Below are 72,089 nucleotides of genomic sequence, written 5' to 3' on the forward strand. Positions count from 1 at the left end.
GGACTGTGGTGAGAGATATTAAACACAGTGAAATGTTTTCAGGATATTTGATGACCCAGGAAAAGATTAACACACTTAGTGGTGTTTTGCAAACAAATGTTAATCAAGTATTACTTTTGTTACTATCAAGGCTGTGGATTTAAGGAATACTTAAGTCCTTCCCAGCAGCATCCCAACCTCTGGCCCCAAGTGTCTTTATTATTTGCATTTTGCTTATTATGTTTTCTCGGTCAACGTTTCACTTATATTTCTTGTACATTTTCAAAGCTGTCTACATTTACTCAAGAATAAAGTTGTGGTGGAAAAGGGCTGAATCCTTATTTATTCATTAATTTGTTTGTTTATAAATTTATTAATGTATTTATTTATTTTCCACTGGCCTAAAAGCAGTCAAAATTACTAATCATCAATTAAATGTTGCTTATTAAATGTAGAAAATATTTCTCCCAGCATGCAAAAAATACCAGACAAAATATGCAAAACAATGTCCTCAATGGTTCTAATAATCTAAAAGGTCTTATGAAGAAAAGACACTTGCAACACCCACTACATGAACTAACTAAAAGAAACTAGTTCTATATTTAACTTTTTTTTTATTATTATTATAAATAAATGCAAATATAGGAAAACTGATTTACCATCATCGGACCTGAAACAGAGTTGAAACAGATCAGGACACCAAGTAGATGCCGTTAAAAGGATTTCTGGTTTTATTTGCTGCGACATTTTGAGCACGAAGGCTCGTCCTCAGACCTCAGAGGTCTGTGCTGCAAACGTCACAGCAAATAAAAATCCTTTTAACAGGACGAGTGTTCGGACGAGTCTGCAGATATTTTCTTGATCCAGACCCATCCTACTGGGCACAAGGATGTGTCTAATATACTGTGTGTTTTTTTTGGTGTTTGTTTGTTTGTCATACTATAATTTATTGTTATTTGCAGTATGAGAATTACAGGTTTAAAGAGTGTACCTGTAACAACAGTTACATGACTTTTTATTTTGTTTTAAATAAGGGCTGCAACAGTGGATATTATTCTGAATACACTTTACTTACAGTCCCTCTATTTAGCAACAGGGGGATGATAATATAAAATATGTCATATAGGAGAAGATATAATTGCTGTGCATTAGAGGTATACAGAGACGTCATTATTTGCATCTGTATCTCTTCAGCCACCAAAATTATCTGTCTCCGTATCTGTATGTATGTATTTGGATAGACGACTGGAAGTGGGTGTGGTTTATACCAGAAGTAACATTAAATCGTGAAAATGCTTTATTTTCTAACCTAATATTCACTGGCAAGTGTTGTACCCCCCTTTAACTCTGGGACATTGAGCAATAAGAAACTGAAAATAAAAAAGTTTTATGAATCAAGAGATTATGTTTTGCATTGAAAATAGAAACTCTTTACAGCAAAGATATTGTGTTTATGTTTCTTAATATGTTAATCTTACTGCAGTTCATAGTACTAGAATATTACACATATATATGGTAATATTATAATAGATATATTATAATAAAATAATTAAATAATTGTGTAAATGTATCCATGTACTTATGTATTAAGGTAAAAAGTAGTTCTGCTGATAAATGCTTAAGTGGGAAACCTAAAGGAAATATTACCAGTATTTATTCATTGAATGTGAAGATCTTAATTTCTGTTAATAATCTATATTCTACTTCACTGATCACTGATCTTAGATTTATTTCAAAACTGTCTGTTTTTATGATATCATTCTTATTTTGAATGTCTTTGATTTGTTTTTTTTTAACCTTGTCTGGGTTCTCAAAATCAGTCTGTTGTTTGTTCCAGTGATTCTGTTTGTTCTTATTTTCTAATAATGTCAGACATTGAATGCCAGTCTCCGTCTTGAAAAAGGTTGTTGGACTGTGTAAACACCAGGGACAAGAATGGAAAGTGCATAACTTTATCCATTTATTCTTTTGCAAAGTCTGATATGTTGCATCTTTGTAAATATATTGCACTGTTGTTAAAAAAAAAAGGAAAAAAAGCATGTGTTTCTCACAACATTTTGCTTTTGTTTCTGACACAGACACCATCAAAACATAAACTGAGTGAAACTAATTAATTGGCATAATTTTTCCCTGTTGTCACAACTCTGTGTTGTGAGGTCAAAACACAGACAGTAATTTTGCGTAATTGTTTTAATTGCACTAATCAATATGGGCATGTGAAAATGCTGGCATGGCATCAGTGCATATACACATCGGAGGCGACAAGACCTTGACAGCTAATCCAATCATTTCTCCACAGCCTGTCATTATCATATCTAACAAATGTAACATTAAAAACAAAAAGGGAAAAATATGACTTCAAATGTAAGGTTGCGTGGAAAAGACACTGCATGATGAAAAGAGTTTAAGAAGTTCTTATCAAGACACTGTTGCTTTACTACTAAACAACTTAATATAAAAGTATAATTGAACTTTAACAAATTCTACTATTAGTATTTATTTCAAAACACTTCAGACCGTATAAACATATTGTTCAATCAACTCATTAAATTAAGTTTCTGAAGACACATGGTCAGCATATGAGCAGACTTCCCAGCATGCATTGTTTTGGAGTTAAAACTCTCCTTAGACCCTCCCTTTATTGTAGTTTGAATGAAGAAAACATTATAAAACTTTGCTTTGTGTCTCCAGTACACTTTAAGATGCACTGAGAAAAAAAGAGCTGCTGGACCAACTTAAAAACAAAAAACTACAATTAGTAAAAAAAAAAAAAAAAAAAAAAAAAAAAAATGGATTAAGTTTTTCAAAAAGTTAGACGAACACAGTTGCTTGATATCAGATGTACTTAATAATCTGATTGCTTTCAAATCAACAAGTTTGTATTAATACAACTCAACTCAATTACTTGCTTTACCCAACAGTAAATTACTGCTCCTTAACAACCTAATAGTTTGGTTTCAGGAAAAGTACCATTGCTTTACCATAGAGTGTTATATTAGTTTGTTAAATATAATAAATACATTTCTCTGACTTAATGTTAGCCTGCATTATTTGATTACAAAATGCAGTTTTGTGTAACTGTATAACTTAACTTCTATCCAAGTCACCGAGAGAAAATTGCGGGTTGACCGTGGGGGGAAAACTTGGAAACAAGACACATAAATCACGACATCACATGCAAAATACTAAGAGAAGCCTAACTGACGCACTTTTACTGAAATAAGAACAGCAGGTTAAGGGAACCAGGTGAAATCTAAGTTGTTACAACAAAAGTAGACTGAAATCACTAAAGCAGGGAGCTGAATGAGACTCATACAGAACATTACATTACTTACTTCAGCAAGTCATGATTGCTTGTTTTCACAATCATGAAAAAAATTGCAAACCATGATGAAAGTTAGTATTGAACTGAAATGTAAAAGGAAATTAAATTAGTTTGTAATGATCATCAGTGGGACTGAAGGGTTGCTGGTTCAAATTAGTATCTTAAAGGTGCAGGTATGTTTTCATTAGTTTATTATCACCTGAAAATAAGAATAGTTTTGTTTATGTTTCCCTACGATGAGCTGTTTTTATCTACAGGGGGAGCTGGTCTTCATGGATGCACCGCCATGTTTTTACGGTAGCTCAGAACAAACAAACAAAACACTGGCTCTATACTTTATGTCATGTTTTGCACGTTTTGCAGCCACCTTAGGTTCTCCTACACGCTTGGAAGGGGAGGGTGAGACAAGTTTACACACTGGTCCTTTAAGCTCATTGAGTATGTTTTCTCAACTACAACTTAATTATAAACAAGTTTATTTGACTAGAAAAGTTTATTTGTTTTAAAACATTACAAAATTATCCAGTCAACTTTAGAAAAAAAAAAAAAAGTTTGTTTGGCTGCCTTAAAATTTCAAGTCAAAGCTTAAGTGAATTTTTTCTTTTGTGATGACTTTCTCTCTGGCTGCTACTGTCTAGACACAAGGACACCCAAAACCCGTGCATGTGGATCTAAAAACGTCCTGTGCCTCATGTGCACTGGCTCCAGTTCAGCACCCAGTGCGATTCGTTAGGGGCTGAAAGTAATGACCCGTGACCGGGAGGTGTTTTAACATGCGGTTTGTAAATCAATATTACATTAAAAGGAACTGCTTTTATGTCTCTCACAACTCTCCAGCTCATGTTTTATAGGCTCTGTGGTGTTTAGAGCTAAAGCTAACCTCTGAGATGAAAAAGATTGTGTGAACTTTTCACAGATTTGGTTTCACTTTGTGCAACTGGATATTATCAGCCAGTGATGCCTTCAAATAGAGAAAGAAGACTCTGTGTGTTTGTGCCGTTAACATGTTTTGCTTTTTTCCACTGCTGGAAGTATGTTATCTTGAGAAATGCCCTGCTCTGCCCTGATCCCGAGGTCTTGTCCCAATAATTTTTTATCCTCAGCCTTTCAGGGATGAGACCACATCTGTCTCCGGTCACTATTTACACGCTCTTTCACCATAAAGTACCCCGAGTCACACAGACAAACACACACACATCCTCCTCCTATCTCATGCCTAATTCAAACCTGCCTTATGAGTCCCCTGACAGATCCACACAGAGTCAGCTCAACACATGCACACAGACATTCAATCACTGGGAAGCAGCGCAGGCCACGTATAAATCCATCTAGTAAAGCATCTTCCAGACCGTTCCCAATGCGAATGAGATGTCCCAAAGCCTTATGGTGTTATCTGGCCTCCGCAAAGGCAAGAATGTGATCTATGCCCCTCTAATTGTTGCAGGGGGAGGTTTTATAAGCACATTGTGGATAGGCTAAAAGGACAAATAAATCCTGCAGCTTGTAGTTTGCTTATAAATCCTCACTTTCTGCCGTGTTTTCCTGGACTGTAATAGTGATGTCTTTTGGCTGCAGAATAAGGACAAATCCACTTTGAAAACTAGAATCACCCCGTGGCGTTTGAAAGCCTCCACCGACCAGACAAGTTCCAATTCACATCAAAGGCATGTTGGTTATTTTGCCCTATCAAGAATTTGTCATATTTAGCACATGACTTCTTGGGGGCAAAAACATGTTTTGTGAGGTCACAGTGACCTTTACCCTCCAAGATCTAATTTGTCCAAGTGGACATTTGTGTCATGAAATGTCCTCCAGGCGTTCCTGAGACTGTATCCATGAGACTGGGCCAAATGTCAACACTGACTGCGGACATTTGTGCCAAATGTGACATGAGATATCGCGTTCACAAGAATGGGAGAGATGGACTTCAGGTCATAGTTACCTTGAATTTTGACCTTTGATCACAAAAATCTTATGGGTTCATTGCTGAGTGCAAGTGGGCGCTTGTACCACATTTGAAGAAATTCCGTCAAAGCGTTCTTAAAATATTGCGTTCAAGAAAATGGGACAGACAGACTGAAAACAATAATTTTGAGCATTTGCCTTGTTAGTCAAGAAAACATGGATTTAGTGAAATAAACACCAACATATACAAAATACCACAGATACAAAACAAGCCTTAATAATTACTTACAAATGCTACATTGACCACGTGTCCGACTGGCTGTCAATCATGTCTTAGATTTCACTCTCTCTGTCCCTCTTTCTTAACGTCAATATAGAATATCTAGTTCACTGTCAGGTCAGGCCAGCCTTGGCAGGTCTGACGTCCGTGTCTGCTCTCTGCAATAGCTGGTTAGCCGTCTCTGACATCTGTGGCTCCCCACAGTCAGGGCGAATGCCAGGCTGAATAATACACCAGGGCGGCGCTGCTGGGGGAGGCACACGCCACTCTGCTCTGCCTCTTCTGGTTTCTGGACCTGTGACATGCTACAAAACAATTCATGAAAACACCTCGAAATGTGCTGTACTGTAAAATGAAGCATGCACACTACTGCCTGTGGTCACTTAAAGGACCAGTGTGTGAGATTTACAGGGGTCTATTGGCAGAGTATGACTGAGATGGAACATAATATTCATAACTATGCTTTCATTTCTGTTGCACCACCATGATTCTACAGTGGCCCAGGACAGACCAAGGCTAAACTAAAACTGAAATAAAAATAAAACTTGGCATTGAGAAACATTTTAGTTTGGCTGAAATAAAAATAAAAACTAAACTAACTGAAACAATATTGTGGATTTAGGGTTCACACAATAAGATAAAAGTATACTAGAAATGTCTTTATTTTTAGTCAGTCTGATCAAATCTTTCAACAGAACAGTGTGAGGAGACACTGTCGCTGAGACTGGCATGTCTACATCACTGTGAGTCGACTGCCTTCACCACTAACAACTAACAAAATAACAAACAACAAACAAAATCTGAACTGAAACTAAACATTTTAAAAAATAAAAGATAAATTGATGTCAGCAAACCTGCTCTGGAAACTGAAACTGGTTGAAAACAAAAATTAGAAACCAAATGAAAATGAAAGCCGAATGAAAAGCACAAAACTCTGGAGCGAACAAACCATAAACTGGCTCTGGATACAACCTTTCGAGTTTTTTGTGAGTGATCACTGTAGGTCTTCAGACATGGGTGGAAGGGGAGAATGAGGCAAGCGGTATTCAGTTGGCTTTAATGGTGAGGTATTCTGCAACTTCACCGCTGGGTATCACGAAATCCTGGTCCTTTAAAGCAGGCATAATTAATCAATAATGCAATGGATCATGTGGCTACTTTTGAAAGGGGTCACTTGTAGTGTTGAACCGACAGCAAAAGTTATCACCCAACTCTGCATTTCACCTCAGCCCCGTGCAGCAGGGAAGTTCGTCCTTTGCTTTCTACTCTGAACAAGGTTTAACAAGGAAACACAGGACACGAGTGGTGAAAACATATTAAGTACAAGAAAAATAAATAAATGAATGTCAGGAGAGATTAAGATAAAGCTTTGAACACTGACCGTTGTACCTGCTCAGCACCAAACATTAACAGATAAAAACAGATATTTCCCTCAGGAGCTGGTGGAGACCAAAAGAGAGCAAAAAGCAAATATTAGACTTCTGTTCATTAGATGGCCAGAAATGTGGATCAAAATTAATGCTAAAGTTGTTGTATGTGTAGCAACTGTTTGCTAATATGTTCACCGTATTAACTTATAATGTGCCAATGGTAATTATAAGTCAGTGTTGTGTTTACAGCTACTTTACTCCGACCAAATGTTGCCAAAAAATCACCTGTTGTTGTTGGTTTTTCTAAAATGCACTGTTTCAGCTTTTCTCACAAGCTATCCGATTCTAAATATAAATTTTATATGAATTCTGATTCTGTGAGAGGCTCCAATAAAACTGTAAAAGCGAAAAAGAGGAGAACTTGAAGGAAAAGTTACTACAACCCATAAATAAGGTCTCTAAATCTTTGGTCCCACCGCCTTCACAGAGTAAACAAGAGGCAAAAAAACACCATTTTGACCTAAAAGTGTGTGTGTGTGCTGCCATTAATCCTTCAGACAGAATTTACATACCAGGAACACCCGGAGTGTGAGTGTCTAACTCGCTGATGCCATGTTGGACCGGCTGTCAGTGTGGAAGAGTAATCTCCGGCCTTCCCTCCACCACAGGCTGCTGACCTGTCGCTGACCCCCGGGCCAGCGGCTGGGGTGTTAATGTTCACCCTCACCAGGGTCGCACCCAGCACGTTTATTTTATGACACAGGAGAAGGGACCTCAGAGGAGAGTGTGGCCTCGGCACATTGACCCCCAAACCCATTAGAGAGGAGGCTACTGAGCTGTAAAGGCCCTTTCTTATGCCCGAGTTGTGTAGTTACACTGACAAAATGACTGAGCCTCTGTCCACCACAGCAGCACAGAGAAATAATAATAATAACATGAATAGTTTTACAGTGCAAGGCTTCAAAAATCCCTATATCACATATTTTTGTATAACAGTGATTAACAATTAAAGCAAAGTTTACTCACGCAAAAATTAGGGACACCACTGGTACTGTCGTGTCATGGGGGGCCTGCTACTTTTTTTTATTTCCATTTCTATTATTATTATTATTATTATTGTTGTTGTTGTTATTCTTGTTGTTGCTGTTAACATATTTTATGTTAATATTATTAACGTATTTTAATAAGAAGCTCTTTCTTAATTTGTTTCTTTCTATTTTTTTACATTTTTAGTTTTTTTTTTTAGCATTGCACACAACTCTTTTGTTATTTTGAGTTAGTCTTTAATACCCCTGATGAAAATGGGCGGCAGAGTATTGCCTGTTTTATCCGCGCTTTTGTCAAACACAGAATTGCGTTTTTATTTCAATTGTATATGAAGAGGTAGTTTAAACTGGTACAACTTAAAAAATAAAATAAGAAAATAATAATAATAATAATTAAATCATGGATAATTAAATAGAGCAAAACAATTTTGTGAGCCAGATTTTATTATATTTTGGACATCATGCTGCGGGCCAGAGGGAAGAGGAGCGGGGCCAGAAGTGGCCCCCGTGCTAGCAGAACCAATTAACTCATTAACTTAATGTAAATATACCAGTTTTATTTAATCAAGTTAATTAAGCTTAAAATTTTTAGTATTTATCAGAACCCCTCAGAACTTATAAACATGCGTTCTTCTACTTTAAATTCCTTTAACTTGAAATAATGAGTTGAATTAATGTACAGAGTTCAGTCAACTCACTGAATGAGCAGATTTCCCAGAATGCATGGTTGAGTGTTAAAACTCTCTGAAACTATTCTGTCTTTATAGTTCGAAGAAAACATGTATGATGAAAACTTGCTGTGTCTGTAATATAGTGTAAAAAGTTAGAAGGTAAGTTACTGCAATAGATATTTAAGTTTTGTGCCAAACTCAAACTCATTAATATTTATAATCTCTACTTGAGAGACTTGAATCTTTGAGTGTAACCCCAAAAAAATGTATTTCAGAAATTGGCCACAGTGATCTGTGAACCAGATTTGTCATTAATTGCTTATTTAAAAATCAAATGGTTTTACTTGAAAATATTAAAATAATAACCGTTAACTCAGTGATTTTTGAAACACCATTTATTTGGGTTTCTTAAACTCAAAGATTCAAGTTTATCAAATGAAGAAAAGTAAATTATTTCTACAAAACTTAAGAGTTTGAATTTGCTCAAATCTCACGAATATATTCCAAGGAGTAGCCTTGAATTTGGAGTTTCTTTTTTGTTTTTGCAGTACGATGACGTTCGATTTTGAATTCAGTCACCAACTCCTTTTCACTTGAGGGGAACAGTCCATTTTCATTTAAGTGCTCCCTCGCTGCAGACAAGGCAAAACTTAAGACCCACATGTTTGGGCTTTTGAGGATCCTTTTTGGATTTTATATTTCACTTTTTATTCTTTCCTATTTTTGTTTTCTATCTCTTTACTTACTTATTTGTGGGTGGGGTGGTATTTTTTGTTATTTCTACTGCTATTTTGCTGTTAACCATGTTACATTATTTGAAATCTGTCACAGGCTCAGCTCTGCTTGTTTTCAAATGTGCTTTAAATAAACTTGATTAGATTTTGATTTACACTTAACACTGAATAAATTCACTGGGAGCAGTTTCACATGTTTGTGTCTTTGTGCCAAAGCTGGAACAAAGTAGCTCCAACAGGAGCAGCTGCAGCTGGAAGTTCTTTGTGTGAAGTGAAGAACTGACTTTTTAAACCAAGAAAATGTTCATCAGTGAGACTGAAAAGTTGTTGGTTCAGCTTAATATCTTGTTGGACATGTTTTCTCAACTGAATTCATATCAAGTTTATTTAGAAAAGTTTATCTGTTTTGGATCATTACTTGCCTTTCGAAAGGCAGCTGGATGCTACCTTTTTTTAAGTTTAAGTAATTTTTACAGTGCTTTTACACTGTAACTTCACTTTTGTTCACTTCATTTTAATACAATTCAAATCTTTATTGATTCTTTTGGGGAATTTGGTTTGCAAGCAGAGCTTAAAAAAACACAACAAACCACCACATTCAAACCATGCAAACATGCATCAAAGACAGAGGCTGCTGAGGTATGCACCAGTGCTGTTTTGCATTTGCTGGAAGAAGAAATCAAAAGAATATAATAATGAGAAATTTCATACCAGATCAAATTGACATTTGCTCGAATCCTCCTCCTACAGACTGTATACTTTTCTCTTATACAAGCATCAACATCAACAGAGTTCCTGTTGTGGCTAAATGTTTCCATAAATGCACATTTGCATTTGTTTGAACATGAATGTGAGGCTGAGTGTGTGTGTGTGTGTGTGTGTGTGTGTGCGTCTCTGTGTGTGTGGCAGTATTGTGCACGCATCACTCTGGAGAGATTCCGTCGGCCACATTTCCAATTCCGCTCAATTTCAGCAAGAATCTCAGTAATCCCGCTGAAGAGCCGCAGTTCTCCCACAGTGACATCCCATAATGGCGCTAACACCAGAGTGGTGGGCACCCAGTTACGACTCCCAGGCTCCATTCGGTGCACGTTCCCAATCCCCCAACCTGTCTGTATGCAAACAGAGCCCCCCTCAGAGGAGGAACACTGATCTGGCAGCCTTTCTCTGAGCCCTGTGTAGACATATTTAATGCCTCAATAACCACTGCTTAAGACAGAGTGATGAACGCCAGGGGCTTTCATTACCACAAGAAGTTTATCCATGTGGATGTGTGTGTGGGTGTGTGTGTGTGTGTGTGTGTGTGTGTGTGTGTGTGTGTGTGTGTGTGTGTGTGTGTGTGTGTGTGTGTGAGTCTGAGTGTGCGAGAGACTACAGTATGTACCTAAATAAGCGTTCCACTGTCATTTACCCATCGGGAATGTCAAGCTGCTGTTGTTTTAGGAAAAAAAACATATGGCACCACCTCTGTTGCACTGGGAGCATATGGCTGCTTATTTTCTCTCATGAATTAGCACAGCTAACCTATTAGAGAGGCTACTAATCTGCCTTTCAGCACTACAAATTTATTTTGTGCTTAACATTTTACAGCTTGTAGACAGCAGAAATGTGGGAATGTGTTGAACTCAAGATGATCAAGAAACCAAATTGAAACGGTTACAGAATTAAAGCAGAAAATGCATGAAAATATCTATTATATTATATTAATGGGATTTTTTTTAAAAAAAAAAACATCTCTGGGTGTTGTTGTTTCTATGTGCCTGTCGGTGTCTGGGAGGTGCAGAGGCAGCTGGAGAGCAGGGTAAATACAGTCAGAACTGTGTCACAGCATCAGCGCTACAGCTTATTGGTTCCTCACATATGTACACAGACTGAGACTACGCAGGAGGACACCCACAGGTACAGTACACGCACACAAACAAATACGGGTTGATATGCATGTGAAGTATTGAAAAGCAAAAGGAAAGGATAATGCATATTTCAGTTGCATTTTATTTTACTTTCTATCTAAACTTTCTATCAAATTTAACAAAAAATGGCTCCCATACCAGTAAACACCATCTAACGCCATGTCTCTATCTGACTCTAGTAACATCAGAATAGTGTAGTCAGACCTCTGTCCACAGCGCTCAGCACTGAAGAAACGTCTGACGCCACGCATGCACATTCCACGCTAAGGGAAAAAACACCTCGCCTTGTTTGCATTTCTTTAAACCAATCACAGCCATCTTGGGTGGCACTAAGCCCAGGGTGCAACAGTGCTGCTGCAAAATAGCGTGGACGGGGAACTTGCTTTGGTGGAACACTTACACGTCGGGAGGCGAGCTCTGGCATTAAAATGACTATCGTTGCAAAAGAAAAGCTAATAGCTGTTAGCTTGTTTATGTTCATACCACAACATCCCAGGAGCTAATGTGCCGTTTTCAGTGTGAAGGCTGCAACTAGGAGGTTGTTCTTGATTTTGAGGGTACTTTGAAAATGTGGATAGCGGGCGCTGCGGTACCGCTTTAAGCAAGCAACCAATGGCAGGACTTATACCTGCAGTGTGCATCCAGTGAGTTAGACCAGAATACAGAAGCCTTAGCATCCTAGACTTTATTAGAGGCTAATTAGGGACACATAACAACACAACTGTACTGTAAACTAAATTGTAACAATTCCCACTGTTAGACCCTTATAACACTTTCTTAGAGGGACACATTACAACTAAAGTTAACTGTAAACCAAAGTGAACTCAAATATCTGCTACTTCCCCATTTAAAAATAATGCACACTCAAGATTTAACAACAAAAAAACAAACATTACAGGATAGTGTCTAGTAAGAAGTACTGTATATTTCATGTCTGATGTGGTATTATATGTAGTTTTTAATTCCAGGATAATTTTCAGTGTATGGTGTCTAATTATGTTATAACTGTTTTGTTTTGGGCCTCATAAAGAAAATATTGTTTCTATTTTTTGTTTAATTCGATAACAGTACGACTTGTTACATCTTGTTAGTGTACTTTAAAATAAAGTGCAACCCATATTTCTTTTAGGTCAAAATGAGATGTTTTATAATACTTCTATTTATGTTTTAAAGAAAACTGTTAGCATTTAGACACAAATCTTTCTCACACACCATTAGCGTCATCTGTGTTTCTGTTTTTCTTCCACTTTGTCGATGATGACAAGAACACCCAAGAGGAAAAGTCTCTCTCTCTCCCCAGACACTCATCACCCAGAGAGAGAAAGAGAAAGAGGGAGAGAGCTCATGGAAGGATCAATTTGTCTGCACAGGAAACTGTGTAATGTTAATCACAACTTTAATTTGGGCCGAATTAGCATTTTGATGAACTTGCGGGGCTGACTCGTGTACTCTAAGCACCTTCAAACGCAGCGCACACAGAGGAAATGGCAGTGTGGTTAATTAACGCTTGCACACAGCAGATGGGCTCAGTGAAGGGCCTGGCAGAAAGAGACACAGAGAGCAGGAATTGATGGGAAAGAGTCACTGTTAATGGGAGAAAAGGAACACAATATAAAATGTCCAACCAACGCTCTCCAAATAAAATGGCTGGTTCAAAACCAACAGCTAAAGAAAGCGGGGAGCACTAAATAATATTTCCGTCTTTTAGGGAAAAACAGAACACAAAGAGTCGGTAATAGCTTACAGAAAACACAACTGGCAAATCTTGGTCAAACATGCAGCCTGTTTACATATGCCCAGCCGTTTCAATCTCAGAGCACAGAGTGTAACCCGACATGGTGCCTCAGGCTCATTGCTTTTTCACTCGTTCTGTGAAATCTTTTACTAACACATTTAGAATCAATGTTTTTTTTCCACATCTCTCCTCCTTCTTTTAAACATATTGCCATTTCCACAACATCTCCTGAGTTTTCAATACAGTTTTTCTTTTCTCCTCCACAAATAGACCAACTATTCTCACTCCCAGTATATGATCTTACATTTAATCAGGTTATTTGAATATGTATTGGCGTGTATGAGACCATGATGAAATTATCTTGAGTGCATAAAAGAGAAAATATAAGAGAAGGAGGAAGTGGAGCAGATGTAATAAATATAGAGGTAGATCTCCATGGCAGTGTGGACCCACAGACAAATTAAACTACAGTATATGGAAGACATGAGGAAGTAAATTTTAAAACCTTGAAAAACATTCTGATTTATGTTTTACATTCCTTTTTACTTTTCAAAGTATCTAATGTTTTACTACTACAAATTAACTAGTAATTTACAAAGACCTGAACCTTTGTTGAGAAGGTGTGTCACTGTGTGTTGTGTGATGTAGTTTGGAGGAGGGACTCTTCCTGTCGACATGTTTAGGCACTTTTGAAAAACCTGGCGGTCGGTTATCAAGCAGCAACCAAATCTTTAATGCAAAAATAACATTATTCTTTTCACAATTTCCTCGTTAGCTGATTGTTTGTCTTTGAAGTTTTATTCAGTTCATGAAGATTTACTTTCTGGTGACTCATTTTCAGCTATCAACTCTCAAAACAATTCTCAGAAATTAAAATCAGATTTATTGCTAAATGGGTTTTCTCATCTGAGGAATTTGCCTCACATAGCAATAAACATAGTAAGTAGAAGAATACAAAGAAAGATGAAGAGCAAGTACTGTTAGTCAAGAAGCATAAATTAAAAATTGATGAGAAAAAATGTGTAAAATATGTTATGTAAATGAAAGAGCAGCACAGATTTTGCATAGGAAGGCGCAAAGAACAGGGCATCTGCAAAATAAGTTCCAATGTTCCTAAAATAAGTATTTCCAGTAAAAAATATATATATATTGTTGCCATTTAATTTTTAAACATTTGAAACTCTGCCAATTTCACACACTGAAGTCTGTTCATGGTTGTTGGAGAAAACTGCTGCATATGTTTAAAAAGCTTGTATGAAACCATGTGTGGCTGCAGACGGGGCTGCTCAGAGTCCGATAGTGATGTCACTTGAGTCAGCATTGGTTGGACTACGACTCTGAAAAGGAAATAAATCTGGTTCAAAAGGAGTGAGCTCACCAGACTTCTGTAGTCTGCTCCCTCGTCTGTGTTTCAGGCTGGCAGCTCGAGGTTACATTACCCGCTACTAGCATAACACACCAGAATCCCCGACAGAACTTTCAGCGACCAAGTTGCATTGTGGGTAATGTAGGCACCTGGTTTTGACAAGGAAGACCCATAGCTAGGGTTGCAAAGCTATGAAAAGTGATCCTTGAAGTAATTAAAACAGAATGGTTTTATAACAGTTTCACAAAATATTATGTCCTGACAAAAACAAAATGGAATTCTGGAAGTATGGAAATTCAGTAGAGTTCAATACTGAAAATAAGCAAATGCACATGTTATGATGACAGTAAATTTTCATACTACGGAATACAATGGTCCATCTTGAGTCCGACACTACTGTAGGAGTGCAGGACTACTGTACTTAGAGGAGCACAAATTAAATTATATGTAGCCTTAAACTAGTTTTCTGTTTTGTTAAGGGAAGAGATTTTGTTATTTTGTTTTATTTGAGCTCAACAAATTTAATTCATAGCAACTACGCTGAAATGATAATGACTGACAGAAGAAAAGCACTGTGTAAAGGATGCCAAAGGAAAAAAACAGTCGCATAAAATCACCATAAGTATTTTCAGGATGTTGTAATCTCTAAAAGTGTGTCCTAATTCAAATGATGGCTCTTTGCAGCTACGTTGCTAGAAGGTCCTTAGCAACCACTTTCATCAGAAAATTTTAAGGGACACAAAACCGTCCATTAAAAGTGAAATAATTTGTGGGAAATATAAAAATGGCTGAAGTTATGGTGATTAAAGAGGGGGAGAGGACATCAAGATGCATTTTTCAGGACAGAGAAAACCCACTGCACACTGTGAGTGATGCTATCAATTTTGTAGCTAGCTAGCCCAAAATTTTAATATTAATTAGGCTATATCGTTTTATTGAAACTCACCAGTTTTTGCTGACTCGTGACGATTCTTTTCTTACTGTCACAATAATATTTTCATATTTCTTCATTACTTCATCATCTGTTCATTTCGCAGCAGATCTCTCACGTTGATTTTATCAGTTAGCTAACTGTTAGCTTAGCTCTTACCATGTCTTTCGTTTGTGCGTATTTGTTGTTGTGCGTTAAATTTTCTTTGGATTATTACAAAATTCCCATCTTTCTTTTTGTTTCTCTTTGCTGTCCATTTTGGAGAAGCTAGCTAACAGAGGCTAATTCTGTGTGTTGGCTAAGCTAGCTAACAACTGACAATAGCACTGGTTAGGATCATTAAAGAACGATGTTGTGAGTGAGGCGTAACCATGGTAACTGAAGTGTACGTGTGCTGTATTATAAGTGTAACTAGCCTATTGTGACGTCTAAAGGGTTGTCCACAAAATCGTTCTAACTAAACGGGACAGAGGAGTCCACACCACAATTATAAAACCGTGGTCTGGACACCACCATCCGCTTGAGTTAGAATAATTTTTTACAATATTTTTGGAGTTATAGTTCTTGGTGTGCACAAACCTTTAGTCTAAACGCTTAGAGAAGGACACAACATAAGAGGATTTGTACAATGCTCCTAAATGAACCTGTTAGCTTAGGGAAATATTTTGCTTAAGGGGCAAGTTTAAGTTTGAAACTTGAGGTAGTTTATGCAGCCGGGCACTGACTCATGAATCTTTAATCTATCTGCTTGACTACATGCCAATAAATATGCTTTTTTTAAAAAAGAACTTTAAGTGCTTTACTCAAGGGGCGCCATCACCCAGACCGTGAAACAAAAACTCCTCCAGAACGTCATTATGAGAGCTCATTAGAAGAAAAGATGCACCATGTTCCTCACTGAGCACTAATGACTGTGTCTACCTTCATCCTCTCACCTCCTTCCCACCTTTTCTTTGAATCCTCTCCCTCAATAACCTTCACTAAACTGCCCCCTCCCATCACTTTTTTTTCATGCTGGGGAGAATTTCAGGCCCGGCGTCCCATGGAGAAGCGTGATTTGTGAAAACACAATAAAAATGGAAAGACGGGTGAGACTCTGGTGGCGGGGAGGGAGGGGTTGGAAGGACATCGAAGCGAGCTCCCCTGTTGTGACATCCTGTGGTGGGGCATTAACAGGATGTCCGGGCAGGGTAAATCTTCTACCAGCCGCTCCACCAGGAGCTCATACCCTCAGAGAACTTCCCCAATCCCTGTCAGTCAATCCAGAGGGGCCACTGATGATAGGAAGCTGCCTTAAAGGGACAGTTCACCCCAAAAATCAAAAATACATGTTTTGCTTTTTACCTGTAGTGCTATTTATCCGTCTAGATTGTGTTGGTGTGAGTTGCTGAGTTTTCGAGATATCAACCATAGACATGTCTGCCTTTTCTCAAATATAATGGAACTAGATGCCACTTGGGTTGTGGTGCTCAAAGTACCAAAGATACACTTGAACATTTTAATAACAGTGTCTCTTTCCAGAAATCATGAGCTGGTTACTCAAGAAAATTCACAGACCTTGTTGTGAGAAGTTTCATGTAGGAAAAACTTTGTTTTTACCAAACTAGACCCATCAACCTTATCACCACACAATATGAAGCGTGCATCTACTCACGGATGAGAGGCTCATGTTCATGTCAGTATGCAATGTACTGACATGACGGTGTCCGTCCAGCTGAGCTGTTGGTGGGTGTAGTCCTGCAGAGAGAAAATAGATCCTTCATGAAACTACTCACAACAAAGTCTGTAGATTACCTTGTGTAACTGGTCACTCGTTTCTGGAAAGAGACGCTGAGATTTTCAAATTAATTTTTAAGTTTCTTTGAGCATCACAAGCTGGGTGCCATCTCCCATTATATTGAGGAGAAGGTAAGGATTAAACCCGAACCTGAACACATCACACAAGCACAAATAATGCCATAGAAACAGATATTTCTTCTATCCAAAGTTGCTCATTATTATTCAGAAAAAGTTAGCCCCATAATTACTTCTGCATAGTTCAATCACTGATTTAATGCATTAAGATTATTCAACAGAAGGGTATTTTTTGTATACTTGTATACTATAATTGCACAGTTTCTATTTCCGATCCAAAACAGAATCTTTCTATTTATGAAACGTTTTTTCAGTTTCTGATTTTTTAATATCCCGCAGTTAAAGGAGAGATGGTAGTGGGCTTCAGAGAGATCACAAAACTCAGTTTAGCTAAAAATAAAAATAGAGATAGATGAAAAGTACATCATGAGGATGTGGAAATATAGGTACTTCGCATTTAATTATATACAATTATTAAATCATTTCGATGCATTCTTAGCACAACAATTGCGTTACCAATGACTAGATGAATGGTTAGAAAATACCAGAAGCCACACTCACTTCCTGTCTTCTATCCAAATACAGATACAGATACTTTTCCTGGTTGAAGAGACACAAGTACAAATAATGACTTCTCTGCTCAGCTTTAAGAGAAAGCAGACATCTCTCCAGACAATATCACCAAAACTCAGCAGCTCAGACCAAAACTATGCAAATGGATAAAAAGCACTACAGGAAAGAGGAGAAATATGTCTCTTTTTTTATAATTATTTTGGGGTGAATTATCCTTTCAAGTCTGATCTGTCTGATCTCCACTTTTAAGATTTCTGTTTTATTTGGAAGAATGTTTTGTTTGCTTACATGTGACAAAGTAGGTTTAGAGCACCAGATGTGACCAGAAAGTTGATTGTTTTTCAAGACAAATCAAGTAATTCAAATCATTTGCATGGAGAGGTGAAGAAAGCAAAGTGACCTCTGACCTATAAGGGTGGGTCATGTAAAAACATAGGAAAGGAGTGAGATCCAGTGATGAGGGATCCAGAGAGAGAGAGATATGGAATAGACCTGAGACTGCTTTACTTGTTTTATGTCGCTTACTTTATAGTTCATCTTTGCTTCTGTGGTCACTTGTTTGCTTACTTTTACAGATTTTATGACTTTTGTATTTGTTTACATATAATTCTTTTTTATAAGACTGTATAGGATTTTTAAACCTCCCTTTTCTTCTTCACTTTCGTTTGTTGTTTTCTTCTGCTCTGCCTTATTGTGCAAATAAATACATAAATATAAATAAAAAGATTCATCCGATATGAAGGCTGCAGTAGTCTTAAACATGTTGTTTGCTTTAAAGGGAAAACCAGAGACCAGTCAGCATCTGACTGGGGCTGTCCTCTAATTGCCAATTTGTTGGTTTTATCTGTCAGAAATGGGAAAATAATAGAAAGGTAGCGGCTTGTAGGGCTAATTTTGAGTCCAGTTGATGCCATTTAGACAGACACACACTCCCTCACACTCTCACACACACACACAAAGAGAGGAGAGGAGACATGGAGATATCTGTTCCCAGGCAGCAGGAGAATCTCCAATTATGGCAGGATGCAGCATCAATTTAAGGGCTAATTATGTGCGTAATGAGCTCACCGTCATGCGTCCGCGCCCCCGTCACCGCGCCCGCTGCTCTAACCAGCTCCCCCCTCCTCCTCCATCTGAGCGCCCGCCACCTAATTAAAAAACTACATGCGCCGCGGCGCTCTCATCTGATTCACACCATGGAAATTAATCCGCAGATAAACGTGTTTGACGGACACCAAACTAGTGCAGGAGCTGTGGACTCGGCTCTGCTCTCAGCCGAGTGTAAACTGGTTTGCAAAAAAAAAAAAAAAAAAAAAAAAATCTGAGCAAAATCTGAAATAGCTCAAGACAGGACGGGTTAACTTGATGAGAGGGTGAACTAGAAATATCATCAAGTCCAGTGGTTTGCATGTGCAGAAAAAGAAAAATGCAAATTCAACCTCAAGATTTCAATTTTAAATATAAGATTCTACAATAAATATATTCAGCTTCTACACTTAAGAACGTCTGTTTTAATATCTTCCACATGTTTAAGAATAACCAACAACAAACCACATAAATGCGGAGACAGTCTGAACCAAAAAGGGTCTGAATCCAGAGTCTGATGACTATAAACCTAAAAACAAGTAAAATATTGTGTGTGACCACTAGAACAGGTGATGTGATCATTTGTGTACAGTTCTGTGTAATTAAAGAGGCGAGTGGAGGATTTATGGCCTATTTATTAGACAACTAACAGCAGCAACACGAGTCATTAACATATTTTTTCCCTCCAAAAAGCTACACCCTTGTATTTATTCATTTACTCCTCTGTTTTATTTTTATCACCAAAAACGTCACCAAACCTGCAGCTTTTATCCAAATTTCACTAAATTATCGATTGAATATTTGAGGAGTTGTATTTTGTCTAGTGAATAATAAAAAATATTATTACAAAAAAAAAACAGTTATTATAATAACTGGTATTATTAAGTGTGATTCTCAGAGAGTAAGAGCAAAACAACACTCATATTATTTAGTATTTGATGTCAGAAAACTCAGATTTTAGCTGACATGAAAAGTGACTAAACTGATGAAAATTGCACTGTAAACATCGTCCTTACTTAAATTAATCGTGTATTTTACTTCATTTATGCTTGTCTTTTAATTTCCAGTAGTTTTTGCCTTCATACTTGTTTCACTCTATAAAATTTACTTTTTTCTGAGTAAGTTTGTGGCAGTGGTTTCCTCTTTTTTTTTTTTTTTAACATGTTAGATTTTGCAGTGTGTTTGATGATCGTCTTAATTTAACTGTGGAAATAAATTAATCAATTCTTTTTTTTTTCCTGGACCATAGCAATTCTTGTTTTATTCTGGATATTTTCCTTAAAATAACCGCCAACTGAAGGTCTTCGCAGCTTTTATTGAGCCCACCACCTGCAGATCGTCCCCTCGCTACGTTATTTTACGCGGATTTATTCATTTATTTCAGCTTGATCCGTGATCTCCGCGCTAATGACAAAAACACAACAAGATCACATCTAAGCTCACTTTGGGCACGGCGAAGTGCCGCGCATACCTTTCCGTACCAAGTTGACGCCCACGCTAAGCGTCCAATCGCGACACGACTTTGGGCGCCGCCGTCCAATCAGAGAGCGATGGGCACACCGTGGGCGGGTCCAGCGCGGCTCCGGAGAGGGACATTGAGATAGTTGAGGAGAGGAGGCTTGTTGGGCACGAATGCCACTCGTTGCGCGTCCTTATAATTTGGAGAGGTGTATGCAGCGCACGGCCCGTTCGCCTTTCCAGGTGGAAATCCAGGAGGAGCTGAGACCGAACTTAACTGGGACGACTGCTGAACCCGGTTCAGGACAGGTGAAATTCCCAGCAGGCTGCCCAGTAAAGGCCACGGGATCGATTCAGATTGTAGGGAAATACAGCGCGGGTAGGAATACTGCAAAAAATATCTGTCTCAACAAGTCTGTCAACTTGTACTGGATGTTAAACATTTTTATTTTCTTAAAACAAGTGAAAAAATCGGCCAGCGAGGTGAGATTATGTCACAGTTGTTGTTTTTTCTCCAACGCTGTCGAACACGTTTCAGGGATTGTGTTGGATCAAATGACATTTCCTCGATACTACTGCAGTGATCAGCAACATGATGCACTGTGTTATCGTCATTTTACAAGAGAAAATGCAACATGCAGAATTATCTTATCTCTTTGGCAGACGTTTTACTTGTTTTAGGATAAATATTAAAGGCTGATTTGGTGGCTGAATGATTATAATATGCCCTTCACCAAATTTTGAGATTTTTTTGTACCAACATGGTGAGCTTGCTCTGTAAAAGTAAAATAAGCATTTTAAAAAATTATACAATTATGACTGTATTATAATAGCCTACTTAATACATGTATCTATATATTCATAAAATTAAATACCATATTGTGTGCAGGTAATTGTCTTCTGATATTTGTTGTCATGTTGGTGATTTTAATATTAAATTGTCCTGTTTATAGTGTACCCATTGTTGCTGCTTGTCTTAGCGACACTGCCGTTTTAATCCGAGAATATCCTGCTTAAATCTTTCTCGGATAAATCAGACTTCTGATTGATGTGTAAATTAATCTGTAGCGTTGTTTTACAGAGTCAGCTCCATCTGACATGCAGGCCTGCATCAGGAATACATCAAAATAACACCAGGGGCAGTTGGACGGTTGCATCATGTCCGGGTTCAGTGTAAACTTAAAGCCTCTGAGGATCAAAATGCAACAGATATGGCTATAATGTGCTTTTTTTTTTCTTTGTATTTTGCAGGTCATGGATGAAATCCCGCGGCAGCACCGTGGAGGTTTAACAACAACCAGCTGAAGTATCACTGACCGCCAGCAGGAGTAGGACCAGGGATATTCACGCGTTTTGGATTCAACTGTCTCTTTTAAAAAAAACTCCAGCTTCTTTTTAATCGAGTAAAAAAAAAAAATCTGCAATGAAAAGGAGGCAGATCGGAGGGGAATCCGTCAAACTGCTGATGTGAATGACCACCGTCTCGTCAGAGCAGGAAGGATACAGTGAAAAGGCGCCGAGATGAAGGAGAAATCCAAAACGGCCGCAAGGACTAGACGGGAAAAGGAGAACAGTGAATTTTTTGAACTGGCCAAAATGTTGCCTTTACCGTCGGCCATCACCTCTCAGCTGGACAAAGCGTCCATCATAAGACTGACAACAAGTTACCTGAAGATGAGAATCGTTTTCCCTCAGGGTGAGCGATTACAGACCATTAAAAACAACAACAACAACAACAACAAAACAAACAAGACAACACCACAGATTTACTCTCTGACTTGTTTCCTCCTGTCAGCTGTGGAGCTCAAAACTGATAGTATTTCCAGTTTTCTCATTTATAACTTATTGAATAATTATGACCATATTTTATCAACGTATATGCAGGACGTTACGATCACAAAATCTGAAGAACAATATACCACACATGTTTCAAACACCGCAGTAAATAAAGAAAAAATAGTGTCTAAGAGGGTTTTTTAAAAAAGCACAATAGTTAATAGAAATAAAATCACTATTCCATGAATCGTTATTCTGTTAGCTCAAAACCGATATTATTTCTATTTTGCATGTTCAACTTCCCACTTCTGACCTTTTTTTATAAACGTAGTTGCAGTACGTCAAGGCCACAAAATCTGAAGAAAAATATACAATGAATATGTTTCAAACGACAAACAAACAAAATTTCAAGAAAATCTGGGCTTCATGAGGGATAACCGCTATTCCACGAGCCATTATTATTCTGTTTGCTCAAAACTGATATTATTTCTTATGTTTCATTATTAACGTACTAAGTAATTATGACCATATTTTATAAACGTATTTGCAGGACGTTAAAGTCACAAAATAAAACAATACAATACATATGTTTTAAACCACAAACAAACAAAATGACATTTAAAAAAATCCACGAGTCATTATTATTCTGCTAACTCAAATTGATATTTTTAATCCAATTTTTCATTATTAACTTATTAAATAATTATGACTTCATTTTTTATCAACTTACTTGGTGAACGTTAAGGTCACACAATCTAAAGAAAAATACATAATACATTTGTTTTAAGCCAAAGTAAACAAATATAAAATTGTAAAAACACAAAAAACACTATTCCACAAGTCGATATTAATCTCGTAGCCTATAATTAATTATTAAATATATAATTAAATATATATATTTAGGTAAGGCGTGTTACTTTGACGATTAGTGCGAATAAAATACTAATATTACAATTATTAGGGCCAGTAATGTGAGAAATCATGTTTAGTTTATTAAAAATACTCTGAAGGAAGATAAGGAAAAATAAATGTAACGTTAACACATCGCTGCCGAGGAGGCACAGGCTCACTTTAAGCCATACAGAAATATTATAGGAGCGTCATAGTCGTTTTCCATCGATCTACAGGGAGTCTTTACAAATGGATTATGATCGTTTTTAATTCCGTGTGTCTAAAGGAGACGATCTGCCACCATCTTTTATAGTACAGGTCTCTGCAGGCTTCTCTGACTGCGTGACTGAGAACAGGACGTACCAATTATACAAAATAAAGACCCTGCACGGCTTCTAATCACCCAGAGCCATGTAAGCAGGACGCACACACTCACACACTCTGACACACCGCCTCTCCTGTGTGCAGGAAAAACGCTATTAGTGATGTGCCATGAAATCAAATCTCAAGTCCACGAATGTAACAGACAGGTCATATTTTGGTGTCATAACATGCAACATCAAGGCTATAACTAGGCTATATAAGACAGACTAAATGGTAAAAAATATACATCCAGGAAGACATGAATTTGTGGTACTTTTTTAATATTATGTATCCTTCCGCCGAAAAAAACAGCCCTTTTTTGTTGTTGGTCCTTTTTTTTTCTCCTACATCCTCTCATCTGCAGGGTTGATATTAAGCTACATGTCCGACAGCGGAGACCTATTTTCATTTTCATTTACAGCAGGGGAGACGAACACCTAATTTATTGATGATACCCGAGCTCCATGAGATTTCTGATGAAACTGAATGAATTTCAATGAGCAGCACCACTGGCTACTTGCTTTGTTCCATTTTAGACTGAAAACAGTGGCCTACACTGAGGCATTTATTGGACCAAAAACATGTAGAGATGCACATATTTATGGTTAAATTTAAAAATGCACCTTCTTTATATTGACAAAAACAAAAATAAGGATAAATATGATGATCTTTCTTGGATAATATGATTAATTAAAATATAATCATGCTATATGTAATTAAAAGTCTACATCGGTGTTGTTATAAGAGGCACTTTGCTTGTGAACCTTCACTGTAAATATAAATTATTTATTTTAACTTAAATAGTTAGAGTCCAGGTTGCCTTAAAATTTTAAGTTGACTGAATTTGAAAACACATGTTGAGGCAATTTTGTAATGATCCAAAACAAATAAACATTTGTAAATAAATAATCAAAATATTAATTCAGTTGCATTTGGTAAAACATGTTCAATAGGTTACGTTAATTCCACTTATTGCTTAAAGACAAAACAAACAAACTATTGTTTATAAGTCAGTGTCTGAATGTGACTGAATTTGAAAAGACAAGTTGAGGTAATTATAGAATGAACCAAAACAAACTTGATATTAATTCAGTTGTAGGCTACTTGAGAAAACATGTTCATTAAGTAAATTAATTCAAGTCTTCAATTCAAGAGAAAACTCAAGTTTGAAGAACTCGTGGTTATAAGTTGGTGTCTGGGCTGCCTTAAAATTTTAAGTTCAGTCAATTTGAAAAGACAAGTTGAACAAATAAACTTGATATTAATTCAGTTGTACTTGAGAGAACATGCAACTCACTTCAAGACAAAAAAGTTAGAAGAGCTGAAGTTCTGAAGTGATCCTGAAAATAAATACCAGAAGTTTTAAGTTTAATTAATTTAATACCAATAAATAAACCTTGTATATTCACATCCATTTAATGAGAAAAGTGGAGTTAATTCCGCTAAATTCCTGCATTATCATATAATTTTTACAGTGTTGTAAACAGTAACACATTGTTGAGGCTCCTGTGTGAAGCCTGAACATCATGTGACAGACAGGAAAGGACACTGTAAACGCTTTAACACTAAATAGGCCTTTTTAACAGACACGCCTCTGGCTCGAGGGTGTGTGTGTGTGTGTGTGTGTGTGTGTGTGTGTGTGTGTGTGTGTGTGTGTTACGCCTTTTTCAGTAGCCTAACTGTAAATTTAATATTAATGTAGATTAATGTAACCACTAATTAAAGGTGTTTTACTTTACATTATTAATATAAGGCTATATGGTGATAGATTTTGAACATTTTTTGACCAAATATCGATATTTGGCAATATTGAGACAATATTTTAAGAATGGTAGTGGATGCTTTCAGCATATATTAACACAATGATAAATAATCATCACTAATATGGATATAATGACTAAGTGTGTGAATGCAAATACGAGCAGAGCCAGACTAGTCTAGAAAATTCACTTTACTGTGATGCAGCCTTTAAAACCAGGAGAAGACAACACTTATGTCGTTTATATGATTTCATAATGTCATGCAGCAGCCAAACAGCGTTATTATTTCACTCTGTGCAGGTCTGGGTGAAGCTTGGGGTCATGCAAGTCGAACAAGATCTCTGGACAATGTTGGCCGAGAGCTGGGATCTCATTTACTGCAGGTATATTGTGATTATCAGTATTATTATTATTATTATTATTATTTGCAGCAGAATCAAGCGGAGATGTAAATCCACTGTGTGGCTCGACGGTGTGAGTGATTCTGTAACTGTGGCCTGTCGTCTCTCTGCAGACGTTGGACGGATTCATCTTTGTTGTGGCTCCGGATGGGAAGATCATGTACATTTCAGAGACAGCGTCGGTCCATTTGGGACTGTCTCAGGTCCGCTTGGTCATTTATTTATTTTCTGTCTACACTTAGATGCAATGACTTCTATTTTGATTTGGTTTTTTTTACAGAAAAAAAAGTCCAAAATCTCTGATTTTAGCTTCTAAATGTGAATATTTAATGGTCTCTTTAGTCTTCTATGATAGTAAACTGAATATCTTTGGGATGTGGATAAAATAACACATTTGAGGACGTAATTTTGGGCTTTGGGAAATATATATATATATTTTTATTATTATTTTCTGTCATTTTATAAACCTGATTAATCAAGAAGAAGAGAAATAATCGCTTTCAGCCTTATACTCTAAAATGAATTGAACAAATACACGGTCCTTCCGTACCTGTTAATTACCTGAGTTATTCTCAACAGGTAGAGTTGACCGGGAACAGTATTTATGAATATGTCCACCCTGCCGACCACGACGAGATGACAGCTGTCCTCACGCCACATCAGCCCTACCACTCACATTTCGTCCAAGGTAAAAACACATTTCTTCTCACGCGGCCCGTGTCGTCTATTTGCAATTAAATTACAATTTACTCTGTCCAGAATCCGCACAGGGTTTATTATCAATGCAGCGCATGAGTGTCAATATTACACAGATGGGACACAGACGCACTACTGTGCGCGTTTTACAGCGGACAGAAATACAATGTCGAATTTCTGCAGGAAGCATTTTGAAACAGTAAATCGCTTCACACGTTTCCAAGTATCTATTTATTTATTTATATAACACAAATAATGCATTTATTTTCTTATTACCATTGCATATCATTATTAAAATTAATTCAGATTTAATATTTATACGTGCGTCCTAGACGTTTTTAAATACGCAGACATATATCAGAGTCTCTTTTGTTTCCTTCTTTGAGATTTTCTTGGTAAATCTTGGTAATTAAATATTTCTTTCCTCCTTCAGAATATGAAGTGGAGCGCTCTTTCTTTTTGCGGATGAAATGTGTGCTGGCAAAAAGAAACGCAGGCCTCACCAGCGGTGGATACAAGGTAGGCAATGAAGCTTTGTCGCTGGCCTATATGTGATATTTAATTAACTCTTTATTACTTAACAAAATAATTCATTGCAATACAGTAATTAATGTAATGTAATGAGAAAAAACACGGAGACACACATTCAAATGCTCTTTAAGATTATTTTATTTAATTATTTATTTATTATCTTATTATTTTTTGGCTTTCCTTGCTCTTTATAGACTATTTTCTTTAATTATATTTTATTTCTGTTATTATTTTATTTTAGTTAGAAAAATAATACAGTATGAATTTTAATATTCATTTGTATGAAAGTGTATTTCAATTATAATTCTATATTTCTAGTCAGCAGCATATAAATTATGCCATGAATTACTTTTCTCCAAAGTGATTAGTGAATAATCAAACCTGCTGTCATAATCTGGTGTGGTGGTTATGTCACTGTCTTGCTAATTACTTATGTTTTTGTTTGTGCTTATGTGCTTTTGTACAGTATGTCTTCTTTAATGTTTTTGTTGTGTGGTTATGTCATTGTTTTACTATTTATGCTCATGTGCTTTTGTATGTTTTAATGTTTTGACACACAGATGAAAATTAGCCTGTGTGGCTAATCTATCTGGCACATTTACATGATGGACTTAAGTGCTCATGTTAATTAATGTGCATTCTCCCCTCTTAAATAAAATAATCAAATTAACTTCTTCATAAAGGGACATTTCAGGATTTTTAAAAAAAATCTACATCTACATGCTTCACCACAGGTGATCCACTGCAGCGGCTACCTGAAGATCCGTCAGTACAGTTTGGACATGTCACCTTTCGAGGGCTGCTACCAGAACGTGGGTTTAGTGGCGGTGGGTCACTCTCTGCCGCCGAGCGCCGTGACTGAGATCAAACTGCACAGCAACATGTTTATGTTCAGAGCCAGTTTGGACATGAAGCTCATCTTCCTGGACTCCAGGTACACAGGCAGTGTGCATGGTATTTATTCGTTCTCTTGAGGTTTCTTCCTTTATTGTCTGTTTGCTTACTGCAAGCTTTTTCATGTCAAGGATCCACAGAACAGACGCACAACAGACCCCTGATTCAGAGGATTTTATCTCCAAGATTTCCCTCTGACTATTTTTCTTCTTTCCATGTTGTTCCAAGCTCCAAAAACATATAGACAACATGCAACATACAATTTGGAGACTTTTTTCTGTCGTGTACAATACATCTGAAACTGAAATTGTCTGTACCATTTGACCCATATGATCTAATATTCAAAAATGTTTTTATCCAGCTTCATTTTACTTATTGCAGTTTGCTTTTTCAGACTGCAAATCTCATGCAGTTTCTCTATATCCTGCGTCTGTAAACTTATAGCCTTGACACCTCATTTCATGCAAATCAAGTGGCAATCTCCAAACTTTTGGTGCACAGAGACGTCATTATTTGTCTGCATGTGTTCAGCCAACAAAGTGATCCGTCTCTGTATCTGTATTCTGATAGAAGACCAGAAGTGGGCGTGGTTTATACAGGAAGTCACATTAAATCGAGCAGGCGTTTTATTTTCCAACCTAATATTCATTGGCAATGCAACTGTTGCACCAAAGTATCAAAATAATTTAATATTGGCAAATAATTAATTTTGAAATATATTTCCATATCCTCATACTGCACTCTTTCTTTTATGATTTGGGTCAGCCTGGGAAACTGGAAAAAAAAAAGTTTTAAAAATTGAGAGATTCTGTTTTGCATTGGAAATAGAAACTCTACAGATCAGACATGCAAGTGTATAAAACTATCCTTCAATGGAAAACAATAATCTCATCAAATCATTATTGATTCAAGTAAATGCAGCTTTATTTTAATTGTGATGAGGTTAACAAAAATTAGCAACCTCAGATGTGAGAAATATGTTTCCATCATTTTATTTGTGCTTTTCTGTTTAACGTATTCAGATCCAGGTGCAGTGCTACTCTAGACTGTTTTTAAATCCATGTTTTTTAATAAAATGAATGATGGCTGAATTCCATTTAGTAGCTCTAGTTTCAGAGTCTCATTTTTGTTCATGCTGCCTCACCGTCACAATGTCACGTCTTACTGCGACACCTGAATGTGACAAAACTTATCACATGGGGCCCCCTACAACCAAGGACCCCTGCTGGTCCCCAGAGCCTGGTCCCTGCTGCAACTAATGATTATTTTCATCGTCAATTAATCTTTAGATTATTTTCTTGATTAATCAATTAGTTGTTTGATGCATAAAATGTCAGCATCGGTGAAAAAGGACAAAAGAAACCAGGAAATATTCACATTTAAGAAGCTGGAATTAGAGAATTTGGACTTTTTTTTTCATAAAGAAAATACTCAAATCAATTAATCAATTATCAAAATAGTCTGCGATTAATTTAAAAGTTGACAACTAATTGATTAAACGATTAATTGTTGCAGCTCTAGTGCAAAGCTCAAACCTTTTTCAGGAGGGTTGAATTAGTTTTTAGAGAAACAACTGGGGCTAAAATTGTTGCCTGTAAAACACAAGCAATTAGAACTGCATCAATTAGTTGTCAACTTTTAAATTAATCGCTGACTATTTTGATAATTGAATAATCATTTTATGTCATTTATAAGAAAAAAAGTACAAGTTCTCTGATTTCAGCTTAGTTTGTTTACTCTCCTGTGACAGTAAACTGAATATCTTTCTGTCTTTCTCTGTGGACAAAACAAAACAATTAAAGAAGTCCCCCTGGGCACTGGGAAAAACAACGATTGACATTTTTCACCATTTTCTGACATTTCATAGACCAAGCAACTCATGGATTACACAAGGAAATGACCAACAACCCGATCTAAACTGAAAATAACAGCCAGTTGCAGCTCTACAAGCAGCCCAGACAAATATGAAACATCCCTGGATCACTCTGCATATTCCTAACACAGCTTTATTAATTTCTCTCCAGGGTGGCAGAGCTGACAGGTTATGAGCCGCAGGACCTGATAGAGAAAACCCTGTACCATCACGTCCACAGCTGTGACATCTTCCACCTCCGCTGTGCGCACCACCTCTGTGAGTCACACGCCTGCTCTCTATTATGCTTTTACAACAGGCTGGCTGACCTTCTTTTGTCAGACACTCACCGCTTAGGCAACCTGCTGCTGCAGCAGCCACCACGTGCAGACAATCACACATGTCACACACACACACACACTCACACACATGTCGTTAATTACTTTAATCTCTGTCCTGTGTCTGATTCTTTTATCTCCTTCAGTGCTGGTAAAAGGCCAAGTCACCACTAAGTATTATCGTTTCCTGGCGAAGCACGGCGGCTGGGTCTGGGTCCAGAGTTACGCCACAATCGTCCACAACAGCCGCTCCTCACGACCTCACTGCATAGTCAGCGTCAACTACGTCCTCACGTGAGTCTCACTTAATGTTCAAATACTAAAACCCAAGAGAAGCTTTTCTTAAGCTATAAAGAACCCTCATATTTTGTTGATTTTGGAGGCCCCTGTGGACAAAATTGGTAGCAATTCCTCTGTTATGACCTCAAAATATAACATCAAAAATAAAATTAATCAAATAAAAATCTCCTCCTGCTTTCTTTTAACTTGCTGACATACGACCCACTGCAACTTTGCCTTGGAAAATGTAAACACAGACGGTTTCATCCGATTTTAAGGAGAATCTTATCACAAATGGTCTCTCACAGTTATTTTTGTAATGTAGGGTTGGGCATCGTTTGGATTTTAACAACTGGATTTGTTTTTGATTTTTCTTATTGATTTTGGTTTTTAATGATTCTCGATTATTTTGAGTGTCCTCCTTCATTCTTCACAGCACAGATGTATAAAACGCTAATTACCACAGATAAATTATACCAGCAGAAAACACTGAACTAAGCTTACGTTAGCTAGATAAATGTGGCAGCGATGGTCTCTCTTCTGGTTTCTTGAATATTTTAAGTTAACCCAGGCTAATTTACTGCAATGTTGAACAGTGTCCCATCCTTGTAAAGTGTTTGGTAACATAATATTTGCTAAATTGAGATGATTGAGGTATTCAACCTACTTGTAACAATTTATGTCGACCAGCAAGTTAGTTCACATTTACCTGCTACCATCTGCTATCAATTACTGGCTGTCTTACGATTGATGTCAATTAGCTAGCTAGTTAACAAGCATTTTTGCTTGATTAGCTATCAGCTATAACTAGCTAGCTAACAACTGATTAGTGATTGATGCACATTAGCTCACTAGTTAGCTAGTGTTTTTTTCCCTTTTTTTACATTAGCTAACTTAACTTGTGGCTTTTACAGGTCCCTCAGCAACATCTTTTAAACATCTTCATCATTTGTTTTTCTTTCCAACAGACAAACTGAGCACATTAAAGCATGTCAGGGACTTAAGAAGGCTAAGTTTAATGAGACGAATGCATTAAGAGATGGGAAAATATGCATGAATTAAACTTGCATGTCTGTAGGTGCAGACAGCTTTTAATTTGAAACTAGAGTCAGTGAAATTTGTACAAGAATCGATAAGTAGGATTGAAACCAAAATTTCTTATCAATACATTTGGAATTGTAATTTTAGAATTGTTTTTCAGAGACAAAATCTACTGTCATACTTTCATGTATGAAAAAGCTACCACTCATGCATATAAATTGATTGGAGTGTTTCATTTGTAATTATGCTTCACGCATTTCCGATATTAAGTTGTTATACTGATTGTATTTTGGGCTGAAATCCCTGATATTACAGCTGCATAAACATAGGAACACAAGGTTTAAGGGACTATACTGGCTGCATTTTTAATTGTGTTTGCAGAGGGAACAGCGCTGAATATTTAACCAGATTAAGTAAAATCAGATCATACACTCTTATGATCCATGCTTGAGGCTCACTCTCTGGTGTGACGGGTCTTTGTCTCTTGGAGAAATCCTTCTCTTTATCCCTCTGTAGCCTCTCCGTACAAATCCACCAAACACTGCGGCTACAGGGCTCAGGCTCGGTTGTGTGTTATGAGAGCACAAAGCACACTCAGGCCCTTAGAGACAGCAAGACAAACACCAGGGTTCAACCCCATCAAAAAACCTCTACTGTCACCATCGATCTGCAGTCTAAGGAAAGCAAAATCGATCAAACGGTGAACTAGGAATCAATAGCTATCTCATAGCCGTAGCACATGTTGGATTTTCCTCGTTAGGTTTGGTTGATTCACATGTTGCTTTTCTGTGTGTGTGTGTGCGCTTGTGTGAGTCTCTGTGCGTGCATGCATATGGCTGCACTCTACGTATTGATTTCTTCAATGCAGTAAGGAGAAAACAAAGTAACTACATTAAAATGACAGCGAATTTCCAAACGCATAATTAGCTCTTACGTGGGACGGAGTAGCCAAAAAGCTCACACTTAGCAAGAGCACGAAAAAAAAAAAAAAACATTAAAAAAACAAACAGAAATTCAATCACCTTGCCCCGACAGAGCTTTAACCCAACAAGAATCCATTAATAAATCATGTTTGGAGGTTGGCTGGTGGCGTATTTCAGACATGAGGTGCTCTGACATTGACCCTGAGGTGGAATTCGGCTAACACAGCTGAGTTTGCACAAAGGCCCAACATTATTGGCTCAGACATAAGTCAGCCAGGGTACAGATAGGATGCAGAACCAGCCACCGCAACTATACCTGCAAGAGCAAATAACACTCACACTGTGTACTGGCTATCCAAACACAGCCTTTCCCCTAAGGTGTTGTACATAAAGAATGGGTCATATTTAGAGTCATATTAAAGAGGCTGGCTGTGCAGGGTCAGGGATGGGCCACAGGGTTTAAAATGCCAGGCAGCTGCTATTACATACTGTTGATGTGATAAGTTAAGAATAGGCTCATGTTTGCTGAACACTTGACACAGGAGCCTTTTTACTCCCTCGACAGTGACACTTGGATTGAGTTCAGCCGCAGGACAGTGGGTTAAAATGTCAAAGATGGGGCACAAGCTGCATGCACACATATCAGTAAAAAGACGCCTGCATTGAACAAAAAAACATGATGCTTGCAGAGGAGGCTCGGTGCACGTCCGTGTGTGCACAGGTATGTTGCTGTTCTGCAGCGTTCTGGCAATGGTTGTACGGCAGAAAAGAATGATTAACTTCCTTCATGGTGTCTGTTATTTTTCTCAGAAGTGGGAGGGCTTAATCTCCTGGACTTATCTTAAATGTTGTTTTCACTTCTCATAGACCTCACATCATTCATAGCATAGAAAGTGTGTTTGTAAAATAAGTCTGTGCAGCTATCTATATTCAATATTGGCCAAGACGTCTGCAGCAGGCTAATTACTGATTATGTCACTTGGTGCAATACTACCACAGACTGTATATGAAAGAAAGGGAAGGTATGAGGATTATTTGGGGGAAATGCTCACGTAAAGGTTTGAGAAGCTCCGTCTGTCCTCCCTCAGAAACGTTCGAATTGTCCTTGAGCAAGGCACTCAACCATCAGCGCTGAAGTGAAGCCGCTCAGTGGCCCGCAGCAGACACAAACAAACCTGAACAAAAACAAAGTTGAGATTCATGAATGTTTAAACAAAAGTAAGACTCTAAAGTGACGCTACTCAGCAAGCAATAGAGTCACTTCAACCTCTTGACTACATATAGCCCCCATTTAGTGCACCCGTTTGTAACACACGGTCGTGAAACTGATTAAATTTAGTTTTTGCCCACACAGTTTGCAAAATGTATGTCAACAAACTGAGATTAACTGAGATTTCATCTAGTAGGAAACTGGTTGATTCAAGATCCAAGATTGAATTTATTGTCCCACAGTGTAGAAAATGTCTTGTGCTTATCACCCAGGCTCTATCCATAAAATAAAATATTCGATATACCACAAATATACATACAAACTTCTAATAATACACAGAACAGATAACAATAATAATAATAACAATAATAATAATAAGAAGAAGAAGAAGAAGAAGAAGAAGAAGAAGAAGAAGAAGAAGAAAACAGAAAACAGTTATAACATCAAAGTGTCACAAATTTGTTTAATCATTTGATCAGTTGTATGTTGAAAGAGATATGATATTGATAAATCTGAAGGAATTTCTTCAGTCATATTTCACTTATAGATAAAATCTGGTCTATACAAAGATGTAATTTCAATGAATTTATATTGGAGAGGTTCTGAATGTAAAATAAAGAAATTTAGCTTCTTGTTGTAACCTGACATGGATGCACGAGCACTTGGTTACAGCTTTGATTATTCTGACAGTACATACAAATTCAATTAAAATTTCTATAGCAAATTTAAAACAACATGAGCTGACCAAAGTGCTTTCCAAAAATAGGCAGGAGAAAAACAGAGCGAACAACAAAACATGCATATACCCAACAGGAGATCAAGATAAAATCAATGAGTTATACAAACTCAGAAAACAGCCACCATGACAGGACAAATATTGACAGCATATTAAGTACGTTCAAAAGCCAAAGAGAAGAGGTGCACATTGAGCTGTGCTGTGTAAAATTGCTTGCTGTGAGGTTGAGGTTGTACTTAGCGCTAATGTTAGCATGCCGACAATGAAAATGCTAACCTGCTGATAGTTAACAGGCATAATTTTTCACCAGTGTCACTAGTCAACAATTTGGGAGGATATTACATCCCCTTTGTTGATGTTGAAAAATGTCCCAAATTGCATCTGACTCATTTACCTGACATCCTCATTCTCCATCCCCTGCATAGAGAGTACAGGATCGAGAGCGGTTGTATAGTTGAATATATTAGTCTTATCTGCCTGACTCATTAATCATTTATCTAACTGAAGTTTGTGCAAGTTAGAATCTGTGGCCCCAACCATGGGAATATCAATAGCTTAACTGTGTTGTGTACCGATAAACACATGGCACCGTCTGTGGTGCTGAAGCAGCAGACAGATTTGTATTTGCAACTTTTCTCTGAGTCCTGAGTTTGTCTTGGATCTAAATAATATTTTATATGGAACAATACCGAAGTAATTGCAGTCTGTTCACTAGTCGCAGAGGAATTAAATGAACCAGGTCCTTCCTCTCGTTAAAAATGAACAAACTGCCTATTGAGTGTCACCATTTTAGTTTAACGAGTTAGCATGCTAGCATTTGCTAATTAGCATTAAACACAAAGTGCAGCTGAGGCTGGCAGTGTCATTAGTTTTGCAGTTTTCTGGTCTGGTCTGGTCTGGTTGACTTCACATTACACTTAATAAATAAGTTCCATGCAGTTGAGAAGAGAGATAAATAAGAAAATAATAAACAAGAGATGGAGACACAACGTTACTGCAATAACCAGCAGCAACAGCTTCTGTTTATTTTCTCTCCCACATGTCAAAAACTGAATTACGCAACTCTGGACACACTACCTCAAACAAAGAGGCTTTGAAATCACAATAGATGATGGTTCAACCCTAGACCTGCTAAATGAAAAGTCAGGGTATCACCAAAGTTTATCCTGCTGGAGACATGAATGTTTGCACCATCCATCCAACACGTGTTGAGACATTTCACTCATAAAGTCTTGGTCAAACTCATGGTAGTGTGAGGGGAAAACTCATGGTCCAGTTACTACTAAAATATTTTAATTACGACCAAAATGTTGGACTGACTGATTGACATTGCAATTCCTAAAGCTCCTAGCATGGCTAAAAGGTCACAACCTGGAACCTTTTTTTTTTTTTTTATGTCAAATAGAATGAAAACACTAATGAAAACTCGGGTGGGTTTAGGATAAGACCATGTTTAGGGTTACATCACCAAAGCGACTCACAAGACAAAAGTTACATTACGCAACTAAGCTGACGTGTGTAACATTATGTACTTTACTTACTTTACTTTATAATGTCTTGGTTTCACATGGGACACAAACCCTGGTCCTGTGTTTGTTTTAGCAACCCACCCATCCCACTTCCTCCAGATGCAGACTTTCTCACTATTTATACTATGATTGAAAGCCCAGTGCGTCTCATACAGCCACAAATGGCTTTTCATTCCTGTCACTTGAAAGCCTGCATTTCTTGAAAGCATTTCTTTTAGCTGCTGACGGCTGCCATACGTGTCTGTATGAGTGTCTGTCTGAGGGGCGGTGACAAAAACTAGCTGGGAATGAGACTGGGCTGGGTAATTGTGCTGAAAAAAAGTTTTATAAAGAAAATATCTAAATGATTTGAAATGGCATCATGTCCTTGCAATGTCAATCTTCTCACTGATGCAAAACAAACCCACAAGACTGTTGCTAACTTTGGTTGATGCTGGGCAGTATTTAGATAATCCAACACCATTTTAATGATAATTAAACCTAATAGTTTCATCCCTAATGTCTTAACATATTGTGTTTGTGTCAAAAGGGATACTGAGTACAAGGGAATGCAGCTGTCCTTGGACCAAATGAGCCCCACCAAGCCGGCTTTCCCCTACGCTGACAGTCACAGTGAAGACAGGAAGAGCACCAAGTCACGTCTGACCCAGGCGAAAGCCAAAACCAGAGTGTCACCCTACCCACAGGTAATAAACAGCCCGTTTTATAGAGCTAAATCAAGAAAGGCTTCATTGTTAGAGAGAGCTTCACAAACTCTCCGAACTGTGATTTTCTTGTGTCCGTCTGCAGTTTTCAGCTTTCAATCCAGAGCGTTCAGAGTCAGACCAAGACAGCCAATGGGGCGGGAGTCCTCTGACGGACTCTGCATCTCCTCAGCTGTTGGATCCCGGTGAGGCTGCGGAGGCATCTTGCGCCTACCGACTGTATCCAGACTCGGGCTCCCTGTGCTACGGCCTGGGTCTGTCCGAAGAAGATCTCGCCCATGCCCAAACACACCCTCACACCACCACCTGTGACCGCGTGAGGTGCCAGAGCGGCCGCTACTTTCTAGGAACCCCCCAGTCTGGAAGAGAGGTGTGGTGGGACGCCACGCGCTCTGTGCTCTCCCTGCCGAAATCGTCCGTGGAGAACAGCGAGGGCTACGAAATTACATCCTACCATGGAGCCATTCACGGTGAGGTGTTAGGGTTGAGACCACAACCATCTGTCTCTGAAAATAGCTCTGGCCTAGCTTCTCCTGGTAGCTGTTTTCCAAATGTTATTATGGGACATGCTAAGTTGTTTACGCCGTCTCTTGCCAGTGTGCCGATTGCTACCATCTGTTCAAAAATTGCCTGCAATTGAAAGCCAAGTTATTTCACATTTCACATCCTCAAACAGGGAAACAACCCCCACTGTGATTGTGCCAACACATTCGGTCTAACAGACCATGATTTCATGTGCATTTAAAGCAGAATTTCACACGTTACACAGGCAACTTGTGGTTTTAGTAACTGCAACTTAAAATATGAGAAGAAACAAGGATTCTTTCCACCTCTGGACTGCTACTTTTTTAAAGAGTGACAACGTTTCGATCACCAGGACCTTTCTCAAGATCAAATCCAATCATGAAGTGGCATAGTGCTTAAATATAGCTCACAGTGCACAGCTGTGTTGAAGGTGCATCAATAATGAAATGCAGCAGTCACACATTTAAAAATAAAAACGAAGTCAAATAGAAAAATTGAGGAAGTGAGGGAGACAGGATGAAAGAAAGATTTAATATGTGTATAACAAAAAAAGAATCTCTTCTTTACTCTTATTTGTCAAGAAGTAGAGGACACACATCATGTTCTGAGTAGTTTTCATGTACATTGTTAATGCCGTCAGAAAGTATCAAATTACTTATTAACACAGTGTAATTCATTGATTTCATTGTTGAAATGTGACCATTGAACTCTCTTTACAGGTCGGGGCCACTGGGACGAAGACAGTGTGGTGAGTTCACCTGACGGAGGCGGGTCCACCAGTGATTCGGGTGAGCGTTACCACGGCGACCACTTCCGGGCGACCCCTCGAGAGCCCAGCAAGATGGAGACCCTGATCCGAGCCACGCAGCAGATGATCAAAGAGGAAGAGAGCCGTCTGCAGCAGCACAAGGCACCGCTGGACGTCTCGGGCCTCGCCAAAGCCCACAGCCCGTGCTTCACCTCGTCGCTACCCCACCACTCGCAGCTCACCATGCCCAGCGTGGTGTGCCGCGGCCCAGGAGCCCCCAGCATCGACCTCCCCTCTGAGCGCCTCCATCATCGGGACGGTGTCAAAGTGCTTGGCCCGCACGACAACGACGAAAACACGACCAGTCCGGCGTCTCTGTCTCGTCTCAGCAGCCCAAGCTCAGACGGGATCCCCAGGTCGGGCCTGTCCCTCACCAAAGACTACATGCAGACGGATCTGTCCCCCCACCCTCCGCAGCCCCAAGGGAGCCCGCTGGTCTATCCAGCCCAGGAGAGGCAGTCTCTGGACAGGCAGGCAGCCTATGCTTTGACTGGGTACTCCCTGGAGCACCTGTACGACCCGGAGAACCTGCGGAGTTACTCGGGCCTGGCCTGCGGAGGAGTCCAGTACGACGTGGCGTCCCACGTGAGGATGCAGGCCGAGCAGATGCAGGGACACAAGGCCACCTCAGTGATCATAACCAACGGGAGCTGACGATATCTGGTGCAGATGTTCTCGAAATGAGGATCTTACAGTGAGGTGGTGCTTCATGCACGTGAACACACTGACCAGGTGCTTGATACAAACGGCAGGACAATTAAAAAAGAAGGAAAGGAACCTGCACTGGGTTGACGTGCAGATCAGCCTCTGTATCAGACTATTCTCCTGTCTTTATCATCAGAGGATGATACGAACTAGTGTTCAAGAACAGACGTTTGGTATGCCTCTTCACAGGGCAGAAGTTTGCTCCATAACACGGGAGTATAGTGTTATTTTAAAGGGACAGTTCACCCCCAAAATCAAAAATACCTCATTTTTCCTCTGGCCTGTAGTGCCATTTATCCATCGAGATTGTTTTGGTGTGAGTTGCAGAGTTTTGGAGATATCAGTAGTGCAACTAGATGGTGTTCAAAGCACCAAGAATTTGAAAAACTTCACATCAGTATCTCCAGAGTTCAATGTTAATGTGTTTTTTTTTTAACTTTCCTGGTTGGGATAGTGAATCACAAATCTACTTGCCCAAAGAAAATTTTTATTTCACAAAATTGTTTTATTTATTAGCGATTATCAAATCACAACAAAGATTAAAGTGGATTGTCACGTTTAATCTAAAGCTGCAAGGTCTATAAAATAAGAGAAAAATGTCTATACCAGCTTCTCAAAGATTCACTAGCCCAACAAGGCATTTTACTTGCCCTGTGCAAGTGGGCAATCCTTATTGCTTAGCTCAGGTCTCTTTCCAGAAATCATGACCCAGTTCCTCAAAATAGTCCACACACCTTGTTGTGGGCAGTTTTTCTTTATATTTGAAAACCTCAACAGCAATGTCAATGAACTTTCTACTAGAAAGAAAGTAGTTCCAGTAGATTCTGTCACAGAGCGAAAATAGTTCCTACATGAAACAACAAGGTCTGTGGATCATCTTGAGTGACTGGGTCATGTTTTTTGGAAAAAGACACTGCTGTTGAGATTTTCAAAAGTGTTTTTTAGTGCTTGTAGTAGAAATTAAGTAGTAAGAACTACTTTTTTTCCTAGAGAGTAATTCCAGTAGATTCATTAAGTAGGTCCTACATGAAACTGCTCACAGCAAGGTCTGTAAATTATCTCTAGAAACCAAGTCATGATTAGTGGAAAGAGACGTTGAGTTTTTCAAATGCATCTTAGTGTTTTGAGCACCACAAGCTGAGTGCAATTTAGTTCCCTTATATTCAAAAGAAGGCAGACATGTCTATAACTGATATCTCCAAAACTCTGCAACTCACACCAAAACAATCTAGATGGATAAATAGCACCACAAGCCAGGGGGGGAAAAAGTTGTATTTTTCATTTTGGAGTTAACTGCCCCTTCCATGGTGGTGAACTGAATTTTCCTCCCTGTAAAGACGACCTGAGTTTTGCATCTGGTTAAACATCAAGCCAGTGTTTCTGTTCCCAACGTCTCACGCACCGTTGGCCATGTGAGTTAATCTGTCCTGGACACGATTTCCAAAGGCAGTAAGAAAATGTGTTGTTCCATTGCCCCTTCACCTGAAAACTCCGTCGCACAGAGCATAATGTTTGACACATGAGGTGCAACATGTGGGAAAGGAAAGTGTTTCACTATTAAGATGTAAGATGTCAATGTTTCCTGGTATTTATTTGTCAGTGGGCTGTTTTTCTGTATGTGTCTTTTTTTTTTTTTATGTCCAAGTAGAATCTTTACTGGTCGCATTAAATTAGTTTTGGTGTTTGGATCACACCAACATTAGATTTTTAAGTGGAAAAAACAAAATAAAGTGGAAAAACAGAAAGAAAAAAAATGCTTCTGATATGTAAAAGTGTAAAATATGCAGGTGAAACTGTTTTAATGTATATGTGAAATGCCCTCACTTAGAGCGCAAAAGTGTGATTACAAAACCACGACATGTGTGTGATCTCCCTGTGCCCTCTAAATACAGGCATTGTATGTATCAACCTACAGTTGTGGCTGAAACAATATTGTTTACATATCAGAGTATCATTTTTCCTGTTTTTATCTCACTTAACCATCACCCAACCTATTAGCATATGTGGAGTATGCTTTTAAATCCTTAAATCCTGCTGCACATGCAAATGTTCTCAAAGAAAACCATACGTTTTTTGTTTTTTGTCACAACAGCCTAAAGGGTTAAAATAATTGAAACAAACCTATCTAAAAATATGTTGAATGTCTTTTGTTTCTTATTTAATTTATGATGTAAATATCATCACACAATGAACTTTTGGACAAGAAGTGACAAGATTATTTATTAATTGGTTTTAACAAGTCTCTTAAATCTGAATACAGTTGCAAACAAATAACTTTTGTCTGTGTTGATTTCTGTTGTACAGCTGTTATCTTAAAATTTCTTTGAATGAAGACAAACAACATGCTGCTCCTGCAGAAATGCAATTATAGACATTTGCATAGGGAATGCATTTTGAGAAAAAAATAAATAGACTAGTGACTGACGGATGTTTTTATCAAGGCAGACACCAATACTGATTATTAGATATGAAAGAAACCAATGACAGATAGTTATAATTGGTATAGATTTGCAGCAAAAATGAAAATCTTTATGTTAAAATTTAGAGCAACACGAGACTTTATGTATGTTTAATTAAAATAGAACTTTTCAACATTATCGTAAAACAACTGTGCAACAAAAGTGCAGAGTGGCCTTCAGCGATTCATTAAAGTTAACTAAAAATTTAAATAAATAAATAAATAAATAACATAGATCCCTGAAATTTTTGAAAATTATTAAAGAGAGAGGGGCAGCTGCATCAGAGTGAAAATAGCGCATATTTAAATTAATTTACCTCATCGGCAATCGGATAAAAATATATTGATTACAATAATTGTAAAAGTTTAATATCAAATCTCATAATCAACCAGGCATGTCATCAATCAACCCTTAAGATATACGCATACATATTGACAATAAGTTAATTAGTTAGTTTTATTTTTCTCGTAATACCAAACATTTGTCCTATCGACACTTAGCTATTTATTAATCATAAAAACATATAACATGATATAAAGATAAAAACATGAATATACAAGAGATCATTAAGGCTGATGGCCATGTTTATGTGAGTTTTATCTTAAATTATTTGGGAAAAATAAAAAAAAAATAGAAAATAGAAAAAGAACACATAAGTCTGAAATCTTAAAGCACTGGTTCCCAACAAGGGGGTCCCGACCCTGATAAGGGTCACCAAAGCTTCACTGTGGGTCACGATGCTCTCTTGAATTTGAAGTGTAAGAAAGCCTTTTATTAAATATACAGCAGGCCTATATGTCAGCAGTTCATTCATTTCTGTGAGGAAAACTAAATGAAACTGTTATTTTTCGTTTAAGTTTGGATTATTGTTTAACATATAGTACACAGTTAATACCAAAGAGCTAATAGAACAAGTCAGGTAGAAGAATAAAACACTGAATTTCTCAAAAAATAATCCCATTAAATAAATATGTATGATTGTTAAAAATAAAAAAAAAATACATCATCCAGGCAGAGAATTGCATAACTGTCAACAAATGGACACCCATCAGTCTTTTTAATGAATCTTACGGTCAACAAATCCCTGAAAAGACCAAAACCAACAATGCATGCATGAACAAATACCTTAAAAACCTTAAAAATGGGTTGCAAATATATAACGTTGTTTTTTTTGGAGAAAGTTAAATTATCCCCGTAAAGTTAGCCGAGAACTGTAGTTTTTAGCTGACTTTACTCGATTTGGAGTATGAAGTGTAGTTAGCTGGGGACTATTTTCAGTTGCAGACTTGACTCGATGTGTTTTTAATAGTTTTGGGACAATAAACAAACATAGAAACAAGTTAAATCAGGCTTTAGACACAGACAACAGCTACATTAGGACCAGTTCATTGTTAGTTTTGGTCTTTTTATGGGATTTATTTACAATGATTCAAATACAGAACATAAAAAGCCTCATTCTTTGATTTTTTTTAGGTGTGCTCGACCACAAGAGAATTAAATGAGGGCATTATTACAAACATCTAGTACAAAGACCTCATACAAGTCATTACAACAGCAAATTACCGGTATGACTACCGAGCTGTCTCGTTTTAAATGCACTTGCAGCGGCACGTTTCTGCTGTTTGGAGCAGTTGAACCTGCACGTTCAGCCACTCTGACCTCTGCTCAGAGGCAATTTCTCTGCCATGTATTTTAATATATGTAAGTTATTCACATGTAGCTGGAGAGCTGGCCTGTCTGTCTGCCTGCCGGCCTGCTGCCTGGCTGTCGGAGCTGAGAGGGACCTGGACACAGTCTGGGCCTGGATGCAGAGCTCCCATCAGTCACCGCTGACACGACCTTGTGATGGTCTGCCAGATATCACTGCTGCTGTCATTCCAGGAGGTAGAACTACTACACGGTTCTGCTGTTGACATCACTGAGGTTCAGGAAGGGTGTGTGTGTTTGTGTGTGTGTTTGTGTGCGCGCTTGCTGAGATACTTCAATAATAAGAGGCTGAGTTCTTTTTTTTTTTCTTCAAAACACTGGGGCTTTTGCCTGATGTGCCCTGAAGGCTTTCACATGTAGAGTCGGCTACAAATGCGGCCAAACACTGGGCTTTTTGCCCAGACTTTGCACACTTGCGTACACCTCCCCACTCTCCTCACCCCTCCACCCAAGATCCTCTCTGCCCCACCTCAGTCCTATAGTAAGAAACAGGCGATTATAGAGCCAAGAAGAGGAGGATCAACAGTTTTCCTACAGAGTTTGAGAAAAATAGATCATAAAGAATAGCAGAAACAGAAGAAGCACTCAGCTCTTTACCCTGTTAAAGGGAAATTCCAGTATTTTTAAATCTGGGCCCTTTTTTTTTTAACATATACATATCTAAATCACTTACAGGTGTAGAAAGTTTTTGAATTGGTCCAGTAGATCTTCTCAAACAGCAGCCATGAAACAGTCTGCAATGGCTGCAATGTAATTTTTGAGGTTAAATGCGCCATCAAAGTACGCCCACTAAAAGTGGCTGATTTTGCTACTGAGGCTCAGATTGTTAATCCAATCCAGATTGTTAAGTGTCCAACAACATTTCTCTTCAAAGCTACCAGACTCCTTTGACAAAAATAGTCATTTTACCTCGCAGAACACAGGAGTTCCTGGTCCTGCTGCCACCTCACTAGTTTTAAAGGAGCAATATGGACCAAGTGTGCAACCAACAATGAGTACAGCAGTCTAAACAGCAAGTTCGTGCAATACACAGTATACTAAAGAGATTGAAATCCTCTTTAGTACTTGATCCATGGTTGAAGCAAGTAGTTTCCCCCAGCCCGCTCCTCCTCTGCCTCAAGGAAGCTCAGGCAGCTCAGGAGCGCACAACAAGCACAACACTGTTATTTAACAGTAACAAGCAACAACGAGTCCAACAATGTAAGTGTTTGTCTGTCAATGTAAAGCTTCTTCTCTTGAAAACAAAAGCTCACTGTTCTGAAAATAAACACTCTGGAGTTTGAGTTCAGTGACTGTCGACCAGACTGCATTAACATATTGCTTAATTTAACAGTTCAATCATTTACTCCCTCTTTAAGATTATTAATGATTTCTTACGAATTATATATGCAGACACTTACTCATTTGACATTAATTTGAACTCTAACTAACATGAAATGAGCAAACAAAAACACAATGACTACTTCAAATCAATGTTTGTTTGATATATCATGGTCATTTCATCATTCATTACAGTAAATACATTACAGATTTCTCCTGTAATCACCAAAGTAACACAATAATACATACAAATTAACCAATCAAGGCAATGCCCCCAATGTTTGTTGCAGCTGTACCAGCCTGTTTCCCAGCTGCCACCTGAGGTGATCTACTGGACTAATTCTAGAGCCCATCGTGAAAACCCCCCCCCAAAAAATATGGACAATATCTACGCTGATACAGATATAGCTGTGGTAGGTCAACACTGGCCTATAGGCTGATAATATATCCTGATCCATTTATCTGTCTGGCTCTAAATAATTCTAAAACTGTACCTATTAGTTATTTTGACCCCAGAATATCTAAAATGAATAGATAACACACAGACCAGGTTTAAAAATAGCAGAAAAAGTAGACGTAGCATATAAAATGCTTCATTACAATAAAGGTCCTGAATTGAAAAATGTTACTTAAGTAAAAGTATCTAAGTATTATCAGTAAATTATACTAAAGTAAAAGTATTGTGAATGATATATTATCATGGCATGTATACTACTGCATTATTATTGACAAAATAAAGTCTAAGCAGCATTTTTATTTTGCAGTTGCACAAGGTGGAGCTAATTAAAACAATTTAATATATTGTTGGGTTGATTAACATATCTTATAAGTTATGTTTTGTATGCTGAATTGGTACACAATTAAAACACTCTTCATAAGGGATTATTATAGTTAATAAGTAATAGTTTTGTCAATGATTAATAAATAATTTACAGATGCTCTACAGATCTGTTAAGCCATGAATTAGAGCACCATTTGGGTTGCCAGGTTGTGAAAAAACTGTATTAGCATCTATAGCTGTCAGACAAATATAGTGGGTTAAAAATATTACAAAATAATACAATATTTCCCCCTGAAATGTAGTAGAATAATATCATATAACTCATTTATACTCAAATATAAATACTTGATAATTGTGTTAAATACAGTATTTGAGCATTTAGTCACTTTCCATTTCTGCCAAATACTAAAAATGGGGAGACTGCTGAGTTAACACATTAAGAGGAGCGATCTTTCTTAAACTGCAATGCTTCTTTAAATTTTTTTAGGAGTGCTTTACGAAGTTACTGGAGAACAGCAGATGCTCAGACTAGAATAAAATCAGCAAGGAATAAAAGAAAGGATCTTATGATGTCATTGCAAGAACAGATGTGTTATGTTAATTATTTCCTTACTCTCAGGAACCCCTCGTAATGAACCACACAGGGCTACAAAATAAAAGCATTTGCAGTTAATTTAACTACCATGCTACTGCAAATGAAAAGCACGAGCGAAGCAGCTTTGTTTACACCATCAGGCATTAGGAGTTAGAGCGGATAAAGATGCTGGAGGTGTCATGCAGTTGGCTCGACGTGGAGGTAAACTATGGAACCACAGGAGCGAGATCCCAGGGTTTCACGACTGCAGTGAGAGAGAAATGGATCCTAACCTCACAAACGACCACAGAATATGAAGGTGCAGGTGCTGCAGCTCAGAATAGCCCTTGAATGTCTACTTGATTGATTTCAGGCCCAGGATTTGAGGCACAATTGCATATTCATACACCAATTAAAGTGTTCCCCCACTAATTCAGCCTGGCGCTTAGTGCAGAGTCATCCTTATGGAGCAGCTTTAGAGCAGCGCAGAGGAAAACGCTTCAACATGTTCTGTGCTCATGTGTACTTTATGACCTCTTTGAGCGTGAACGTACATCTTATAATTGTTTAATTCCAAGATATATTGCTTCAAAACACAGCTGCACAGTGTGAAACCATGCAAACATGGTACCCACTGGTGGACTCAGAGAGGGGAGGGGGGACTGCTCTCTCTGGTGGCCCCAGATGCCTTAAAAGTGTCCGCTTGGTTACCCTAAGGTAGATAGAACACTCCAGGGTTCCCTTCCTTTGCTTAAAACATGATAGAGTGACCTCTAAAGTGCCCTTCAGCGTGTAAAGTGCCCCTCCAGTGAATAAAATGTAGTGAAGTGCCCTCTAGAGGGTCCTTCAAGTGGACAAAATGTGGTAAAGTGCTCTCTAGGTTTCCCTTCCAATGGACAAAACATGATAAAGTGCCCTCTAGAGTGCTCTTTAGTGGACAAAATGTGGAAAAGTGCCTTCTTAGGTGCCCTTCCAATGGCTAAAACATGATAAAGCGCCCTTTTGCATGTCCTTCTATTGGACAAAATCTGGTAAAGTGCCCCTTAGTGCCCTTCAGTGGTCAAAATGTGGTAAAGTGCCTTCTAAGGTGCCATTCGACTGGATAAAATGCAGTGCAGCGCCATATCGGCTGTTTGTAAATAGTTAACTAGTTAGTATTTCCCTGTTTGTTTTATTACAGAGATGTAGTAATTGTACGTTAAATCACATAATAAAACAATTTCAATTGCACCCTGGCATTGGAACTGTTTAACCATAAATGAACCACCTCTGATTCTACTGTGCATCAAAAACATTTCCCATAATGCAGCGGTGCAGTCGTCCGCTTTTGCTGGTGAGTCACCTGCAAATGAGTCAGCCGAGGGCAAAACAGCACAGGACCTGGGAAAATCATTGAACCAGGGCATTTAGTGACACCTCTGTGGCAGACCTCATTGCACCAGAACACATTTAGATGTTCTGATCGGGTGGACCAGGATATTGGGGTCAACCGGTCGATCTGATTGGCTGAGCTGGGAGACTGAGGTCGCTCTGCAAAGGGGAGAGGAAATAAGGTTTCTCTCCTTGTGTCACAGCACTTGAGTTGGGAATGCTGCTTGGAAAATATGCTGCTAATTACAGCAGAGGTGGGAAATAACAAATAATTTGCTATTGTACTTTAAAGTTTTCAGGTATCTGTACCTAACTTTTCCATTTATTTTTCTGACAACTTTTTACGTTTACTCCCTCCATTTTAGCACAAACATCTGTACCGTCAACCCCTTATATTTTCATTTTCATTATTTTTTATTTTGCATCATTGTGCACCACCTCCTCAACATCAAGACTAATTTCAGCCTAAATGGATGGGACAATAACACATAGAAAAAAGTGATTCCTTCACCATGCACAACAGACCTAACAAGACACGGCGACATAAAAGATGTACCAGGACAAAACAGGCAAGAGAGGGAGACTCAGCCACGGAGAAAAGGTGAGGTTCAGTTAGCTTTGCACAGAAACAGCTGGTAGAAATGTCCCTCAGTTGAATCCGTACTTCTTCTTTTACCAGTCTTTTTACACAATTATCTGATTCCACTTGTGTGAAGAATGTGTGTTTGTGACTGTAAAACTCTGAAATGCCGTGAAACATTATGTAACCTCTTTATTCTTTGTATTTGATGGATTTCTTTTCAAAATTACACCAGTTCGAACAAACAATTCATTCAAAAGTTTGAAATATAAGGATAAGGCTGCACTCTATATTTTTCTTTTGGTAACAAATCCAATGAAAAGACCAAAACCAACATTGCATTAGTCCGTCTCTCAATACTCCCCCAAGTCTGTCTGTGGCTTTAAGCTCCAAGCCAATTTGTTTATAGTGGAAGTACATCCACATGAATCTTTAAAAACAGGTCACAAGTGCATATTTTCATCTATAAAAAGGTTTTAATAATTTCTCAAAACAGCTGGGTATGTAGTTTTGAGCAAATGTTACTCAAGAAGGCGTACATGGAGGATTTGTTGGGGACTATTTTCAGCTGAAGATTTGGTGCAATAGTGAGAATATACTTAAATCAGGTTTTGACAGGCGATACTTGTTACTGGGATATATAACTTTTTTTGTTTGTATAAAATTAGTTTTTCTGCTTTTTTTTTTTTTTTTTTTTGTACGTCAAACTAGCCAGTGCAAAACATTGGCATGAACTGTCTTTGGCAATGAATATTTGAATTATGTATGTAAAACTACATAACAAAACAATGCAGCCCTTTTATAAAATAAAATATTGTCGATACTGTCACACTTTATTGAGACACGTTTTATTGCGATATTCACTATACTGTTACATCCCTGTTCACTGTAGGTTTTGTTTTTTTAATTTGTTGATACTAAGAGAATATCATATACCATTTTATTTGGTTTACAATGATGACAGTGTTTCTTCTCTCGCAGTCAAACTGTATTTTGTCCCTTCAATCATTGGTGTCATTTTCACTGGGGACACAGGGGACATGTCCCCACCACTTTTTGAAATGGACCTGCACTTTTTAAAAGCACAATTTGTTAAAAATGTTAATGAAAAATAGCGCAAACCAATAAATGTTAATGATAGTATCGATAGGATTTGTCAGTTGCTGTGTGTGAACACTCCAGATATATAGCAGATTGCTGAGTCTCACTCCCAGCATGTCTGATACAGACATCTTGGGTTGGTAAAGTGTCCTGAACGCAGCAAAGTAATGAGAAAATAAGAAGGCACGAGTGGAGGGCGGGGTCGCAGTCGCCACCACACACTTCTTGTGGGTTGTGGATGATGATTGAGACGGATTATTTTGTATTAGTCTATGCACAGTTTGTTGGGAAAATCTTGCACAGTATCCCTTTAACTAACAAATGAGAACACTGAGAACTGAAAGAAAGAAAGAAAGAAAGAAAGAAAGAAAGAAAGAAAGAACACTTCTCATTAAGTGTTTTTTCTTCATCTTTTATAAGAAATGATTCAGATTATACTAACAGTGTGCAAAGCTGCCATCAAAGCAAAAGGTGGCTACTTTGAAGAATGGAAAATATAAAAAAAAAAAGGGGGGGGGGGGCACATTTGTAGTCGACAGGTGTGTATGAGAAGACCATGGGTCGACAATAAAAAGCAGACTCTCACACATTGTCAGTGTGAAAGAGTCTTTTATAGATTCTTAAAAATGAAAAACATCTTTTGCCTTGTTTTCACATTTTTTGCATACTACATAATTCCATATTTCATGGTTTTGATGTCTCCAGTATTAATCTACAATGCAGAAAATTAAAATAAATAAGGAAAAACACTGAATGAGAAGTTGTGTTTTTGACTGGTACTGTACAATGAGTCATGATCGGTTTGTCTGATGTTAAAACATGCTGCGTCAAAACAACAAGGCAGTTTAACTCGATATGTAAAGGCACGGTTTATTTATGTCTTAGTTAATATTATTCCTTCAGTTGTTTCTATCTTGTCTCATGTTGGACACTTATCGCTGGGTGGACTGACATGCAGCAGTGCGTTCTACAGTAGATGTGATGTTGACATTTTTCGATTAATTGACATGGTGTTATAACTGTGGATGTGGTGGACTGTTACTTGTACTGTCAATGTTGTTTTGTGTTTTATGCTGAATATTTTCACATTGCCAGTTCTGTAGCCTTTTGATGCACCATTATGCAGTTTTTTTCTTAGCCGCCATAATCTACTTTGACCTCATGCTTATCGCACCGGCATATTGCCTTAAATATCATCTTATTAAGTGACTGTTTTCTTCTCACAATCAAGTTTTCTCTCAAAAATGTATATAAAAAAAACAAAACAAACATTTCTACTACAGCGGATCTTTCAGCAAAAGAAATCTCCAAAGTATGATGATTGACTTTAATTGTGAATAAATTATGCAAAAGCTTTAGACCAGACGAATCTGCAGCACTTTGGGTTCCCAGGACGTTACTGGAAATATTAAAACCACAAAAACCCTTTGGCCATATAGAGCAAATCCCACAAACTTGAAACTAGAATTGCAGTTATTATTTCTAAGTAAATTTGATAGGATGTTACTTCCTTCAAAAGGAATTCTGTTTTTTTTTTTTTAAATCAAAATCACACCAAAAGCATGATCATTTTCACAAAACCGTAACAAAACCACCTTAATTTAAAACTCACTAATCCCTCAGCAATAAGGCTATTAAAAAAGACTACAAGTACAATATCCTAAGCTCTGTCACACACACACATACACACGCACACCACCACCAAGGCTCAGACAGTGTGAATCTAATGCCCTCCAATCCTGTGAATCCCTTTGTTCCTGATTTCACGCTTGATTTGCCCACAGCTTGAGTCTGGCTGGTATCAGCGCTCTTCTCACTGCTTTCACTCCTGCCAAATCCACAGAGCCACACAGGATCCATGTCTCCTCTCACTCTCTGCCTCTCGTCTGCCATTGTTCCTTCCAACATCTCTGCAAAATACTCCTCAACTCATGCCAAGGAGTTGTGTTTGTTTGTTTGCAACTCATTCCCTCTTACTGTAAACACCTCAGCAATCTGCCAAGATCACACCAGAGTAAATTCTGATGCTGTCGCGTTGCATTTATTATGTTGTCTTAAATAATTTCATTAGGGAGCAACATATAAGCTCAATAAGCACTGGAAATATGTCTTTATTAAATGATTTCCTGTAGAGTTGCAGGAATAATCCCCCATGCATTGACAACCATACAACATCCACGCTACACACCGTCCACACATCTTAAGATTGATTCAACACCTCTCATGAGAGGCCTTTCAACCGTTCTGTTTTGAAATCTTCTGCTTCTAAAGTGGCACATCAGCCGGGCTCCTCCACTCCTACGATCCCCTCCAACACTCGTAACCGAGCAGATATTGTGACAGCTGCCGTGAGGGGGGCAAGAGGGAGAGCGCAGGAGACAGAGAAGGAGAAAGAAGGAGAAAGGAAAGAGCGAGGAGCGAGTCCCTTGAGAGAGGGTGCCGGTGCTCCACAGCTCCAAGTCACCGCCTGCATGCCAATGAGGAGATTCCCCTGCAGCAGCAGCAGCGGCGGCGGCGGCAGCGGTGGTGGAGCAGAGCAGCAGGAGGGGCCGGCGCTGACACTGTACCGCTGTAGTCCTTGATAGTCACATTACGCACTCCTCACAAAGCGCTGTGCACCAGATGGATTTTTTTTTAAAGCAGAGCATTCAGAAACGATAATAACAGTAATATAAAAATATTAATAAAAAGGACAACAAGGGGAAAAAATATCTATGATAAATCAGCGATAGAAAACAGACAAACAAAACAACCAGAAGCATTTAGATCATGTAAGGGATAATGTACAGTGCAGGATTATTTCCTGTAGCTGGCCAATCAGAACCAACCCAGTTAAAATGGCTAAAAAATTTAAAATCTGACTTAAAACCACACATAGGTCTGTAATATGTTTTGATCCACTTGGACAAACCAGCAAACACTGACTCTGGTTGCCACCTTTCTGTTTTTGGACCCACAAACAGGATTTCTGTTTTCTGCTCTTTTTAAAAATTTCCTAACTCATCCAGGTGTTAATATCAGAGAGACACAGGTAAAAAGAAACAAAAATATAAAGTTGTGTGTCATCAGCATAACAATGATATTTTGCATTATGGTGACTAATTATGTTGTCCAGAGAGAGCATGTTTAAAAACAAAAGAATAGGGCCCAGAGTGCGTCCTTGAGGAACACCACATTTAATGGAAAATGTCTGTGACACAGTTGCCTAAAATAACAAAAAATTCTTCCAGACAGATATGAGCAAAAGGGACTGAACTTCCGGATTTTGGCTTCCAATGTATTTGACAACAATTAAGGGTGCAGTGGTGATCCTCCAACGTGAAATTGTGAGCATCAAGCACTTAATTTCCTGCGTTCTGGCAATTTTCTATGCAATAATTTGTGCCTTTTCTGCATTAGTTTATGTCTGGAATGTCTTGCTATTATTAGGGGGGCAACAAATGCATCTAAATCTAAATTTTGAGGGGGACCTGTTGAGTTTACCTATAGTGAAATGTGTGAGATAAATAAAATTACAATTGCCATTTTCTACATTAAACTGAGTTATAGATGCATTTATTTATCTCACAGTGGTGTCATGTTGTTTAAAGGTACAGTCAGTGCCATTTGTCCGAGCTGTTCGTAAACACACCAGAAAGACACAGGCAGGCAGATACAGACACACACTTCTTGTGATGATTTAGAGGGATTTAGAGGGTTTATATGAGTCTATACATTGTTTTTCTAGGAAAATCTTGCACATTATGCCTTTAGGTTCGGTCATTTATGTACAAGAACGAGAGCAACACTTTGACAAACAACTTCAGGTGAGATCCACCAGCAACAAAAGTGGATTGATGCCACACTTCATGTTTAAAGTAAATTTCGTTCATCATTTCTGTAGAAATGAGTCACATCTGTGGTCGTGGTGCTAACAGCGGCAGTGAGAGTACGAGCATTAGCTGTGTGTGTAACCACCTCCTCTCTCTCCCCCCTCGAGAAGAATTAATAACTAATTATGTCAGGTCACTCGTCCAGATGGTCCTATCAGATGGGCCCACTGTCTGAACCTCACCTCCAACAAGCACCTCTGACCCCAGCAGCCACGTCACCCCTGGCAACATGGAGTCTGAGGCCCACGGCGCGGGGAGGACGGAATCAGGGGATACGTGAGGGTTTGGGGTGCACATAAAGAAGCGGCGAGGGGGGTACGAGCTGGGCGTGTCTGATCAGTGTTGGATGGCTGCCTTTAAAGCTCCATGAATACAAGGCTCCCTGCCGGGGCCCTGATCTCCACGGTCATGATTCTGTTATTACACGCCATGTTCCCGTGATGGGCAGATGGCTCAGAGCATCGGCACATGCATTCACACGCATTCAACACACGCCGGGCCCGTCGCATCAATGGACACAACCTGATACTCCCCTTTCTTGTCTCATTAGGAGGCTATAGAAACATAAGAACATAATAGGGGGGAATTAAGTGCCCGTGTGGATGTCAAAGGGGGACATGGCAGAAGATTGGGACGAGGGCTAACAAGCGCATGGCGCGCTCCCTCAGCTTTGTGCGGTGATTAGTGCTTTCGACAGGGCTGACGGGTAAAAGACAAGCCCTCTGGGACAGAGCAGCTTTTAAACGGACACTTAAACAGCCAGGAAACTGACAGCAGTGAGAAACAGGCGTCACAGCTCCTGGCTGTGCATGTCATGTGAAAGAGGACGAGGGTTTAGCATGTAGATACAGAAAACTGAGACGTGTCTGATGTATTGATACAGATAAGGATGTAATCTCTTGTGCCAGTGTTATGGGGCTCCAAAACTGGATTCCATATGGTTGTTACAGGTATTTAAAATGTATTTTGATGTCACAATATTAATTACTGTAGAGTCTAGGGTGACCAAATGTCCTGAAAAATTCAGGACAGAAAAATTACAAGCAATTTTCCCAAATCCTGTCCTCTTTGTCCAGAAAATTATCCATTACAGTAATAGGTCATGAACAACACATGCATCAGTGAAAATATTTAATCAAAATACTTCTGTAGGCTATACAAAAAACTGTGAGTGTGAAAGTGTGAGTATTATGGATGTGTTTTCTTGCACTGATTGTAAAGGCGATCATATCATTTGATTAGTTCAATCCAGATGATGTAGAGTGCAGCCAACACTGTGGGAGGAATTTGTGATTATCTGTAATAAACAGTCCTTTAATCCTCCTATAGTTTAATGACAATCTTATCTGCTGAAAAGTCATTTAAAACACTGTAACACACCTGTCACGTCTCTGGACAGTGTGACCCTCAGAGTCTGTAACTGATCTTCATAACATTAATAATTAATTACCAGAGTTACAGTCTGATGTTTCTCAAAGTTATTCTATACATTTTAATCCCTCTGACATGATATAAAAAATATTTATGAATTTATTTACAAAAGTCTTCATTATTGCTTATTTATACAAACTATTTTCTGTCGACAAACAGTTTTATACGCCTTATGTCTTATTCAAGTCCCTGGCTAGGCCTATTAGTGTTCTGTGTATATTTTTCATTAAGCCTATTTTATTTAAATTGTAGATATATTCTTTGCATATTATATAAAATAATCAGAACCCACAATTTATTTTATGTATGCACTCAGACTGAAACACTCTCTCTTAATGTGTGTGTATGTATTGTATGGGTATTCTGTGTTCACATGGTGGAAATATTTTTAAAACATGTATAATATCTTTCTACTATATTTCTTTTGTGTTGTTCGTTCACATAACTGATCAACCTGTAAAAAGGGCTACGTCAAATTATTCCAAGGAACACACATTACATCAACATCTCTGCTCTAAACTGATAAAATAAATCTAACAAATATATATTCTTTCCCTTAATAAATGATAAATAAAATAGGGTGGAAACAAACCCATGAAACTAAATAAATAACTAACTGAATAAACTGAGTACATAAATAAATGAGCCAATGGTGCACTGTGAGTCACTCTTCTTTCCTGCCAAGTTTTACTTGAACTTCTTAAGCCAAACTAGAAATGAGCTCACAGCCTCTATTTTTTCCTCGCCTGTTTAAAAATATCTCTTCTTGTTTTATCCCGTAAGAGCTCTTTTACATTTTGACACATAAAAGCCTCCTAAACTCTTGAGCAAACAGGAACTTTTCCAAAGCTCCCCCCCGCGCGAGACTCCAGGACCAGATGATGTCTCTGCCTCGTATTTGAGCAGGAGACGCGGGACAAAGCAGCTAAGAAGAAACCAAACAAAGACACCTTAAAAAGGATTTAAGGCGTTAAACCACGTCTCATTCATTTGACTTTCCCCTGCCTTCGGGGAGGAAAAACGGTAGATAAAGAACTGAGAGAAAAAGCACTACTTCTTGCACGCAAATCAGTGTGTATCTATCTCACACTACTGATATCATTGAGACTGGAGCTTTTAAACACTTGGCAAATCAAAGAAATAATGAAAGGCAGCGGCTATCACTCACTCAATTATAGTAAACGGCCTGACACGTGTTGATAAACACAGATAATTAGTTGCGAAAAGGTTCATCATTATCATTACATCATTACTTTCTGGCATTCTGGTGCTAAGTGTCTAACGAGATTAGCCTGCCAGTCACGTTCATCCTCTCAGTCGAGCAGACAATGGACAACTTCACAAGCTGCCTGCTTTCTGCCGTCGGCCCTTTATGGACTCTCAAATTTTGGCCACGTATTTGAGGATAAGAGAAAAAAAAAATAGATTGTCACTGTTAGAAAAACTGAAGGATTAAGTGATGCTTCATGGGTTGAATTGAATTGTCCCATTTCTTACGCTGAAATAAACTGAAAAACAGTGTGGCAAAGCTGAAAACGGGTTTTTTTCTTAGCTCATGAAAATGTGATGCTTTGGAGATACATGACTTTGACAGAATAGTGACGGCGCTGTACTTAAAAATGAAATATCCACAATTTGAAATGTGTGAAACTATGTTAACCGGATTCACGGCATGTACGACAAAAAAAATTACAACTGAGCTTTGATGTTGATTGATGTTGAAATTATGTTTGTATACAACTCAGTTGTTTTCATAATTATGTTGCGGTGACAAACATAATTTTTGTCTGGATTATGTTCACAGACAGCGATTCTTTAAAACTACATTTATATAACATACAAGGAGTAAAGTGTAAAGTGCAGGACTTTAACACCACAGTCTGGGGTTCGTGATTTTGGGTAAGTTTAGACTATAATAGGAGCACTTTGGTCGGGGTTAGGGAAAAATTTAAGGAGAAATATTTTACAATTGCACATCTAAAAATGAGCATTGCAAGTTGGAGCCATAGACGGTAGATTAAACAGGACAGCACAACATTGTAATTTGACAATAAGAAATTAATCAGCTGTTTATAACTGTCAGTTGTCTGTCAATGTAAAGTTAAGCCCTTTAACCCTGGAAACAAAAGCCCACTGCCAAACCCCATTAACATATTGCTCAATTTAACAGTTATAAACATTTGCTCCATCTAAAAGATTATTAATGATTCCTTACAACTCATAAACAGACACTTACTCATTCAGCGAACATTCAGCATTAATTTGAACTCTAATCAATGTGAAACAGGAAAACAATAACACAATTTGGAGACCAGAATAGAAATTTCAAAAGAGGACACTGCAGCTGTAGTGTTGCTGTCAGAGTAGCGAGTATTTCAACTTAACATGTTTCCTTGATCTCTGATGACAGAAATGCTTATGGTAATTTTAAGATTTAATACAGTAAATATATTACAGATTTCTCCTTTAAGATATTAAACTGGACCAATAACTCTTCAGCCACACTAAAAAAAAACATTTAGAACAGTTAATATAAAAAATAATTTAGTAACTTTTAATCAACTAATTCAATACTAGCCTTCGTCATGGTTCACAAGGTTTTCATTATTGTACACAGCAAGTTTTCATCATTTACTTCAAAAAGGAGGTTCTCAGCAGTTTAAACTCTCAAACAATGCATTCTGGGAAATCTGCTAATATGCTGATCATGTTTCTTTATAAACTTAATTTAATGAGTTGATCAGAACTCTGCGCAGCACATTCATTAAACTCATCATTTCAAGTCAAAAGACTTCAAAACCTATAAACATGACTTCTTCTAACTTGATATTTTTCTGAAAAACATAACTGTAAATTTTAAGTTTAGTTGAATAAATAAAATGCGTATATTTATATTAAGTTGATTAGAAAAGATTAGTTGGTTCCACTAAATTCCTGTATGATTTTTTGCAGTGTCTATGTCTAAAATGGCTATTTTGCTTTAATAAGACATTGTTAAAAGCATGCAGTACTTGATAAATCAAATAAGCTTGAAGAGGGGCTGCGTAAAACCTATTTTAGGATTTGAAAAACAGTCCTAAAATACAATTAGCCAATCTTGCTGATGTGACAAATACATAAAGTCACCATTAAGAACTGAGACTGCAGAGGTTGTGAGCAGCATATTTTTCACAGCCATTATTCTCGCAGACAGTTTCCACATATGTTGCTGCAGTGAACCCGTGCAGCATCAGAATGGAGCCCTGTCACTATGTTACAGCAGGAATCCGATGATGGCCTCTTCTGAGCGAGCTATCACGCACCATCTGGTAGTACTATTCTTTAGCTGTTTGAAGAATCAAGAAAATCAACCCATCATCTACCCCAACACTCCCCCCCCCCCGCAGTCCTGCACACACAAACACCCGGTGATATGTACACATGTGAAATACACCTGCACATGAATAATTTCATCCACACGACACTTCATTTAAGACGCGCGCTTTTCTCCTGATCGCCAGCAGGAGTGTGATGTCATTACAGCTCTCTAAGGCCTCCTATTAGCCAGTGCTCTGTAATCACTCGCGATATATTAGTACAATGCATTGATTACCCCATAATCCAATCGCTCGCCTGTTATTGATCTTTTATAGAGCGCCCCCCAGACAATAAAGCTGCAGCCACAGACTGTGGGTCAATAGGCACACAGGGAGAGGAGTCTCCTTGCAGCTAATTGGCTTATGAAATAATACAAACATTTTGCTTTCTCCACACCAGCAGAAATCAATGCAGAGCTTAGCCGGTGCATTCAAATCAATTGTCTTGAACCACATGTCGCAATTTTTTCTGTGTCAGGATTGGAAGTCTCCTTCACACCTTTTCAAGCTTAAAGGAACAGTTCACCCCCAAATCAAAAATGCATATTTTTCCTCTTCTGTAGTGCTATTTGTCCACCTAGATCACTTTGGGGTGAGTTGCAAAGTTTTGGAGATATCGGCTGTAGAGATGTCTGCCTTCTCTCCAGTATAATGGAACTATACGGCACTCAGGTTGTGGTGCCAAAAAAAAAACGCATTTGAAAAATTCAAAACCAGTGTTTCTGTCCATAAATCATAACCCGGTTATGACTGTGATGGTAACCTCATTACCATAATGCTGCAGTCATGTGCTACCCACCATGGGGTTGAGCTTATTACTGTCATCACTGCAAATTTTATTTTGAAGGGTCAATCTCATGTTGAGACCAGTGCACGGATGTATTAATACTTCTACGTATCAGCATTATCACACACAAGTCAGAAACACAGCCTCTGACTGGTTTACAAGTCAAGTCTCCAGCAGCTCTTCAGTGAATGTTTGGTGTATGGTGTGGAACATCTCGGTGTCTGTAATAAGGTAAAATATCTTGGATGTGGATGGTGATGATATTTATAGGAAATGCTGTAAGATGTGTGCACAAGCAAACATTCTCTCAAGAAATTTTAGTATGAGTTAAGACGGAATAATGACGATAATGAAGTTTGAACTGGAAAAAAAAGAAATTGAAAAATCTAGATGGATAAATTGTATTTCTGAGTTTGGGCTGAACTGTCCCTAATCTTCCTGTCTTATTTCTTTAGCTCTATTTCTCTGTCTTGCTAACTCTCATCTGCTTCCTCTCATTCCTTCTTTCTTTTTTTCCTACAATCTGCCACTCCATCTTTCTCCCACTTGGTCTTCTCTCCTCTTTACCCCTGCCCCCCTTCTCTGCGTCCAGCCCTCGACTGATGTTAGGTTGCCAGATAAGTTTCTGCTTACAGGGAGACCACATCTGACACCCAGCTGTGTGGGTCATGGGCTGCGAAAGCAGCTGCTGGTCATAAATCACCCGAGCTGGAGGAGCTCTGGCACTCCTTCTGTCAGCCGTGAAACAAAGACGTAGAGGTAGCGGCGGGTCAGAGGTAGCCAACCTGGGTAACAACAGGAGACCCAGCATCACCTCTGTAACACTGCACTGAACAGTCCTCTGTTATAAACCCGTACTGTATGAGACAGGGTGAAGTCACCGAAGGATATAATCAAGCAGGGTGCCAGAGGATGCAAATGCAAAGTCAAGAAGTATGGTGTAATATGGTATGCAAGCAATTATGGTTAAACAGGCAATGCAGCTTGTGAGCTGTGAGGTCAGAGGACAGACAGCCTCTTGCTGAGTTACTGTAGCTGAAGAAATGCAAATAAATTCTGTCAACAGCGAGGGAAGGCCTTTGTTGAATGTTACAAAACCACATTGGTACGCCTTGAAAAGCTGATGAGTTTTTTCTTCATGTTGAAGCAGAAATTAGTAAGTAATTGTAAAATAAAAAGGCACTTATTCAATGTAGAATTTAATATTAATTATTAACCCTCTATGTCAGGGTGTTGCCACTGGGTAACATAACCATTTCTGGCCTTTTACAGTCACATAATACACCCTAAATTATGTTGCAATACTTTAAAAAAAAAGAGACAAGACAGCAGTGTTTTAATTTGTGACAGGTTCACATTAAATGCCTTTTTGTGGCCTCCCTCATGCTATCTTCACCATCTCCCAAAAATGCTCCAAAAACATCCCTTTGACTGCTCGTCTTGAGTCAAGCCTCTGCAAAACGCTGCATAAGCAATTTATTTCCTATACATTTTCCTATTCCAATTTATATCCAAAAGCGTTTATCATGAAGCAGCAAAATCAAGAAATGCTGGGTTTTCATCAGGACTTCTACACAGCTGAAAGTGAACATGAAACAGTAAAATAAAGCAGAAACCTGAAAGTACAAACAGCGACACAGAAGAGAAACTAAACTTCAAACCACAGAGATTCAAAGCTACAAAAGTGCTGAGAACTGAACACACAGACTTTTAAAAACGTCTTTCTCTCCGCTCTCCTGCACACGCATGAGTTGAGTGTCGGCTTTCCAGTTCATATCAGAAAGAAGTGGAAAGGTTTGTTTTTGTGTGTTGTATAAATTGGTATGTTCTTGTATATTTCAGTGTCTGAAATAAATAGCAGGTAAACAGGAAAGCACCTGTCAATGTGCATGTTTATTTACGCATGTTTACTCTGCTGTGGCCATCCATGTATGGAGCGCACTGAATGCATGTTAAATAAAAGCATTTATGTCCGCTGTTAGTTGGCAGTTTCACTGTTTCTCTGTAGAGTGATTAAAACACATTGCAACAGTAAATAATTCTGTTTCTGTCTCAGGCTAAACATTCTCTGTATGAACTGAAATGTTTTCATAGTTTATTTTTGCACGCAGGCACATTCATGTATAGTACCCTCCCTCACATGAAAAATAGGGCTGATGCTGTAAAGTAGCATGGGATCATGGGAGTTGTGGTCTTGTTAAACAATCACTATGGCAGATGAAAATCAGTTTGATGTGACTCAGGCAGAAATCATGTTCACACACGACTAGGCAATATATTAAATATATTAAAGTTTTATTCATGCTGAGTTCATCAACTTCCATCATCACTCCTCAGTGTGTCCCATGTTTCTCGTCTCTCGTTTCGACGTTGTAGCAACAGGCGACCAAATAAACTATACCTGAATAAAATTACGGATATTTTAAATTACGATTTGAACATTGCTGGAAACATTTGGGATAATATAAGCACCTCACAAACAACAAAATATTCAATGTAGATTTAGTTGTTAGACATTTTAATGCAAAAATGTTACATATTATGCCTTTACTGCAAGTGCAAGTTCTTTATAAACTGAGGACTTTTTTTATTCACCATGTTTTCATTACGTTTTTTTAGCAGGTGTGTAGATATTGTCCAGAAACACTATTAGTCATTCCCTAAATACCTTCGCATTATCACTATTAAGGTAATCAGTCAAATAAGTTTAATTCTATTAATATTACTAAACTGAATTCAAACTGTACAGAAGAGAAGACGTCTCTTCATAATTTCAAGTGAAAATCCAGCATCTTAAGAACGTGTTTTAAAAATAACTTGCTACCTGAACAATGACCCCTAAAACATTGCTAATGACAGATTTCCCATAACTCTGCATTTTACCCCCAGCATGTGTGCAAATGCAATGCCTATACTTCTGTGTGCATGCAAGTAAATCTGTTGTCTGATCCGACCCCTGCGCACCATAGCCTACTACCGAAAGTGCTGTAATTTAAGACCTGGCTTTCATTCAAAGCCACCTCACAGTGTTTACACTTCAGCCCACATAAGGCTGCATACTTCTACAGAGATTTGTATAATAAATTGGGTGTTATTTTACAAGTCACCAAATCTCCTGCAAGATAAAGGGAAAAAAATGAGGGAAATAAGCATGACGGCTTGGAGACAGGAGGGGGTTTGACGGCAGGGGAGGGGGCTGAGTGACGGATGGGGGTATAGTGAAAGTCTGAGTATTCTTCTTAGATCTGTCTAAAATAATCTACTCTACATTGATACAAACAAGATGACCGAGGCTTTAAACAACACAACAAAAACAAAACCTCTTACAAAGCAGAGAGGCTGGGTTGAACCAGCAAAGATTAATTTTTAAACCTGATTAAATCATGTTTTAACTTTAAATGATGTTGTACCAAATGTTTAAACTACCTTAAAATGAAGAAGGAAACCTTTAAAACTCAGTTCAGTTTTTACTCTAAACCTAGATTAAATTATTTACTCCAATCTGAACTGCGCTACAGTATTAACTTCAAACTTTAATCAAGTTCCTCAAAGAACGTTAAGGAACAGACTCAACCCAATTATGATGTGTCTCTTCTTTCTTTCAGTTGATAATTCAGCCAACAAGTTTTTCTCAAAGGTGGAAAAATTAGAGCTTCTCTGCTGAGCCACCATGAGTTGGCTATATAACTTTTTAGCTAGGTAGCAAACAATAAAATGATTTTGTTTCACTTCTTCACTGAGTAACATTTTGTTAACTATTTAGCTAGGAAGCAAACCATATAATATTTTTACTTTTTGGCTTGCTAACAAACAAAGTAACATTTTGTTAACCTAGCTAGCAAAAAATGAAGCTACTTTAATCTTTTGGCTAGTTACTAAACAATATACTGTTTTATTATCTTTTTAGTTAGCCAGCAAATGATATGTTTTATTTTATTATTTAGCTAGCCAGCAAATAATATTTCTTTTTTTACTTTTTAACTAGCTAGCAAATGCTGAAACATTTTATTAATCTTTTAGCTAGTTAGCAAACAAAGTAACATTGTATTAACTATTGAGTTAGCTAGGAAACAATACAATATATTGTTAAGGAATACAGAGCAGCTGAAAGTTATCAGTTTTCCTCGCTCTTTTACACTTAGATCCCGAGAGCACTCACATTTATTTATTTATTTTATTTTATTTTGAGAAAGTGAACATCTCCATATTAACAAAACTTTTTAATTTTGGTTCAAATCACTGAGCTTTAACTTTTATTAAACCGAGCTTAGTTTTTAATTAACAGACTCCTCATTTTAAACCTGGTTTTGCTAAACTCTGATTAGAACTTATCTTAAATTAATCTTTTTTGGTGCAGCCCAAAGCATCTATTTCTAGTTATTTCAATGCAGATGTTTCCTCACAATGATCCAGAGGTGGCTGTGTTGCAGCTTGCACCCAGTTTCTTGAAATGTTCATCTCTTCGGACAGACACATAATTGCCAGAGAGGAAATAACAGAATGTAGGAAGCCGGTGGAGAAGAAAGGGCACAGAGAAAAGAGAGCAGATTATAAAAGGGTATAAGAGGGGAAAAGAATGACAGAAAAGAGAGAAAGGGAGGAGAGGACTTCTTTGCCCTTTGGTGTGAGGCGAGGGCCGATCGATAGCGGTGTAATGAGCCTGGTATTAGCTGGGGTGCAGAGGGACCGGAGCAGGGCAGAGGGAGGGCAGAGGGGGAAGGGGAGAGCCAGGATCTGATTCCCAACAGCAAACAACACCATTGCTGCAGACATCAGAACCAACACCTGAGTACACCTATTAAAGCCAGATGACCCTCTGCCCGGCTAATGACGAATCCACCCTAATGCAAACTTCTTACACACACATGCACTCTCACACACTTTGATTCAACCCGCTGGCTGGTTTTTGTACCCATCCCAGAGTTGTTCTATCTCTGCCAAGCTGCTGCTAAAGCCATTACCAAAAGAGGGCTAACAGAGAAAAACCAAGCTTAATCCTGACTAAGAAAAGGACCGCACTCAACATCACCTCTCCTTTTTGCTACAGATTAACCAACAATGGCTTCTGCCACTCTCTTAAATCCACTACACACTGGCAGTTTGATTAGAAAGATGGAGATGCAGGGATTGTCTTTGGTTGGTTGAAAAAGAGGGAGAAGGGGGGAACCAGCCGGGCGGGGGAGTAGGGGATAACCATCAGGTACACTCAAAGCCAATCTGTTGCCTCGTCAATAGGCTCATTCTGCTGGAGTGCAAAGCGCCCGGGCTCGCTCTATCCCCCCAAGTCTCAGCCGTCAGACCAGCCATCCAGGCAGCCAGGCACAAGCCGGGGGGACGCCGAGAGAGGGCCACGCCTGGGTCCTCTCAAAGGAGGGATCAAAGCAGGGATAGAAGGATGGGCCCCTTCTCTTTGTGCTCTCGTGTCTCCCAAAACAAACGCATCCTCCTGTCCGACGGAAGCCGCATGGAGGTGGTCGAGCCGGGGGAACAGATGGCGCAGGGGACTGCCACTGGGAGACACCTGCACTCTGCAAAAGGAAGTGCAGCGATCAACACATCCGCATGTCTCGTTTCTGGATGACGAACACTTTTAATGCAGCACATAATAACCTATCATTATATAGCATATGATATGCTGTGACATGATGTGCTAAAATGCTAAGTACAACAATCCATCTCAGTTCTGTCAAAACAAAATCACTTGAGAGCATTTAATGGATCAGTCTGGTGATGTTCTATATTTTTCTTATTGTCAACAGATGACAAGACCAACAGTGAACTGATCAACAAGCTTGTGTGGCAAAAGGCTGATGTAACTTATTCCTCTGTGCCAGTGAGTCCCAAAACCTCGTATATGACCGCTGTGACAGGCGTACTGGACGTTAAAGGTCTAGTGTGTAGGACTTATGGGGTTTTGTCAGAAAATAGAGATAAAATGCAATATTCATAAGTATGTTTCATTAATGTAATTGCCTGAAAATAAAAATCATCGTGTTTTCATTACCTTAAAATGAAACGTTCATATATAAACGGTTGAGTGATGGAAACCAAACTCCTTGGAGTAAAATCACACAGCGAATTAAAGTGCTAAAAGCAAATTGAGAAAACTGTTTCAGTGATGGGAAGAAGTTTGGCAATTATTAAGAGAGGTGCTAGATTTTTTATCTCAAGAATGCATCCCTCTCATTGTTCAGAATGAATTACTGTCCAGTACTGTGGTCGAGTGCATCAAATAAAGACGTGAAGAAACTATGATCAATTATCAGCATGTAATTGTCACTTATCAGCTATAATTCGTACTCATTTTATTACGTTACACGAACTAATAAAAAATAACAAACTACAGCATTACTAATAACTAGTTGTTTGTTAACATTGAATTAGCTAAAGTTTTAATTAACTCAATCAATTTACTATTTATTAATGATGGCTTTTATAAAGTGTTACCAGGTGTGGGTCCTCCATGTTTCTACAGTAGTCAAGAGCAGACAAACCAAACACTGGCTCTACATACAGCCTTCTGTTCTGTGTTCTGTTCTGTTGGGAGTCAAGAGTGAAAAACAAGGTGTTCCTAATCTGCAACCTCACTGCAAGAATGCCATAAAATGCCACTAAAAAAAAACTTCACACTGGTCCTTCAAGTACATGAAGTAAGAAGTAAGTCACGTGATTTTAAACAAGAGGTTAAGACTGATAATTATTTTTAACCCTAACCCTGTAGCTGCTAATGTTGCGTTTGAGACCTCGGAGGTTGGAATTTCTCAGTTGAAATTTCCAGCTTCCAACCCAAAGTAAACAAAAAAAAAAAAACATGGCCGGCCCTGACAAACTGGTGACTTCCTTTGGCAAGCGCGCACCCCCAGCAGTTTTTATTTTACATTTTACATTTTATTTTACAGCACTTAACAACACAGCAACATATCCTGATGCCAATTTTCCTGCAGAACAGCTGAACGACGATTTAGGTGGCCCCCCGTGTTGAAGACCCAGGCTCTATGCTGTTCCTGTGTCTGCAGGTTGATGCGGCTGCCGTCTAAAAGAGATCATTCTAGGTTTATTATTTAAAGAGTCGGTAAACCTAAAACACCTCTCATGGTATCTTGCCTTACAAAGTTTTGGTTTTATGTCCCTCTAAAAACCGCTGATAGAGTCCTGGATTTTTCGCTGTAATAGGGACAATGTCTCTGAAAAGAGAAGCTGCAGTTGACTTTTTTAAAAGTTAATTTTCGATGTTGTGAGCACCCTTAACAAGAATCTGCTCACCTCCGTTGTATTGAGGTGGAGGCAGAAATAAATATCTCAAACCAGGCCAAATAATGCTTGTAATTTGGGTGAACTAACCCTTTAACATATTTCTTTGGCCCTCTAACTCTTGATTTTTTTTTTCCATCCTAATCCTCTGAAGCACAGACGACAAAAAGCTTTAATGCCCTCATGTTTTAGCTGCGGCGCTCATTTTAAAACAGAAAGTGTTAAAATTGAATCGCTGCTAATTAGATATTTTTGTTTAGAGGGAAACAATCAAAATTGTTCATTTTGTATTATTAACGTTATTTCCTCATGCCGTGAAGAGTCACAGTCTCATTCCCCGCCAGTGAGTGGAGAGATTTTCACGAGCCCATCAGCGGCAGGGCTTCCAGTAGATATAACCCATGCTATGGTAATCACATGCTAATCACAGTTAACACCAGCACAGGGTCCTATACTCTAGATTAATGCATCCGTCGCATATTCACGTTTCCATTAGCATAAATCAGGTTCACCCTGCCTTTGTAATTAGTGTTTTCATGTGAATGATAATAAGATATGGTGATTAGGTCAGGGTACTAGAATGGAAATGACTTGTCAGCTAAGACGGCCTCAAACAGTTCCGCACATGTTGGACTATCAATATGTGCTTCCTCAAGAAACAATTAATGATGTTGAAAGATAATTGAAGTTTGATAGTAGGATGTGGAAAGCAAAAGTAGACTATTAATCAAATTTCTGCAAGACACTTGATGTTTTAGTGGGATTCTCACTGCAGAGTTCTGCTTTAGTAAAAGACCTGTATGTAAAAACCCACTGCCAGCGTCATCCTTCACACTGTGTGTTGTATTTTTACAAATCCTAAAATAGGTTCTGCACAGCCATTTAATTTATCAATTACTGCATCTTTAATGTGTTTAAAAATGTTTTTACTGAAGCAAAAAAAGCCACTTTTCCCTAAACTCTTCCTAATGCATGTTAGTGTAGTATATATCACCCAGTGTTCATTTTTGTCAATGAAATGTTTTTACTGACAAAAACAAGATGATAACTATATTAAAAGTAATACATGATGACAAAGACTTAAACCAAATCTACTGACCCCCAAGTAAACAAATAAAAACAAGGCGAAAATTTTAGGAACATAATATTTTACCTGGGAAGTCAACAAGCATACACCTCCTAAATTTCACATTTGATGTCAAAGAACACAAGTTGTCCAAAAATTTCTGCAAAGGTAAAAACACTAAAAATGTTTTTGGATTTCAAGCTAATTTATTATCTTATTATCTAACCCAAGCTGGTGTGTGAGCGGCTAAACTAATGAAAGCTGTCCAATTAGAGAAGTGAATGACCCCGGATCATTAATTAAACAATCAACTGACTAAAGATAATAATAAAGATAATAACTGTAAAGTTTCACTGTCCTCAAATTGAAGCAAATATGTGACGTAACAAAAGAAAAATGCACGCTTGAAGAAACAGATAATGTTAATAAAAAAGAATAATAGATGTTTCCTTCAGGAGTATATAATGAATTTGGAAATTCTACATAAATATTTTACACATTACACTCATTTGATTTTAGTTGACTCATCTTTGTAGTTTTATTAGACTAAAATAGATATGTAGTCAACAACAACTAGACAAAAACTGAAATGATTCAGACGACAAAAGTATGACTAAAAGAGAAAGGCATTTTAGTCAAAAGACTGTGACTAAATCTTTGAGTGTCTCCCAAGATCCAGACTCTCAGGTCAGAAGGAATTTCAGTTTTTATAATATATTAAGTTATTTTAACGATGCATTTCCAAAGTTCCTCCAGATAAGAGAAATTCTAAAGCATATGAAGTAAAATCTCCATCACAGATTTGAGATCAGGAGATATTTTGTGCAGTCTAGTAATGGGAGACGATACACCCGAACTCGTGCTCTGATTGATCCTAACGTTGTTGTGACACTATAGGCAGGGAGTTCCTCTACATGTTCATCAGAATCTGAACATCTTGATGCACTGAGGAAATGCATTACAAACACAAACGTATAATAAGCAGAAATATCAAATATGAAGGTCAACGATGAATGTATTCATGTACTTAAAGGCAGCTTTGGCTGGGATAGTCTCAGATACACTAACCAGGGTTTTCAGGAAACATTTGATATGATATGTAACTGTAGCAGGTACAGTCAGTGCTTTACATTAAGAAACACTTGATTAGCTGTTTTTATAATGTAACATTGTCAACAGGATTATTAACTTTTCCTGCTCACACCTCCTTTTCCTTTTGTGTCTGATCCCTTTCATACTTCTTGAATCTTTCAACTTACAAAACACCTGACTTGTGTATAGAGTTTTTATTTATGCTGTTGATCACTGGTACTACATATATACACCTATTTATCACATACTTGTGTACATAACAGTCCTGTCTGCTCTCTAGTGTTATTTGTTCAGCTGTCCTTATTCTGAGCCGTTACGTTTATTCCTGTGTAAGTACACTGAGAGCAAAGACAAACTGAAGGCAAATTGCTTGTTCCTCTACGGTTCTGTACAATGTGTGTGTGTTTCATTGCTGCTATATCTATTTGTTCTTTATTATGTCTGTACTGAGCACTACTATACTGCTGAGTATATATATATGTATATATAATTAATATTATTATTATTGCTCTGTCCCTTTAAACAACCACCATCGCCAATGAAATTCTATTTGACAGGACTCAGAAATTATGTTCACAGACAAGTAAATGAATCAAAATTATATTTACATTATGTTTGCTGAGTTCTGCTGTATTTTCCATCCATGTTATCGCAACTAGTAGCTGGTAGGAAATGCACCATTACCTTGAATAAATTGCGTATTTCTCTGGGTTTGAAGATCATTAGAAATAACCTAAGTACACGACTCAATATAATACATCGCATATGTCTACCATTTTTAGACATTTTAGTGCAGAAATTTTACATATTACAGCTTTAACGGCCAAATTATATCACACTGCATCCCCGTTTTCCAGCCTTTTGGACGGCATACGTGGACCCCCGTTCTTTTTCGCAGCTAAGTGCATGAAAGCTGGACAGGGACCTGCTCTGCCACAGCCAGCACCACTAACCTGTTTCACTTCTGTTCTTCAACATACAATAAAAAAAGTTTCTGTACTATCCACAGTCAACAATAGACCTTTTCATAAGAGGCATTGAGGGAAAAAAGAGAGCATGTATGAGCATGTATGAGTGTGACTGGTAACATGTGAGCGCTCTAACACGAGGTCACAGCACTGAGCTCCACGTGTATATATGCGAGAGAGAAAATGCAGTGTGTGTGTGTGTGTGCGTATACGTGCAAGATGCACACCTGCGTACTTTGATGAAACACACTACACAAGCAGGAGCGCGCAGCAGTGATTGGCTGGTGCTGGGGTTCACTCTTTGTGGGTTTTGTCTCCCTCGGGACCCCCCCCACCCCCCTTCCACCTTCCACCCCTGACATCCCTGACATGGAGCATTCCTCTCAGACTGGTGACCCCACATGACGGACGGCATCCTCCATGCCTATAACCGGCTGATGAGACCTGCTCCAGCCCCGAGAGACTGAGGAGCCAGGGTTGGGATCGGGAATGTTAAAATAAATAAATAAATAAATATAAAAACAGAGGGAAAATGCAACAAATACTACAACTATCAAAAGGTTTTCAGTGAAATATAACAGCAGCAGCATGGGAAAAAAATTAAATTTAATAAAATGCTAAAGGGTCAAAAGGAAACTCACATCTTATGCCATGATCTCGCATGTGTGTGCATTGCAAGAGTTGTTTCTCATTCAACCTGACACCCCTGTTTCCATGGTAATTTATGAGGCCTGACCTGCAAATCTGAACGTCCAGCTCCCACCTCCAAGAACCGTCTTCTTCATGGGTATCATAACCCCTCTTTGAACCGTGTGGTAGCCATCACAGCTTTTTCAAAAAGCAACAGAGTCTGAAACATGAAAAACGATAGTCATGACGAAACTTTTGGTTTTCCTCTCCTTTTCCAGCTCAGGGTTAAGGCTGGGATAAAGGTGAAAGTTGGGTCCCCTTTTAGTGTTTTTTTTTTTTTTTCTGGGAAAATTCTGGCAAAAATGCAAAAGGTTCAGGCCAGAAAGTTAAAAGGCAGCAACCATATTGAAATTAGCCACCAGACATGTTCACCTACTGCACTGGTTCCAAACCTGGTTCAAAATGTTAATTAATTTCTTCAAAGAAAACCATGAATAAATTGTTTTCTTATAACTTTAGATTATTATTTAAGATATAAACTAAAACTAGGGTTGAGTACCAAATCTGAAATACAGTACAAAAGTGGTTCTCTTGCTGGGTTCAGGTCTTGGCACCCCAGGGCAGAGTCAACTAACTTAGTGTTAGCTGCATGGCTAACCAAGCTGACAGCCATTAGCAATTAGCTACATTAGCAACAAGTAAAGCTATCAAGATGCTCAGAAAAGCATCTGGAAACTGGGTAAATGACATCTGTACTGTATTGCCTGTTGACCTTAGAGGCTGTGTCACTGGGAGGCTGCTGAGTGCAGCTCTGTTACCCGCTAACGGCAGCTAAGTTAGCAGAAACTCTGACCCGGAGTTTAAGCTAAACAGCTGGAGGACATCAGAAGGAAAACCAGAAAACATTTTCTTCATAAAACATGATCCAGTTTCACCCAATAAGTGATCAGAGTCATGAAGTTGTGATTTTGTACAAGTTATAAAGTTAATCAGTGAGGCCCTGCCCCGACCCCACCATAGGCTCCATGTTGCTAACGTTAGCTGCTAAAGTAGTCCACTGTACAATGCTATGCACAGAATCTCCTGTGATGAAACCACTTTACCTAAAGCGAATAAAGCTAACCAACAGGACCGTAACCACAGTATTTGGGGAAATAAAACGAGACTTGAGGTAGCGAACACCCAAAGACACATCGACACACCATTCTGTATCGATCTAGCTAACTGATGAATCAGCTTTGGTTCTCTGCATCGCTCAGAGTTGAAGGCTGATTGACAAGTAGATGCTATGATATGATTGGTTGCCTACATAAGCACATGTCATATTCTGTTCACAAGAAGAAAACATAGTTGGGTTTTCAAAGATTCTGGTATAAAAATACAAATAAATTGATTGTTTTTGGCATATATTGTTAAATAGGTGACTGGGAATGTGGTCTAAACAGACAAAAAGGGTTTAAGCATGTGTGATGTGTGTAAAATACACATCATTAAGACAGAAGTGTATAAAAAGTTCTAAATATCTGGAGTTATCTCTGATGTAATATTCACAGGAAATTGTTAATTTTATACAACGTTCCTGCAATTACAGTGCTCACTATTTGGGTTACATTGAACAGTTTATCAGTTGATCTGTATTGTAGTTTTAATGCATTGATTATGGTATGATATACCCATAAAATATGTAACTCAGTCAGGAGTCATCAGTTTACTCAGTGACAGAGTTCCCTTAAAAGAAAAGGTGGAGAACCACTGATCTATAGTATGTCTAAATATGTAGAGGTCTAAAAGCCCACAGGGCAGTGTACCCTGTCTTATAGCTCCAGTCACATTTGTGCGAGGAGGACTCTGCATCACATCGCAGCTTTCGTCGGGCCAGAGGAATAGCTGAATGAGAGATTCTCAAACAGGGGCAGTAATTTGCAGAGTGTGTTTCTAAGTTATTCCAGCTCCCCGCAGCTCAGCAGTGGCTGACCCCTCTCCCCGTCTGTCTGCTAAGAGGCCTACAGGGAGGAATCAGCCCAAATTACCTTTATTGATCCGGAGAGACAGGTGAATACCAAGCAGGTCGCTCTTCCCTTCACTCTTCTTATCTCTCATGCGCCGTTTTCATCACTCCATCCCCCTCCTTCCCCGCCTGAGAGAAGAGAGAGAACATAAAAAAAGAAACAGGGGAGCTTTTATGTGAGAGGGACTACTTTAACCACCACCACACGTTACTGTATCAGCCATTGCAGTGATTTACTGTTCACATTCAGGTTGCTGTGATTAAACCAGCCTTCTCGTTGCTCATCTTTCACCAGCGACTGAGCTGGAACATGAATGGCGAACGGCTGTTTTTCTGCCTCCAATCCGCCGTTGTCCTTTCGCCCCAGCATACAAATCACTGTGGCGGTGGAAAAGATACTCCATTAGGTCCAACTCTGAGTTAAATCAATGCGTGACTTATCAAATGAAATAGGGGATTATGAGGTAATCACCTGGCAAACGTTGCTGAAATTGTAATTATCTCCACTGCACACATCTCAGAGAGAGGAGACCAAACTAACTATTTAAGTGGAGGGTGAGATAACAAGGTGGAGAAAAGCACAACAGCTATATCTCTTCGACAGCCGCGTGAGCCCGAATGTTTATGTGCTGAGAGGAACCAGAGCAACTCTGTGGTTTCTCTCCGCTCGACAGAGAAATACGGACGAAGGCGTTCACTGCACTGACAGATTTATGCCTCTTGTCCTTCGTCTCATTACTGAAAGGCTTCTGCTCAGTCTTGTTGCTGCTTGATCACATGTTTTTGTGCATTCTATTATCCAGCAGGGTGCATGAATGACTGCTGCCACATTACGCACAGAACCGTGGCAGGATCTGTAATAGAGTTGCAAATTTTGTGCATTTTTCTCAACCGAAAAAACATTATCAATCAATTAATCAGTCAGATATTACAAATTAATAAGATACAACATGTATTTTCTCTCTCATTTTCATTTTTTCTATTTTTTTCTCATTTCAGTTCCCTTATTCAGAAAATGACAAAACAATGTCAAATGAGGTGCAATTACTGCCTTTTCATTGATCAAGACATTTTTAATTGGTTGAAATTTTAATGGCGATTAATCGATAAATGTTTAATCATTAACATCCCTAATTTATGAACTTCTTACTTTCAAAAAATTCTATTAAAAAAGAAATTTTTACAAAACAGCAATATAGATAAATAATATAAATAACTACCAAAACTATAAAAGTCAAGAATAAAGTCTAAAATAAATATAAAATAACATAAATATAGAATAACTGAATTTCAAATGTACTGTTTTAAAAAAATATATATATAGATTTTGACTGTAAAAAAGTTGAATTTGGTATTGTAAAGAGAAAACTGCATACATCCGTAATAAGCTTCAGTTAATTTTATTTTACTTTTATTTAATTTCATTTCATTTTATTAACTTTGGACCCTAAAATTTGTTATCTGCCTTTGTCAAACAAGAGAAATCACACTTAAAGCAATGAAAGGCAATTGAAACCTGTGGCTCAGACCACATACAAGGTAGATTTATT

The 72,089-nt window shown here is 38.3% G+C and overlaps 1 protein-coding gene across 2 annotated transcripts; it reads left to right on the forward strand.

The window, feature by feature from the left end:
• Positions 1-20,400: 20,400 nt before the first annotated feature.
• On the forward strand, positions 20,401-38,513 carry LOC146314508 (single-minded homolog 1-like). Of its 2 annotated transcripts, none has more exons than XM_084737252.1 (12): positions 20,401-20,602; positions 21,475-21,919; positions 25,314-25,396; positions 25,528-25,617; positions 25,994-26,102; positions 26,544-26,629; positions 27,376-27,575; positions 29,560-29,666; positions 29,872-30,019; positions 35,973-36,129; positions 36,233-36,617; positions 37,392-38,513. In XM_084737252.1, the coding sequence occupies exons 2-12, from the start codon at positions 21,745-21,747 to the stop codon at positions 38,132-38,134; spliced, it is 2,283 nt and encodes a 760-aa protein (XP_084593378.1). In that variant the 5' UTR covers positions 20,401-20,602; positions 21,475-21,744; the 3' UTR covers positions 38,135-38,513. The 2 variants fall into 2 exon arrangements, with proteins under 2 accessions (XP_084593378.1, XP_084593379.1); XM_084737253.1 differs by having other exon boundaries at positions 20,406-20,532.
• Positions 38,514-72,089: the final 33,576 nt, after the last annotated feature.

Source organism: Lutjanus erythropterus, chromosome 15 (genome assembly GCF_056507025.1).
Source record: "Lutjanus erythropterus isolate fLutEry1 chromosome 15, fLutEry1.hap2, whole genome shotgun sequence".
Classification (NCBI taxonomy): Eukaryota; Metazoa; Chordata; class Actinopteri; order Lutjaniformes; family Lutjanidae; genus Lutjanus; species Lutjanus erythropterus.

What these genes read in the sequence shown, in the direction of transcription:
- LOC146314508 (XM_084737252.1), top strand. Translation starts at nt 21,745, where the DNA reads ATGAAGGAGAAATCCAAAACGGCCGCAAGGACTAGACGGGAAAAGGAG. An exon ending in TCCATTTGGGACTGTCTCAG is followed by an intron (nt 25,618 to 25,993) that starts GTCCGCTTGGTC and finishes TATTCTCAACAG; the next exon opens with GTAGAGTTGACCGGGAACAG. An exon ending in AGCGTCAACTACGTCCTCAC is followed by an intron (nt 30,020 to 35,972) that starts GTGAGTCTCACT and finishes TTGTGTCAAAAG; the next exon opens with GGATACTGAGTACAAGGGAA.